The following is a 72,089-nucleotide window of genomic DNA, read 5'->3' as shown; positions in this document are numbered from 1 at the left end:
TGATATTGTGGTAAAGACCAAGGATAGATCAACCCTCATCTAGGATTTAGAAGATACATTTGCTAATCTGCGCAAGATCAACTTGAAGCTGAACCCGGAGAAGTGCGTGTTTGGCATTCCCTCCGGCAAGCTACTTGGTTTCTTTTTGTCCCATCACGGGATAGAGGCCAACCCCGATAAGATCAAGGCCATCGAGCAGATTCAGGCACCTAAGACAGTTAAGGATGTGAGGTGTTTGACAGGGTGCATTGCCGCGCTTAGCAGATTCGTCTCCAAGTCTGCCAAGCGCGCCTTGTCGTTCTTCAAGATCTTGAAGAAGGCAGGACCCATGAAGTAGACCCGGAAGCAGATACAACACTGTAAGATTTGAAGGCCTACTTGTCCTCTATGCACACTTTGGTTGCTCCCGAACCACAAGAGTCTTTGCTGCTATATCTGGCAGCAACTAATCAAGTGGTTAGTGCAGCACTAGGGGCACAACAGGAAGTGGAAGAAGCAGCAGCCTCAGCAAATGTCCCGATAGGGGAAGAGAGAGAGAGAGAGAGAGAGAGAGAGAGAGAGAACAGCCCGGCAAGGCCAGATATGGATCAGGACAAAGAAGAGCATGGCAGTGGAGGCAACCCCAAGGACGCGGCGAGGAAGAAAGTGGTGCAACGCCCAATGTACATCGTCAGCTCCCTATTGCAGGGGGGCTAGATCCAGGTACTTTGGTGTGCAAAAGTTGATTTTTGGCCTTGTCATGGCCTCAAGGAAACTGTGCCACTACTTCCAAGCCCATGAGATCACGGTTGTCACCTTCTTTCCTTTGCAAAGGATACTCTGGAACCCTGAGGCTATCGGAAGAATAGTGGAGTGGGCATTTGGGTTATCTAGCTTTGGCCTGAAATTTGGAAGCATATCAACGATTTAGAGCAGGGCATTGGCAGAGTTTATTCCAGAATGGACGGCAACCTCTGATGAAGAAGTGTCGGAAATAGTTATTCCTGGCAAGGAAGCACCCAAAGAATGGATCATGTATTTTGATGGTGCCTTTTCCCTACAAGGTGCAGGGGCTGGCGTGCTTCTCGTTGCTCCCACTAGGGAGCACCTGAAGTACTTCGTCAAGATGCATTTTCCCTTGGAGGAGGCGACCAACAATACATCAGAGTATGAAGGGCTCCTTGCTGGGCTCGGGATTGCCACTGAATTGGGAATCAAAAAGGTGATCCTTCGAGGAGATTCACAACTTGTGGTGAGACAAGTTAACAAGGATTACCAAAGTCCATTGATGAGGCATACATCAAGGAAGTGAGAAGACTAGAGGAGCGCTTTGACCGATTGCAAACAGAGCACATACCCCGTGCAGAAAACAGCATTACTGATCATCTGTCAAAGTGTGCTGCGCTAAACCTTCCTGTAGAACTAGGAACTTTTGTTCTCCATCTTACTCAGCCCTCTGTATCCCGAGAAACAATGGCCCGAAAAAGGAGGAAACTGGACTCAGGTAAGCCTCTCCCGGTTGAGCCTCTCGGGGCTCCTGCCAGGGACCCTGCCAGAAACAACTCCCGTTCGATTGTCGGGCTGCACCCTCCTGCCAGGCCACTGGTCCCCATGGTCAAGGAACGCGCTCCCACGAATGGGGAGGTGCCGCTAGTCCTCGTTGCTGAGCCCCAGGCTCCAACTTGGGCAAGGCACATAGTCTGCTTCCTCCAAACTGGAGAACTTCCTGTAGAGCAAGAACAAGCTAAAAGAGTAGCCTGGAGTGCCAGTATGTATCAGTTTGTCGATAACACTCTATACAGAAGAAGGCCCAATGGTGTGAAATTGAAGTGCATTTTCTGGGAAGAAGGAAAGGAGCTGCTGGCAGAAATACACAAAGGCATGTGCGGCTCCCACATTGGATCAAGGGCGTTGGTTAGGAAAGCATTCCGGCAAGGATTCTATTGGCCTACAGCCCTCCAAGATGCGGTCGAGCTCGTCACCAAATGTGAAGCCTGCCATTTCCATTCCAAGAACATCCATCTGCCTGCCCAAGCTCTTCAGACAATCCCTTTGTCATGGCTGTTTACGGTCTCGGGGCTTGATATCCTCGGCCCTTTCCCCCAAGCAGTCGAGCTGCCGCGGGCTTTGAATTTTTGTTCATTGCCATCACAAGTTTACAAAGTGGACGGAAGTAGAAGCCGTGAGAAAGGTGACTGCTCAGTCAGCTATCAAGTTCTTGAAAGGATTGGTGTGCCGCTTCGGGGTCCCTGCCCGGATCATCACCGACAACGGCACCCAGTTCATGATCTGTGCTTTCATGCAATATGATCATGCTCTCAGAAGCAAGATCTCATTTTCCTATGTTGCACATCCCAGAAGCAATGGACAACACTACAAAAAAGACACATCCTTGACATTTTGGGCCAAACGAAAAAAATATGTCATACTTATGACACTTCTATGACAATAATTGTGACAAAACACGGTATCATCATAGATGTGATGGGGTCCTACCTCTATGACAAAAAAGCATGACAGAAAATGGGATTTTCTTCCTGGGCGGGCTGGAGACGCAGCTGCACGACATTCTTTGGGCCGTCCATGACAGAAAAATCCGTGGTAGAAGCGAGGGCGAAGAAAATATCGAGGTGTTCCCGGTTACGGTGGGTGGTCGGGGCCGAGCGATGCGCATTTCTCTCATACACGCACACGCGTGGGTGCAAGGCGTTGGGCTCTAACTGAACCCGAGCGAGGCGTTGGGCTCTATCTGAACCCGAGCGATTGCACTGCAGGCTACGCGTTACTGAACCCGATCGAGCGATTCCTTCGCTACTGCTGCTAACTGAAGCCGATCGATGCTGCCTCTGGATGAATAGTGAGCGTTGCTGGGGGGTTGGATGAACAGTTCCTGGTGGGGGTGGATGAACAGTGGGGAAGTATGTCTAGAGGGGGCGTGATTAGACTACTTGACCAAATAAAAACTTAACCTTTCCTCGGATGAAGTTGTGGCCTAAGCGGCGCCACCAAAGAGGTTGTACACTAATCGCCGCATTTTCTTCTTGATTCGATCTCACGGTGCTGCCGGCGCTCGGTCCCGAGCCTACACGGCGCGGCTCCATCCACGGCGGTGTCGCCGGCCACTACCTCCACGGCGTCGCTCCCTCGACGGCGATGTCCACATCAGTAGGAGTTGCTGCTGCTTTAGCTCTCGCTCACGCTGCTACTCTGCTCTTGCTCTTAGTCCCCTGCCTGGTCTGCTCTTGCTCGCGCTACTTCTCTCGCTCTTGCTCTTGCTTGCGATGCTACACCGATTTAGCTACACTTCAGTCGACTGAATCGACTTTTGGGTTAGTCGATTTTCAGGGGGTGGGGGGCTCGCCGGAGTTAAGGAAGAACCAGCCGTAGCGGGAAGGGGGGCTCACCGGAGAGGTACCCCACTATCTATCTTAGGGTTCAGGGTGGGGGCGGTGGTCGCCAGCGGTGGTGGGGCGGTGGCGTGGGGATCGTCGGAGAAAAAGCCCGGCATGGGGGGACTAAAGGGATGGCCGGGGCGGCGGCGGACTGGCGGTGGGGAGTGTTTTAGGGGCGGGCGGGGTGGCGCACCGCCGGCCGCGGGCGGTGGGGGGCAGCTGTTTGGCCGGTGGTGGCTGGCGGCTTAGGGGGGTGGAAGTTGAAGATGAACTGCAGGCCCTTGATTTTGTATCCAACGGCTGCAAAATCGACTGACTAGAGATGAAAAAGTCAGTCGATTGACATGTAGCCTCACCTCTAGTGCGTTCAGTTTTGAGAGTAAAATTTAGTTTCGACAGCAAAATTCAGTTTTGACAGTTAAGTTCAGTTTGGACAGTTAAATTCAGTTTCGACAGTTAAGTTCAGAGATGAGCGGCTGATGTATACATCTAGCACTTTGTGGTTATGTATTTTACGTCAACTATTGGAGATGCTATTAGAATTCCACTCAGGTTAACATTGTCTCTCTTGTCCTACTTCAGCCTCGGCGTCGTACAAATCACTGGAGCTGCTCCAATGACGAAACCCTCCATCACAGCGGAGCAGTACCTCGGGCTCCATCTCCAGACGCCTAAGATCTTCTTCCCCTCCTCCGACAGCCAAGTCAGCCGGAGCATCCTCACCGGCCAACCCAATCACGCTAATATCGACATGGCTTCGCCAAAGAGGTTGTACACTCCGTGTGGTTTGACTTAATCTCACCATGCTTCTTTCCATCCTGTGGTCTTCCAATTCTTGTGAACCAAACACCCAGATTGGCAGAAATCCTGTGTTTTTAAATTCTCTGTTTTGCACGTGCATTCCTATGCTATTCCTGACTATTTCCTATCCCTGCATTGTTAGAATCCTCAAATTCAAACAAGCCCTTACACAATTACTTCTGTTACATATATGTGTCAAAGAAAACCTTGTGTGGTTTGTCCTACTCCTGCGGTGTTGTGTTCCACCCCAGCTCAGCTGCTCCAATAATGGAAGGGTTCACCACAGCAGGGATCCGCTCTCCAGACTGTCTTTCGCTGCCTCAGATCTTCTTCCCGGCCGCCGGCAGCCATCACAACTGCATTACCATCATCAAATGAGCAGATGACCTTGAGGACTACACGGGTCCGCAAGAGAGGTCGCACTCTTCCGTGTCTGCTTACGTTATGCATTGCTTAATATGATGACATGCTACTTTACCGTCGTGTTCACCTATTAGACTCTGACTCGGGTCCAAACTTATGATGAAACTTGAGTTTTTAAATGGTTGTGGGGTACATATTGGGGCGGCAATCAGTACTATCTGTCTACTATCCGGTTAATCTCGGGTGTCTACTATGAGTTTCATGTTGGGTGCAAACAAACATTAAAGGAGCCATTATCTGTATTTTTTAACTAAAGCTATTATCTGCTTGCTATCATTTGTTTTGGGTCTATCCACAGTTTGCTACTGAGGGAGTCCTGGATTAGGGGGTGTCCGGATGGCCGGACTATACCTTTAGCCGGACTCCTGGACTATGAAGATACGAGATTGAAGACTTCGTCCCGTGTCCGGAAGGGATTTTCCTTGGCGTGGAAGGCAAGCTTGGCGATACGGATATGCAGATCTCCTACCATTGTAACCGACTTTGTGTAACCCTAACCCTCTCTGGTGTCTATATAAACCAGAGGGTTTTAGTCCGTAGGACAACATACAGAACAACAATCATACCATAGGCTAGCTTCTAGGGTTTAGCCTCTCCGATCTCATGGTAGATCTACTCTTGTACTACCCATATCATCAATATTAATCAAGCAGGACGTAGGGTTTTACCTCCATCGAGAGGGCCCGAACCTGGGTAAAACTTCGTGTCCCTTGCCTCCTGTTACCATCCGGCCTAGACGCACAGTTCGGGACCCCCTACCCGAGATCCGCCGGTTTTAACACCGACATTGGTGCTTTCATTGAGAGTTCCTCTGTGTCGTCGCCGTCAGGCTTGATGGCTCCTACGATCATCAATGGCGATACAGTCCAGGGTGAGACCTTCCTCCCCGGACAGATCTTCGTCTTCGGCGGCTTCACACTGCGGGCCAATTCACTTGGCCATCTGGAGCAGATCGAAAGCTATGCCCCTGGCCGTCAGGTCAGATTTGGAAGCTTAAACTACACAGCTGACATCCGCGGGGACTTGATCTTCGACGGATTCGAGCCACTGCCGAGCGCGCCGCACTGTCACGATGAGCATGATCTAGCTCTGCCGCCGAACAGTGCCCTGGAGGCCGCACCTGCATCGGCTTCGACCCTTAATTCAGAGCCAACTGCGCCGATCGAGGATGGGTGGTTGGACGCCGCCTCAGGGGCTGCGATCCCAACGGCGATCGAGCCGAACACCAGCCCCGCACTCCGCGAGACTCGTGACTCCAAGGAGCCGGACTCCTCTCCGGACTCTGAACCCTCCGCGCCCCTGCCGATCGAATCCGATTGGGCGCAGATCATGGAGTTTACTGCCGCGGACATCTTTCAGCACTTGCCTTTCGGCGATATTCTGAAGACACTGAAGTCTCTCTCTTTATCAAGAGAGCCCTGGCCGGACTACGGTCAGCAAGGTTGGGATACGGACGATGAAGAAATTCAAAACCCACCCACCACCCACTTTGTAGCCACTGTCGACGATTTAACCGACATGCTCGACTTCGACTCCGAAGACATCGACGGTATGGATGCCGATGATGGAGACGATGAAGAACCAGCACCTATTGGGCCCTGGAAAGCCACCTCGTCATATGACATATACATGGTGGACACCCCAAAAGAAGGAGATGGCGATGGAACAGCGGAGGATGACCCCTCCAAGAAACAGCCTAAGCACCAGCGTCAGCGGCGCCGCTCAAAATCCCACCAAAACAAATACGGTGATTCAAGCATGGGAGATAATAATACTCCGGAGAGTGCCGAAGAAAACCCCCTCCAGCAAGATTCAGCACAGGAGGATGGAGAAACCAGCCCTCTTAAGAGAGCGGCAGACAGAGAGGTCGAGGATGATAATCATATGCCTCCCTCCGAAGACGAGGCAAGCCTCGACGACAACGAATTCGTCGTGCCAGAGGATCCCGTCGAGCAAGAGCATTTTCAACGCAGGCTTATGGCCATGGCAAGAAGCCTCAAGAAAAAACAGCAACAGCTTAGAGCTGATCAAGATTTACTAGTCGACAGATGGACTGAAGTCCTTGCGGCCGAAGAGCATAAACTCGAACGCCCCTCCAAGAGCTACCTAAAGCGCAGGTTGCTACCCCGATTAGAGGAGGAAGCACTTGATACGGCCGACCGGCCACCTCGTGGCCGTGACAGAGAGGCCTCTCGGTCCTCCACTCAAGCCGCACCCCGTACCAAGGCACGGGAAAATGCGCCAGACCTGTGAGATATGTTGGAGGACAAGGCAAGGCAAACAAGATCGATCTACGGATCGCGTGGGCGCCCCACGACACGAGACAATAACCGTCACGCCGGACATAAATTCGGTAGGGCTGAACACAGTAGACAAAGCTCATTGGAGCTACATCGTGATATAGCCCAGTACAGAGGCGCCGCACACCCACTATGCTTCACAGACGAAGTAATGGATTATCAAATCCCCGAGGGTTTCAAACGCGTAAACATCGAATCATCTGATGGCACAAGAGATCCTGCGGTATGGATCGAGGATTATCTCCTTCATATCCACATGGCCCGCGGCGATGATCTCCACGCCATCAAATACCTCCCACTCAAGCTTAAAGGACCAGCTTGGCATTGGCTTAACAGCTTGCCAGCAGGATCAATCAGTTGTTGGGAGGACCTAGAAACCGCATTCCTCGACAATTTCCAGGGCACTTATGTGCGACCACCGGACGCCGATGACCTAAGCCATGTGATCCAGCAGCCAGAGGAATCGGCCAGGCAATTCTGGACATGGTTCCTAACAAAGAAAAATCAAATAGTCGACTGTCCGGACGCAAAGGCCCTATCAGCCTTCAAGCACAATATCCGCAGCGAGTGGCTTGCCCGGCACCTAGGACAGGAAAAGCCAAAGTCTATGGCAGCACTCACGACACTCATGACCCGCTTTTGCGCGGGAGAAGACAGCTGGCTTGCTCGTAGCAACAATATAACCAAGAACCCTGGTAATTCGGATACCAGGGACAGTAGTGGCAGGTCGCGTCACAACAAGCAGAAGCGCCGCATGAACGGCGACAATGCTGAGGATACGGCAGTTAATGCCGGATTCAGGGGCTCTAAATCCGGTCACGGAAAAAGCCATTCAAAAGGAATCCTAGGGGCCCGTCCAGTTTGGACCGAATACTCGACCGCTTGTGCCAGATACATGGCACCCCCGAAAAGCCGGCCAACCACACCAACAGGGATTGTTGGGTGTTCAAGCAGGCAGGCAAGTTAAATGCCGAAAACGAAGACAAGGGGCTGCATAGCGATGACGACGAAGAGCCCCGGCCGCCGAACAACAGTGGATAGAAGGGTTTTACCCCACAAGTGCGGACGGTGAACATGATATATGCAACCCATGTCCCCAAGAGGGAGCGGAAGCGCACGTTAAGGGACGTTACGCGGTAGAGCCAGTCACCCCAAAGTTCAACCCATGGTCCTCCTGCCCGATCACCTTTGATCGAAGGGACCACCCCACTAGCATCCGTCATGGCGGATTCGCCGCATTGGTTCTAGACCCAATTATTGACGAATTTCATCTCACTAGAGTCCTTATGGACGGCGGCAGCAGCCTGAACCTGCTTTACCAGGATACAGTGTGGAAAATGGGCATAGATCCCTCGAGGATTAAGCCCACCAAAATGACCTTTAAAGGCGTAATACCAGGTGTAGAGGCCAACTGTACAGGCTCAGTCACACTTGAAGTGGTCTTCGGATCTCCGGATAATTTCCGAAGCGAGGAGTAAATCTTCGACATAGTCCCATTCCGTAGTGGCTATCACGCACTGCTCGGGCGAACCGCATTCGCCAAGTTCAATGCGGTACCGCACTACGCATACCTTAAGCTCAAAATGCCAGGCCCTCGAGGAGTAATTACGGTCAATGGAAACACCGAACGGTCCCTCCGAACGGAGGAGCACACGGCGGCCCTTGCAGCGGAAGTACAAAGCAGCCTCTCCAGGCAGTTCTCCAGTCCGACCATTAAACGACCAGACACCATCAAGTGCGCCCGGAGTAACCTACAACAAGAACGCCTGGCACGATCCGAGCAGGCGTAGCAATGCGACCCCAACCCCAGCCCTCACAAAAAGGCGACACCGGTGCTTCGCATACATAACTACGCTCTAGAAATACCATGGGTACAGGGGGAGGGGCACCATCACGGCACGCCCGAAACACGGCTTAAACCGCACCAGGGGCTGCCGATTTTTTAATTTTCTCTTACTTTCAGGACTCCATTCTTCGGAAGGCCTGTTCGGCGGTTCAATTGCCGCACAAACGATGCAAGAACCAGGGAAGCAGACAAGCCACGCCGCATTACGGAACTCCAAGGTGGTCTCTATCACGAGTAGTATACCTGTTTCGCATACCATTCCATAGCCTACCCCTGGAACGGACATGTTAAATAGTCCAACATTTTGCTTATCGCATTATTTGTATCGTTCTGCTTTGATCGCAGCCCCTTTTTAATAAACAGTGCATAGCTTTTGTCTATTTTTGCATTACTCTTATATATATATATATGTTCCTTAACGACATGTTGCACCAGTACACTTTGGTACGGCCAAAATACGCCAGGGGCTTTAGTACCCCTCAATATGGTGTGAGAAGTCCGAACACTTTAACAAGTGCGGCACCCCGAACTTATAGCATTATATGCATCGGCTCCGAATCATGTCTTGGGTCAATAGTTGGGTTTGCCCGGCTCCTATGTTTTGGTGCCTTATGTTCCACTATATCGGCTAAGGTAGCACTAGGAGAACTACTGTGATTGTGCCCCAGTTGAGCTGGGTCGACCACCTCAGTGGAGAAAGCTAAAACTGACTGTCATGATGAAGCGAGAGTTGGTCGCTGTTCGAGAGGTTTTTTCGAGTCCCTAAAGACTTATACCGCTTAGAGCGAGGAGCCAGCTCTGTCCGTCCAAGGCGTGGATAGCGCCCCGAACTCGGTCTTCCGAATACCAGGGGCTTCGCCGAAATTTAAAATTATAGAATTCTATGGCTAAGTGAGAGTGTTCACGCATTATAGTCCGATTGCCTTGTTCGTTGGGCTGAGCGCCTCCCTCGAAGGACCCAAACATGGGAAAAAGAGCACTCAGGTTTATCCCCGAACACCCCAGCACTAGCGGCACAGGGGCAGAAGCCGACGACTTGCCATCTCTCAGAATTGATAAACCGCCGCACAGAAGGTAATATTTTAAATTCCAACAGCATTGCTTAGCGCATATGAACAAGTTTTCAGCGCATAGGACAAAACAAGCAAGTTTCACTCAAAAATTACATCCCTAGAACATTCATCCGCCACAAGGCAGGCACCCTTCAGAAAATCCTTATAATAATTCTCGGGCTTGCGATGCTCTTTCCCCGGCGGTGGCCCGTCCTTCACAAGCTTCTCAGCATCCAGCTTGCCCCAGTGCACCTTAGCACGGGCAAGGGCCCTACGGGCACTTCAATGCAGACGGAGCGCTTGATGACTTCGAGCCTTGGACAGGCCTCCACCAGCCGCCGCACCAGCCCAAAATAGCTCCCAGGAAAAGCCTCTCTAAGCCATAGCCGAACTATGAGGCCCTTCATGGCCTATTCGGCCGCCTTGTGGAGCTCGACCAGTTGCTTCAGCTGGTCGCTCAGGGGCACGGGGTGTCCGGCCTCAGCATACTGAGACCAGAACACCTTCTCTGTCGAGCTGCCCTCCTCGGCTCGATAGAATGTGGCGGCATCGGACACACTCCGGGGAAGATCTACGAACGCTCCTAGAGAGCTCCGGATTCGGGTAAGTAACAAGTAACTCACGTTTATGTGTTTGCTTTGCATAAAGAATGCCTTACCCGCCGCTATCTTCTTCACCTCATCCAACTCCTGGAGGGTCTTCTGGGATTCGGCCTTGGCAGACTTGGCATTTTCAATAGCCACCGCGAGCTCGGACGCTCGCGTCTTGGAGTCAAGCTCCAAACTCTCATGTTTTTCCATGAGAGCCTAGAGCTCTTGCCGCACCTTGCCAACCTCGGCCTCATACTTCTCCCGCTTGGTGCGCTCCGTGGCCGCACTCTTCTCGGCCTCGACCAGCGCTTGCTTAAGGGTTGCCACCTCAGACGTGGCCCCTACAATAGCCACGATGATCCTGTCATTTTTTGCAATTGCACCTTTTTTATATATATTTAAAACAAGGTATTTCTTACCTTCCTTCTCCTCGAGCTGCTTCTTGGCTCGCCCGAGCTCTCGCTCGGACTGCTCGAGGTTCTGCTTTAGCGTGTCCACTCCCGCAGTCAGTACGGCGGACGCCAGCAGAGAAGCCTGCATACGCATATTGACTCCTTTTTGTTAGACTCCTGTGAATTTCATTTTGATCCTCTATTCGGCTTTTCTTCTCGAACGCCAAACAGAGCATCAGGGGCTACTATCTGTGCGGTAATATTATTTACACATTTTTTACTTACCTCAAAGCCTGTTAAAAGGCTAGTACAAGCTTCAGTCAGTCCGCTCTTGGCGGACTGAACCTTCTGGACCACCGCACTCATAATGGTGCGGTGCCCCTCGTCGATGGAGGCGCCTTTGAGCACCTCCAACAGATTGTCCGGCGCCTCCGGTTGGACGGGGGTCCCCGGCATGGTGGGCTTGCCCCTCTTGGAAGGAGGTCGCCAGCCGGACTCTGGAACCTTTGAAGGTTCCGGAGCGGTGTCCGGCCTAAGGCTGGACTTGGAGCCCTGGGGGGTTCTGTCCCCTTCACTCCTAGGGCTTGGGAGGTCGCCTTGCGGCGCCTCCAGGACCACCTCCTCCTGGATTGGAACCTGTTGGGACAACACTTCGGTGTCGTCCGTAGGGCGGGGGGAGGAAGCCGTCGGAAGCGAATTCACATCCGACGAGTCCAGTGAACCGCTCGACGACACGTCGATCCGGTCTTTGGGTGGGCTACATAAACATATTCGACATAAGGGAAAGCTGTGCAATAAAGGAATACTATGAATTACTCGGGTATTCGGATACTTACGATTTAGCCAGGGGCTTGGCCCTGGGCGGCCACTCCTCTCCTTCGTCATCGGCGTCGGTGGAGTAGTCCGGAGGAAGGGTTTTCCCCTTCTTGGACCATTCGGCCTCCCCAGCTGGGGCGGCCTTCCTTTTCTTCCCTTCCCCCGCTAGAGGGGGAGGGGTCTCTTCTTCCTCCTCCTCGTCTTCATGGGAGGAGTGCGTCTTGGAGTCGTCGGATGAGGGATCTGACACCTCCAGGCGCCGGGCACTCTTTCGAGTCCCCATGGCCCTCTTCTTGGCCTTCTTCTCCGGCACCACATGGGGTGCCGGAACCAGCAGCTTCGCCAAACGAGCGTCCGCTAGGCCTTCGGGCAAAGGAGCCGGACAGTTGATCTGTCCGGACGTCTCCTGCCAATCCTGTCAAAGGTAAGGGAGCTTAGATCCTGCATGGAGTCAAACTATGAAAAACTGATACCCTGTAAAAGGAAAAAACAGCTTACCGCATGAGCGTGACGCTGCGTACTGAATCCGCGATCCTCGGTAGCGGATGCGGGGGCCTCGGCGCCCTTGAAAAGCACCTTCCAGGCATCTTCGTACGTCGTGTCTAAGAGCCTGCTCAGAGTTCGGTGCCATGCCGGGTTGAACTCCCACAGGTTGAAAGCCCGTTGTTGACACGGGAGGATCAGTTGGATGAGCATAACCTGGACTACGTTGACAAGTTTGAGCTTCTTGTCCACCAGGGTTTGGACGCATGTTTGGAGTCCGGTCAGCTCTCCTTTTTTACCCCACGACAGGCCTGTGTCCTTCCAGGAGGTGAGCCGCGTAGGGGGTCCGGATCAAAACTCGGGGGTTGCGACCCATTCGGGGTCGCGCGGCTCGGTGATGTAAAACCACCCCGATTGCCACCCCTTCAGGGTCTCCACAAAGGAGCCCTTGAGCCATAAGACGTTGGGCATCTTGCCCACCATGGCGCCTCCGCACTCCGCCTGGTTGCCGCGCACCACCTTCGGCTTGACATTGAAAGTCTTGAGCCATAGGCCGAAATAGGGGCAGATGTGGAGGAAAGCCTCGCACACGACGATAAACGCCGAGATGTTGAGGACAAAGTTCGGGGCCAAATCGTGGAAATCCAGTCCATAGTAGAACATGAGCCCCCGGACAAATGGGTGAAGAGGGAAGCCCAGTCCGCGGAGGAAATGGGGGAGGAACACCACCCTCTCATGGGACCTAGGGGTGGGGATGGGCTGCCCCTTTTCGGGAAGCCGGTACGCGATGTCGTTAGACAAGTATCCGGCCTTCCTCAGTTTTTTGATGTGTCCCTCCGTGACGGAGGAGACCATCCACTTGCCTCCTGCTTCGGACATGGCTGGAGAAGGTTGAGGTGGGGAGTGCGGACTTGGGTGCTGGAGCTCGAGTGTGCGAGAATGGATAAGCAAGGGAGGAAGAAGGCGTAGGTGAAAAGGTGGATCCTTATCCCCTTATATGGGTGGACACCACTACGTGTCCCCACCAGCCTGGTAAAACTCGCTTATCTCCAAGCGCCGTAATCAATGGCGCGGTTGGGTTACCCACGCCCATATTGATGAGAATCCCGGAATAAGGGGACACGATCTCTGCTTTAACAAGACGTGCCAAGGAAACCGCCTCACATGACGCGCTGAGGTGGGATAATAAAACGACTCGGATAAAGGCTTGGCCGTGGTGTGTCACACTACGGAATACGCCAGCAGATTAGATTTGTGTAAATATTATTCTCTCTATGGCAATATGTGGAAACTTATTTTGCAGAGCCGGACACTATCTTTGTGTTCAAAATCTTCTATGAAGTACTTGGAGGAGAAACCCGCCTTACAATGCCGAAGACAATCTGCGCGCCGGACTCGTCGTCATTGAAGCTTGGTTCAGGGGCTACTGAGGGAGTCCTGGATTAGGGGGTGTCCAGATGGCTGGACTATACCTTCAGTCGGACTCCTGGACTATGAAGATACGAGATTGAAGACTTCGTCCCGTGTCCGGAAGGGTCTTTCCTTGGCGTGGAAGGCAAGCTTGGCGATATGGATATGCAAATCTCCTACCATTGTAACCGACTTTGTGTAACCCTAACCCTCTCCGGTGTCTATATAAACCGGAGGGTTTTAGTCCGTAGGACAACATACAGAACAACAATCATACCATAGGCTAGCTTCTAGGGTTTAGCCTCTCCGATCTCGTGGTAGATCTACTCTTGTACTACCCATATCATCAATATTAATCAAGCAGGACATAGGGTTTTACCTCCATCGAGAGGGCCCGAACCTAGGTAAAACTTCGTGTCCCTTGCCTCCTGTTACCATCTGGCCTAGACGCATAGTTCGGGACCCCCTACCCGAGATCTGCCGGTTTTGACACCGACAGCTACCATCACTGTAGATTTGTGCATGCACTCCTTACATAATCTCACTATGTTTTATTCCTATGCATGTTAGTTATTGTACACAATGTAACTAAACATGTAGAGCAAAAGAGACAAGCCTTGCGTGCATGCAGACGTCGCTCCATGGTGGGCGCAAAGGCAGCCCCCCTCCACCCATTTCAGATTGTAATCAAGAGGAAGATAACTGTTCTGAGGGGGATTCAGAAGCAGAAGACCACTCCTATTTACCCCATGAGGTCTTCGCTCTAACTTGGCATGCTGATGTTGGTAAAATCATGCATATGGTGCCTTGCATTACTTACTGTATACATCAAAGATGCCATCTGCTTAGTTTAGACATGCTTTGTGTCAATGCCATCTGTTTAGTTTCTTTATCGTATATGTGAATCATGCAATGCCATCTTGTTTAGCTAGGCATCATATATGTGAATTTTGCAATGTCACCCTGGTTAGCCAGTCATCTTATATGTGAATTATATCATGACATCAATTTTTTTACTACGTGTTAAATTTGTCAACAATTTTAGTACATTCAATTACTCTTCGTGTGCATCAGCCATTCCGCACGGTCATGGAAAAATTTGGAGTGGAAACAAGGTCTTCAGAGCAGACAATGGTATCTGACGAAGCGCATGTCTTGCTGGTTATAGATAGCTCCTCAGAGGAGGATTCAAAGACAGACGACCAGTCCTATCCCCCCCCCCCCGAGGTGCATGCTCTAACTTGGCAGGGTTATGTTTCTCATATCGTGTGTATGGTATCTTGCATTGCTATGTCATTTGCTTAGTTTACACATGCTTTGTGTGAATGCCACCTATTTAGTGTCTAATTAATTATGCAATGCCATCTTGTTGCAAGACATTATCTTTGTGAATTATGCAATGCTATCTAGTTGCAAGGCATTATATATGTGAATTATGCAATGCCATGCTATTTAGCCAAGCATCATATATGTGAATTATGTCATGCCGTCCTTTTTTTCTATTTCTCATTGCTTTTGTCGACAATGTTCTCTTCCGGTGCATCAGCCATTTGAATTGGTGATGGAGAAATCTGGAGTGAAAACAAGGTCTTCAGAGCAGACAATGCTACCTGGTGAAGCAGATATCTTGCTGGTTATAGATAGCTCTTCAGAGGAGGATTCAGAGGCAGATGACCAATCCTATTATCCCCCTGAGGTGTATGCTCAAACTTGGTAGGATTATATTACTCATATCATGCATATGTTGTATTGCAATGCTTAGTACATCATATACACGGTATTGAATGCCATCTCCTTAGTTGACACATCATATATGTGATTGCCCTCTGCTCACTTCCTTAGTATATAAATCATATATTTGAATTATATCATGCCATGATGTTTACATCGACAGCATGTATCTGAATTATGGCATGCCAACCCATTTTCTAAAGACATAATATACTTATATCATCTCATCCTGTTCACACTTCACATAGTCATCGTATTTTGAATTATGTCATTCTATCCGTGAATTATATCATGCCATCATGTTTCCATCGATGACATGTTTGTGATTTATGGCATGCCAACCACTTTAATAGACACATCGTATAGTTATATCAAGTCATCATGTTTACATAGTCATCATATTTTGAAGTATGTCATTCTATCCTGTTTAGTTATCCATCATACATGTGAAATTGTGTCATGTTATCATGTTTAATTAGCCATCATATATGTGAAATAATGTCTTGCTATTCTATTTGGTTAGACAACATAAATGTGAATTATTTCATGCCCTGTTTTCTTCCCTACTATCCATTGCACCTGTCTATCTTACAATGTCTGTACATTCAATTACTTTTCTTGTTTATCAGCCATTTCAATTGGAGGGGGTGATGGCAGTATCTGTGGGAGTAAAAACACGGTCTTCAGAAAAGATCATGCTACGTGTCGATGGAGATAGAACCACGGTTGTACTTGCCCAAGAACCAGCCCCACCACACATAACCCAGACTCATGCAGATTGTACCCCTACCCAGTTGGACAGAGAACCAGCTACACCCCTTCTAACCCCAACCCCAGCAGATAGTCACCCAGTTCCCGTTGACACAGCACCGTCTCCACCATAGAGCACCCAAACACGAGCAGTTAATAAGGCAACTGCAGTGCCCAAAGCACGAGGACCACCACTCCGAACCCCAAGTCAACGCTTAAAGCAGAAGAATTGTTCTTAGGTCAGGTTCCGTAGCTATGGTTCATACTACTTTGCTCTTGCATCACTGTATTTACTCATACCAACTAATTTCAAATTTGAAGGATGCAGTTGAAACTCCAATGGCGCAACAGGTATGTTTTAAACCTGTTTCTTTAACGTGTTTGCTGTTGTAACTTGCTCTATGTTGATTTCAGTTTCAATTGAATAAACAGTTATATTCTCATGCCATGCACCATACAAGTGTTGTTATTGTTGTGTAGTTTCCCACACTTATTATCTGTCTAAGTTGCTTTGTCTTAAATAAATATGACTCGAACGGTATCTATCTTGATTTGGCAAGATAAACTAGATGATATAGACCATACAGTGACCATACTACATAGATATATGTTTGTTTCAAGCTGTTATCCTGTCCACCTTACTACTGAACTGGTTTACCAAAATGAGTTTCATATACTACATTATAAACCTGTGATGTGTTTGTTTGTTTCTCTTTTAGAATGCGGATAAAATATTGGAGAAGAGTACCCTGTTATGCAATGGTACAAGAAGTAATGCAGACAAGGTTCAAGATAGTGAGACATCCCTGTTGGTCTCCAAGAAAGCTGATAAAAACTACATTGAAGACACTAAGACAACCCCAAAGTCATGTCTGGATGTAGTGTTCGAGTTACTGGCTACTACTGCTGGCACCAGCTCTTCGAACTCGCTGCCTGAATCAGTTCGGCTTCTTGAGTCTCAACTTCAAGTTGAAAGACATCGATCAGATGTTATGCGACAGGAAGCCAAAGGACTAAGGAAGTCCCTACAAAATTCAAATGCATACATTCTGGTGCAACAGCAAGTGCTAGAGGATTTAAGTGCCAAACAAGAGAAATTTAATAAGCTTGCTAAGTATCTTTCCAGCATCATGGGTACCCAGGATATTGTTTCTTGAGCTCTTCTGAAGTAGTTTCAGTTCTGGACTTGTTTTGCTGCGACGTTTATATGCTGCTTTGTTCCCTATATCTGCACTGGTGGCGAACTTTGATGCCCAGTGGATGTAATATGTGTAATAGCCATGATAGCCTAGCATAAGTTGCTTTCCTATTTATTTCCTTATTATCTTGTTTATTGTTTTCTTGTAGTCAGTGCAGTTCTTTTTCTGCGGTTTGCTAGTGGCCGCAATAACCTATTTTTTAAAACTAGGCCACACTAACCATGGGCTACATATTTACTGTAGTTAACATGGGCCTCCTATGAGCCGTAGAAACAATGGGCCTTCTACAGGGCATAGAAACCATGGGTCTTATACGGGTCGTTGACACAATGGGCCTTCTACGGGCCGTATGATCGGTTGGCCAAACATGGGCCAATAATAGACCACATTATGGTCGTAAATGGGCTAGAGTTGAAATCGTCCGTTCATGGGCCGACCATAACGGGTCGTCATTAATCGGCAGTATTTGATGACGCTATGAAAACGGCCCAACGTATTAACGGGCCACAAACGGGCCGACTGTAACCACGGGCTAAATTTGGCCCACAAGCGGAAAATGACAGTAACGGCCCGAAAGTAAATGAATGTTGGAAATGAGCCCAATAATAAATGGGACCTGAGAAGGCCGAAAGATAACATGGCTTAGAAACGGCCCAACGGAATAATGGGCCGTTAATGGGTATAAAGTGATACACTATTCATTACGGGCCAGTTTTACCACGGGCTGTTAATGGGCCGAGGGTTACTAAGGGCCTCATATGGGCTGAAAGACGTCATGGGCCATACATGGGCCGGAAGTTAAAATGGGCTGGAATTATATTGGACGGCCCAGATGACGCTACTGGGCCTAATTCGAATAGGCCATAAACGGGCCCTAGGTTAGCGGGTTGTAAATGGGCTATATGCGAACAAGCCGTTAACAGGCTTGTCGTGGGCCGACCCGCCACCTTTTGACCAAGTCAAATGGGCCGGCCTTTTCACAGGAATGGGCCTCTATTAGGCCCTGCCACGTGTCGACGTATCATAGGCGCTTTGGGTCCAATGAGTGGATGACATCTGTCCCAACGGCGAGCAGACACGTGTTCCCTCCAGCAAATGGTGATTTTACACGTGGAAAATCCCCATTGGTCGGGGCTGTTAACGGGTTATTGAATCCAAAACCGGACCCGATAGCTTAACGGCGTTTCGTTACGGTGGATGCCACGTGTCGGTCACCCTTGATGAAAGCACTTCTGTGACGCGCGATTTATCATCATGGAAGTGGACACTTCCGTGATGATAATTTTGGTAATGTCATTGAACACTTCTACGACAGCACAGGTATGACTACCTTGATTCTGTCATAAAATTGTCATGGTTGTACATGCATGACAAAAAATGTGACCTACTGTGACAAACACGTGTCATCATGGAAGTGTATTTTTTGTAGTGCAAGCTGAGAGGGCGAACACTGAAGTGTTGCAAGGACCCAAGACGAGAACATTTGATAAGCTACAGAAGTGCGACAGGCAATGGATAGACAAGCTGCCGGTGGTTCTTTGGTCCCTTAGAACGACACCAAATCGAGCTACCGGGTAGGCTCCCTTCTCCCTAGTATATGGGGCCGAAGCAGTTATCCCCATGAAACTCATTTACCGGTCACCTCGAGTGCTTGCCTACGATGAAGTAGCACAGTATCAGCACCGGTGCGACGACGTTGTGCTTCTCGAGGAGAACCGTCTCCGGGCTGCTACGCGTGCTTCACGCTACCAGCAAGCCCTACATCGCTATCACAACCGCTGATAGAGGCAAAGGTGTCCCGTCTTTCGATGAGATGGTGGCTATCATTTTGGAGGAAGTCGACTTTGATGATCCGACTACGAACGTGCGAGAACGTCGCGCCTTAGCAATCGCTAAACCAACTCCGAGAGGTTATTGACCACGCCGGAGCACGATCAACCTGACCACGAAGGTCTGTTTCCTGCAGGCAAACGAAGAACAAGCAAGAAACTAAGATTGCAATCTGGATATTGCGAATATAAGAGGAAAGCTTTGTTGATCAAGGTGGGGTTCTGTGACGCCTTGGTCTGGTCGTTGAACACAAACGAAGTACGCGAAGTTGCAGCTATGGCGAACTTTTAATCTAAACAAAACCCAAAGTCTAAACGATGCCCTAAGGGCTATATATATGGAGGAAGAGGAGGGAATTTCGTGGCCCTTGAGGGAGGGGTCCGAAACCAACCCTAACTCTTGTTTCCCCACACATACGGACTCTAAAAACGGCCTATACTTAAGTATTTCGAAATTACATGGGCTTGGCCCAATAATAAGGTGACGCAACACCTAGAATAGCCTATGGACGAATATTATGAAGTGGCATCTTGTATATTTCGTCCAAGGCTTCATGCACTCATTATGGTGGCCTCAAAGTCCTGAAATCATTACTTATAACTCTGTTCTTGTTCCCCTCGTGCATGCCATCATCTCCATGCTTGGTCTTACTCCAGTGTTCATCCCTCTTATCCATGACAGGCCCTTCATTTGTAAGCAAAACAAATGTATCCAATTTAGGCAGCATCATATTCTCATGAATAATAGAATCATTACCAAGAAACGAAAGTACCTGATAATTTAATTGGCGTGCGCGAGCTCTAATAATTGGTCCAGTATGTATAGCAGCAGGGGCTGTGGGTGTAACAATGGTATTGATGTCCTCATCATCCTCCCCTTCTTGAAATGAAGTCGTCCTCGACGGAAGCTCATCTTCCTCACCCAAAAAAGGCTTCAAATCTGCAATGTTAAAAGTGGGACTAACCCCAAAATCTGCAGGTAACTCAAGTTTATTTGCATTATCATTTATTTTCTCTAACACCTTAAAAGGACCAGCAGCACGTGGCATTAGCTTTGATTTGTGCAAATTAGGAAATCTATCCTTACGCAAATGTAACCAAACAAGATCTCGAGGTGCAAACACAACATGTTTTCTACCCTTATCTCCAGCAAGTTTATATTTAGCATTCATACGCTCAATGTTTTCCTTAGTTAACTCATGCATTTTTAAAATCAATCCAGCACGTTCTTTAGCATCAAAATTAACCTTCTCCGAAGATGGAAGAGGCAACAAATCAATAGGTGCACGAGGTAGGAAACCATACACAATTTCAAAAGGGCACATCTTAGTAGTAGAATGCAATGAACGATTATAAGCAAATTCAATATGAGGCAAGCATTCTTCCCACATTTTCTCATTATTCTTCAAAACAGCCCTAAGCATAGTAGACAATGTTCTATTGACTACTTCAGTTTGTCCATCAGTTTGGGGTGACAAGTAGTACTAAAAAGAAGTTTAGTCCCCAACTTAGCCCATAAACATCTCCAAAAGTGGCTAAGAAATTTAGTATCACGATCTGAAACAATAGTATTTGGCACACCATGCAAGCGAATAATTTCACGAAAGAACAAATCAGCAACATTAACAGCATCATCGCTTTTATGACATGGTATAAAGTGTGCCATTTTCAAGAATCTATCCACGACAACAAATATACTATCCCTAGCCTTCTTTGTTCAAGGTAAACCTAAAACAAAGTCCATAGATATATCCTCCCAAGGAACACTAGGTACAGGCAAAGGCATATATAAACCATGAGGATTGAGTCGTGACTTAGATTTTTGACATGTAGTGCAGCGAGCAACAAAACGCTCAACATCCCGTCTCATCTTTGTCCAAAAGAAATGTGTAGCAAGTATATCCTCCGTCTTCTTCACGCCAAAGTGTCCCATTAGTCCTCCTCCATGCGCCTCCTGCAACAACAAAAGACGAATGGAGCTAGCTGGAATGCATAGCTTGTTAGCACGAAACACAAATCCATCGTTAACGACGAACTTGTTCCATGTTCTACCTTCTTTAAAATTCTGCAATACATCTTTAAATTCAGCATCATGCACATATTGATCTTTGATGGTCTCCAAACCAAATATTTTAAAGTCAAGTTGTGAAAGCATAGTATAACGACGAGACAATGCATCAGCACTAACATTTTCTTTACCCTTCTTGTGTTTAATGACATAAGGGAAAGTCTCAATGAATTCAACCCATTTAGCATGTCTACGGTTCAATTTTGCTTGACTTTTAATGTGTTTCAAAGATTCATGATCAAAATGTATAACAAATTCTTTGGGCCATAAATAATGTTGCCATGTTTCTAAAGTCCGAACAAGATCATATAATTCTTTATCATAAGTAGAATAGTTCAGACTAGGCCCACTCAATTTTTTAGAAAAGTATGCAACAGGTTTGCCATCTTGTAATGACATACCTCCTAATCCAATTCCACTAGCATCACATTCAAGCTCAAAAGTCTTATTAAAATCAGGAAGTTGGAGTAAAGGAGCATGTGTCAACTTATCTTTCAATACCGTGAAGGCTTCTTCCTGTGCGGTACCCCAAACAAAAGGCACATCCTTCTTTGTAAGCTCGTTGAGAGGTGCAGCAATGGTGCTAAAATCTCTCACAAAACGCCTATAGAAACCAGCGAGTCCAAGAAAACTCCGCACTTGTGTGACCATTTGGGGCTGCGGCCAACTCTCAATAGCTTCAATCTTGGCTTTATCAACTTCAATTCCCTGTGGAGTAACAACATAGCCAAGAAAAGATACTCGGTCGGTGCAAAAGGTGCACTTCCCAAGGTTACCAAACAAACGTGCATCACGTAGAGCAATAAAAACAGCAAGTAAATGTTCCAAATGTTCTTCCAAAGATTTGCTATAAATCAGTATATCATCAAAATAGACTACCACAAATCGTCCAATGAAAGCACGTAAAACTTCGTTCATTAGTCTCATGAATGTACTAGGTGCATTAGTTAACCCAAAAGGCATGAATAACCACTCATATAAACCAAACTTAGTTTTAAATGCTGTTTTCCATTCATCTCCCAATTTCATACGAATTTGATGGTATCCACTACGCAAATCAACTTTGGAGAATATTGTAGAGCCACTCAATTCATCAAGCATATCATCTAGCCTAGGAATAGGATGACGATAACGAATAGTAATATTATTAATGCCTCTACAATCAACACACATACGCGACGTACCATCCTTATTAGGCACTAGTATAATAGGAACAGCACAAGGACTAAGAGATTCGCGTACATAACCTTTGTCGAGCAGCTCCTGTACTTGATGCATAATCTCCTTCGTCTCCTCTGGATTGGTACGGTATGGTGCACAGTTTGGTAGTGATGCACCGGGAATTAAGTCAATTTGATGCTCAATCCCTCGAATAGGTGGTAATCCCGGTGGCACGTCTTGTGGAAAGACGTCAGCAAACTCCTGCAAAATGTTAGTGACAGCAGGGGCAAAGAGGAAGGCACATCCTCGAATGAAAATAATGCCTCTTTGCACACAAAAGCATAGCAAACAGATTTGCTAAAATCTAGCTCATCAATATCAGATTTGGTGGCAAGTAAACATGCACTTTTCAATTTAATTTCAGAAGCAACACTAGATGGTTTATTATTAGGCTTCATTTGTTGCTCAAATTCTTTTGCCACAATCTGATTTTCACTCTTATTTTTCTCATGTTTTGCCTTATTAGCTCTATTAATATCATCTTTCAAAATGGAATCAGGAGTCATAGGGAGCAAAGTAATATTTTTATCCTTATGAACAAGAGTATACTGATTGTTTCTACCATGGTGTACAAAATTTTTTATCAAATTGCCATGGTCTACCAAGTAATAAGGAACATGCTTGCATAGGTACCACATCACAATCAACATAATCAGCATATGTAGAGATACTAAAATGCACACGAACAGTACGTGTTACCTTAACCTTGCCGCTGTTGTTGAACGATTGGATGTAGTAAGGATGTGGATGTGGTCTTGTGGTAAGAGTTAACTTCTCCACCATCTCCATGCTAGCCAAGTTGTTGCATCTCCCTCCATCTATGATGACACGAATAGAACGTTCCTTCACAACTCCCTTTGTATGGAACAAATTATGCCTCTGATTTTGCTCAGCTTGTGTAACCTGCACACTCAAAACACGTTGAGAAACTAAACATTCATACCTGTCAGCATCTTCAGCAGCCATGTATTGCGTCTCATGATGAGAATCATCTCCACTGTGTTCTTCATGTGTAATAAGAGTCAAAGTCTCCTCATCATAGTCACTAGCGGACTCATACCCACCATCCTCAGTAGCAATCATCACACGCTGAGATTGACATTCTCTCGCAAAGTGTCCTCTTCCCTTACAACAACGACAAATAATATCACTTGTGTGCCCTGTTGACGCCATGGAAGAAGAAGAGCTCTGTGCAGGCCCAGCAGGTGTGCTCTTGGCAGATAGTGGTGGTTGTGCCTGCTTTCTTGTATCACGGTTGGAGGTGGCACCTGAATGAGGTGATGGTGCAGTGGAAGTAGATGATGCACGTGGTGTCCATGATGAAGGTCGACCTGCAGAAAAGTTAGTTCGCGCCAATGCCTGCCGATCCTGCACTTCACGTTCAGCTTTACAAGCAAGATGGAATAAACGAGTGATATTATTATAATCCTTATAGTCTAGAATGGTCTGAATCTCTCTATTTAATCCACCCAGAAAACATGCAAGCATAGCTTCATTCTCCTCAACAATACCACATCTAATCAAGCCAATTTGTAATTCCTAATAATATTCTTCTACCGAATTTTTTCCTTGTCTTAAGCGTTGCAATTTTTGAAGTAATTCACGTTGATAATATGGTGGAACCCAACGAGTATGCATAGCGGTTTTCAAAGAAGCCCAAGTAGATGGAATAGGATATAATCGACAATGTTCAGACCACCAAACATATGCAAAGCTAGTGAAAGCACAAACAGCAGCAGGAACACGTCTCTCCTCAGGATATTGTAAACATGTAAATCGTTGTTCAGTTTCTAACTCCCAAGTAAGATATATATCAGGAACATATCTACCCTCAAATGGTGGAATATTCAATTTCAGTTTAGGGAGATGATCATGATCTCGTACCTGAGGGGGAGCCCTAACATTGCCATTATTTGCATGTGGACGACCTGGTGGTTGTGGTGCTGGTGGTTGCACGTAGTTCTGATTTTGATCAACCTCATCCTCGTAGTCTCCCGCATAATCATCCTCCTCCACATCAGTAGCAGGAGCCACAGAAGTATCAACAGCAGCACCAGCAGTTTGGCCAGGCTGAAGAGGGACACGGCTCGCTCGGCGGAGGGTTGTTTCCCGACGTGGAGGTAGTCGTTGTTGTTGCTGTTGTAGAGGTGCATTAGGTGTAGACGGTGGTGGTGGTGGAAGACGCGTGAGCTATTCATTAAACTTGTTATCGAGCTTTGTTTCGAACGTCTTCTCCATGCCATCTATCTTCTCCATGGCCTCTTCAAATCTGTTTAGCACATCTTGCACCTGTCCACTCATCATTTGCTGAAATTTATCATGAAGCTCCTTGTTCGTCAAGTTCTCCTAGTCAGTCTCGTTGGCTTGTGATCCTGGCATGGTTAGCAGCAATAGAAACACACAAGAATATGATCCTACAGACTACTAACAAGTGGTGGTGGTGGCGGGTGTCACAAATCCGTCAAGCAAATCTCAAATTCTTACCAGTTCTTACCCAGCAGCAGGCGGTGATCGGCAACCGATGTAGTCAAAACTCTCAAAGCTTGGATAGAGCGATTACCAGGGAGATTCAAACGCATGATGTAGATGTATGTGGAGCTGGGAAGGCTTATAATATGGTAGCAAAAAGGGTCAGCAATAATCAATTCAGAGATGCAAAGTTGAATAAACGCTCAACGACGGTACTGTGCTGGTCCTAGGCTAGACCGTGCTAGAGACGCGAGCCTAGAACACTAACAAAATCACGGCGCGGCACGTAAACAAGGGAGGAGCACATTCCGAAAAAAAATTATCTTTTTTTTCTTTTTTTCCACTTTTTTTCCTCTTTTTTTTGCTCTGCAACAATTTTTTTTCAAAAAAGTCTACAAATGGTCTAAAAACTGCCTAGCCAGAATTTTCCAAACTTAGTTTTTTTTAGTCTGGAACTATTTTTCTACTGCGGGTAGCACGAATGTTGGGGAGTCCTTATCTGTCACGACTCGGATTATGGCGTGATCTGGAAATCCAAAACAAAGTAACAAAATACTGGACTCGGAATAGGACTGGTGGCAGAGATGAATCTGGTGGAACTCGGACTGGTTGTGGATATATGTTGCAGGTGGACTCAGATTGGCGTGATGGCGGCGGATATGTGGTGGCGTATATGGACTCGGATTGGCAGTGAATATGTGGTGGTGGTGGTATATGGCAGCGGTGATGAAGTTGATGCAGTGGTGATATATGGCAGCGGCGACGTGACAACCTGTGAACAGAACTCGAAACTCTAAAGGACTAGACGCTAAGACCAGCAACTTGACATGACGATGCAACCGCAAATTCAATAAAGCAAATACAGAAAAGATTATGCAAAGGCTCAGATTGGTTCGGATGGGATGAACTAACCCTAATTTTTTTGGCTTTTTCATGGACTATAGGTATGAAGAACAGACTCGATCTAAACTACAAAAAAATGTAAAATCTCACCGAGCAACCTGGAAATCTGATACCACTTGATAGAGGCAAAGGTGTCCCGTCTTTCAATGAGATGGTGGCTATCGTTTTGGAGGAAGTCGACTTTGATGATCCGACTACGAACGTGCGAGAATGTCGCGCCTTAGCAATCGCTAAACCAACTCCGAGAGGTTATTGACCACGCTGGAGCACGATCAACCTGACCACGAAGGTCTGTTTCCTGCAGGCAAACGAAGAACAAGCAAGAAACTAAGATTGCAATCTGGATATTGCGAATATAAGAGGAAAGCTTTATTGATCAAGGTGGGGTTCTGTGACGCCTTGGTCTGGTCGTTGAACACAAACGAAGTACGCGAAGTTGCAGCTATGGCGAACTTTTAATATAAACAAAACCCAAAGTCTAAACGACGCCCGAAGGGCTGTATATATGGAGGAAGAGGAGCGAATTTCGTGGCCCTTGAGGGAGGGGTCCGAAACCAACCCTAACTCTTGTTTCCCCACACATACGGACTCTACAAACAGCCTATACTTAAGTATTTCGAAATTAAATGGGCCTGGCCCAATAATAAGGTGACGCAGCACCTAGAATAGCCTATGGACGAATATTATGAAGTGGCATCTTGTATATTTCGTCCAAGGCTTCATGCACTCATTATGGTGGCCTCAAAGTCCTGAAATCATCACTTGTAACTCTGTTCTTGTTCCCCTCGCGCATGCCATCATCTCCATGCTTGGTCTTACTCCAGTGTTCATCCCTCTTATCCATGACAGGCCCTTCATTTGTAAGCAAAATAAATGTATCCAATTTAGGCAGCATCATATTCTCATGAATAATAGAATCATTACCAAGAAACGAAAGTACCTGATAATTTAATTGGTGTGCGTGAGCTCTAGTAATTGGTCCAGTATGTATAGCAGCAGGGGCTGTGGGTGTAACAATGGTATTGATGTCCTCATCAACCGCGGGGTTCATGCCCGGTGTTTTGAGGAAGGCGACCTTGTCCTTAGGAGCATTCAAGCCACCAAGGGTACAAACGAGTTGACACCGAAGTGGGAAGGCCCTTACCAGGTAGTACGAGTCATCAGACCTGGCACAATCCATCTGGAGACCGGAGATGGCATTCAATTGCAAAACTCATGGAATATTGAGCACCTTCGTAAGTTCTACCCATAAGGCGCGGTTGTCGGGCCTTGCCCGGCAGCCACCCTATTGTACAGACCTTGCCTCAATTGCATTTAGCCCTTTGTACAAAGCCAGACGCAGACCCTGAGCAACAGAGAAATAAATGAAGCGCTAGGGGGGCCCCGACAAGTTGCATGCATGCATAAGCATATCATGAGCATCACATATGTTCATGTAGATAAGGTCGCATCTGGCATCGTTTTCATTCTGCATAAACTATAGGCTCCTGTCGAGGACTTGGTGTCCAAGAGGAGATGGAAAGATGAGCCTACACTACGATCTCCGGCAAGCCAAACAGATAAGTTCTTTCTCTTATCCATATGCGTTCTGTAAGTAAAGACTTGTGCATAACAAAACCTCACCACTTTTTGAAACTTAGGTGCTCCCATCCCTTGACTCGAAAGTTGCTTCGGCCAGGATGGTCGTAGTGGCCTTTGGTGAAAAAAGATTGGCAGGGGGATGGTCCCTCTTCACGAGTTCTGCCCGGTAGGCCTAGCTCCGCGGCAATGATATAGAGGGTACCGGCAGGATAGCCTGCCGTGGGAAACTTGTTTACTCAAAAGTATAGAGGCGTTCCTCCCCTGCATGGACATATTACATGCACAAGTCCCCGACAAGGTTTATCTTTTTCATTAATATGCTGATCAAACAAGTACATACCTTACAAGACACAAACATGGATTCATGAGATTACATAATTTGAACTAAAATTTGGCTAGTGCCCATAGATTTAAGATTGAAAAAAGATAAAATGCCCGCGATGCCTTCACTTTTTCCTCTCCTTCTTTGAAACTACACGAAGAGATGAAGAAGGCGGAGGGAAGGCCTGGCTGGGATTCGGTGCCTCCCCAGGATCAGGATGGCGCCGTTCCTAGACTAGGTGGAAGAAATCAGGGGGCAGGCGCGAATGGTGGAGTTGCTGGAAGCCCGAATGGATACAACCGAGTCACCGGCAAACACGGCTCGTCAAAACGGTAGCCCCCGTTCTTGACGCATCATGGGTTACCGCCACCTTCCGCACCACCATTGCCCGAAGCTCCTGCCATGCCTACCGATGCGAACGCCATGCACTCCGGGTAACCCCACAGAGAGCATGCTCGTCCCCGACGGCCCGAAGATATGAAGCCACCGCCCGTTGACAAAGCATGTATGGGCACTAGGGGATCTCCCATGCGGCAGCCAGGGGGTGCACTGGGAGGTAAGGTCCACCTTCACCAATGGCGAACCACCTCTACAACCTCCCTCCGACACCATGGGAAGAGGGCGAATAGGCCACGATCGACTACCACGCCCCGTGCCCATTATGGACCTCAGTGTGGTATCGTTTGCATTGCCCCTCACTAAAATTGAAGCTACGGGCGACCCGACAACGAGCATACCGGAGTCGCCACCTCTGATGCTACCACAGCACCGCCCGAGCGCCCCCCGAGGCTCGCGCGAAGGTGGGAAAGGGATCCTACCCCGGCGAAGGCATGGCCATCCCTTTCTCTCACTCCCTAAACATCAGCACGAGCATTCGGCACCATCCGCTCTAAGCTAGGGCCCGGGACCTAGCCCCGGGCTCTCCCCTTCGGCATGACCAACAGAAGACAGAGGATGGAGGAGAAGGAATGTGAGGATGAATGCCTCTTCTCCTCCCTCGCCTCTCCTTTTATAGGCGGGTCGGGGAAGGGAGCCGACCCCACGGCGGGTAACCGCCGCCCTCCTCTGCCAATCCCAGAAGACCGGGCCCCTGCCTTGATGCTCTCCCGCACCACATGCCTCCGTTACCTACCCCACTAGATGCATGCATCATACATGGCTAAGGATAAGGGCGTGGTGGGAAGAGTGAATTGGCAGTTACTCGCCCATGCGTTAAAGTCATTCACGGGCCATTACAAGAGTGGCCTCACCATGATTGGCGTTCCACGACGTGCGGAAGAACTGGGGACCGGCCCGAGCTCAAGTTAATGAAGAAGCAAAGAAGATCTCAAGGAGCCAGCCACTCCTACGCCCCTGCCTGTGCACTAGTTAGGGCCTACCCCGACAAAGCCCGGCAGTGCATTCGGGCCAGGCCCAAGAGCTCCTGTTGGTGCAACAAACCCAGGGTCCGTTGCCCAGACTGTGCACATGGCCAAGAACAAGACTACATCACCAAGATCAGATCAAAGCACGAGGGATAAGTTCTACAAAGGACCAAAGTGCAGATCAAGAGGACCCAGACTAGCCACAGAGACAAGATACTAGTACGAGAAGAACCTCCCTTGCCGGGCAGGCGAGCTTGGCGAGGTCAAGGTCACCCTAGAAGCGAACCTCCAAGATCGACCCAACAGGCTTGTCGGGTCTCACGGAGGCAAGCCACTCCACCGCACGACCTCATAGCGACACACGTCGTCGATCAGTGCGGTGTCAAGCTCCTAAGTGACTAAGTGGTTGCCCCCTGCCACATGGCATCCACTTCCTATAGAAAATACCTCCAAGCGACACTCGTCCTGAGATGTGTCAAGCAAGCAGGTGCGAACCTGGCAAAACAGCCCGGTATGGCCTGCCGGGCAAGCTGTGATGTGACACTGAGCGGTGCATTTAACTGTCAACCTGCAGAGTTAGTTATGATAGCACTATTTGCTATCTAATCAGTATGCAAAGAATGATTTGCCACTGTGGCGGCCCCTTGATCTATAAAAGGAGGCCCATGGCAACCGTAGAAAGGATTCGAACCCTCGCACATCCATACGCGCGTAGCCACTCTCGCCTCGAGGCAACCTTGCCGGGCAAGAGCGTTGTGCTTTTCCACCATTTTCCACCAATCCACCAAAGCAGGAGTAGGGTTTTACACCTCGCGGCAGCCCGGACCTGGGTAAAACTTCCCGTGTGATCTATGTCGTGTTGTGTTACACTTCTCCGCTCTTTGTGCAATGCCAATCCCCTCGCCGAACCAAAAGGAGCTTATGGACCCATAGGTGGTCATGGTTTCCCTTGACACTCTGCGATCTATTAATTTGGTTTGGCCAACTAGATTGATCTTTCTTGCAATGCGAGAGGTGCTTTGTGATGGGTTCAATCTTGCTGTGTCCTCGCCAAGTGACAGTAGGGTTAGCGAGGCACGTATTTGTATTATTGCCATTAAGGATAAAAAGATGGGGTTTTAACCATGTTGATTGGATTTATCCCTCTACATCATGTCATCTTGCTTAAGGCGTTACTCCATTCTTGTTAACTTAATACACTAGATGCATGCTGGATAGCGGTCGATGTGTGGAGTAATAGTAGTAGATGCAGAATTGTTTCGGTCTACTTGTCACGGATGTGATGCCTATATTCATGATCATTGCCTTAGATATCATCATAACTTCGCGATTTTCTATCAATTGCTCAATAGTAATTTGTTCACCCACCGTATGCTTTCTTCAAGAGAGAATCCTCTAGTGAAACCTATGGCCCCGAGTCTATTTTTATCAAATTATTTTCATATCTATAAAACCGAAATCCCCAAAATACCTTGCTGCAATTTAGTTATATTTACTTTACTTTACAATTTTACTTATCTTTTATACCTATCTCTATCTGATCTCACTCTTGATAGTGACCGTGAAGGGATTGACAACCCCTTTTTCGTGTTGTGTGCATGTGATAGTTAATTCGTGCAGGTGGATCTATTGGAGACTTGCGTGTACCTCCTACTGGATTGATACCTTGGTTCTTAACTAAGGGAAATACTTATCTCTATTTTGCTGCATCACCCTTTCCTCTTCAAGGGAAAAGTCAACACAAGCTCAAGAAGTAGCAATAATGAATATCAGTCCGTGGCAAGATCTAGACTAGCCAACCATGCATTGGATCGGAATATGGAAACACGGGAGGGAGCGAATCTCACCCTAACTTGGTGGAGATCCCCTACGGCGGCAACGACGGAGGTGATTTCGGTTGACGGTGGCAGAATCCAATGGCGAGGGCACGCTGGAGACGATGGCGACGAACTAGAGACCAGGGTGATAGCAGCAACGGGGTGCGGGGGTGTAACGTTTGAAGAAATTTTCAACATATGGTCCGCGGACATATATATACCCGTGTGTTGGTGATGACCTATAGGGGATCTATCATAGTCCTTTCGATAAGTAAGAGTGTTAAACCCAACGAGGAGCAGAAGGAAATGACACGCGATTTTCAGCAAGGTATTCTCTGCAAGCACTGAAATTATCGGTAACAAATAGTTGTGTGATAAGATAATTCATAACGGGAAGCAAGTAACAAAAGTAACTAAGGTGCAGAAAGGTGGCCAAATCCTTTTTGTAGCAAAGGACAAGCCTGGACGAACTCTTATATATGCAAAGTGCTCCCGAGGACACATGGGAATTACTGTCAAGCTAGTTTTCATCATGCTCATATGATTCGTGTTCGTTACTTTGATAATTTGATAAGTGGGTGGACCGGTGCTTGGGTGTTGCCCTTACTTGGACTAGCCTCCCACTTATGATTAACCCCTCTCGCAAGCATCGCAACTACGAAAGAAGATTTAAGATAAATCTAACCATAGCATGAAACATGTGGATCCAAATCAGCCCCTTACGAAGCAACGCATAAACTAGGGTCTAAGCTTCTGTCACTCTAGCAACCCATCATCTACTTATTACTTCCCAATGCCTTCCCCTAGGCCCAAATCAAGGTGAAGTGTCATGTAGTCGGCGTTCACATAACACCACTAGAGGAGAGACAACATACCTCTCATCAAAATATCGAACGAATACCAAATTTACATGATTACTTATAACAAGACTTCTCCCATGTCCTAGGGAACAAACATAAATACTCACAAAGCATACTCATGTTCATAATCAGAGGAGTAATAATTATCATTAAGGATCTGAACATATGATCTTCCACCAGATAAACCAACTAGCATCAACTACAAGGAGTAATCAACACTACTAGCAACCCACAAGTACCAATCTGAGGTTCTGAGACAAAGATCGGATACAAGAGATGAACTAGGGTTCGAGAGGAGATGGTGCTGGTGAATATGTTGATGGAGATTGACCCCCTCTCAATGAGAGGATTTTTGGTGATGATGATGGCGATGATTTCCCCCTCCGGGAGGGAAGTTTCCCCGGTAGAACAGCTCCGCCGGAGCCCTCGATTGGTTCTGCCCAAGTTATGCCTCGAGATGGCGGCGCTTTGTCCCAAAAGCTTCCTATTGATTTTTCTAGGTCAAAACATGCCATATAGCAGAACATGGGCATCGGGGGCCTTCCAGGTGGCCCACAAGGCAGGGGGGCACACCCCCCACCCTTGTGGATGTCTGGTGGGTCCCCTCTCGTGCTTTGTTCGCCCAATATTTTTTATATATTCCAAAATAATTCTTCATGAATTTTCAGGACTTTTGGAGTTGTGCAAAATAGGTCTCTCAGATTTGCTCCTTTTCCAGTCCAAAATTCCAGTTGCATGCATTCTCCCTCTTCATGTAAACCTTGTAAAATACTCCCTCCGTCCGGGAAAAGTTGTCTTCGTGGCAATTTTACGAAAACCTCCTCGGTGTATTCCCGACAAACGACGCACTCCCCCACCTCCACTCCTCTCCCCGCCGGTTCCCCTGCTTATCTCCTCCCTTGCCGGAGCCCTCTGCTCGGCTCCCCAAGAAGCTGTTGCTGGCGTCGCCGGAGATTCCCCGCGCAAGAAGATCCCTGCTCTACTACCCCTCCTTGCTCCCCTCCTCCTCCACCGCATTGCTTCCCCGATGAGGAGAAGCATCGATTTTTCCAACCTCCTCCGACAGAAGCCGCAGCTGCCCTGCTTGCCGCCGCCGTAAGTGCCTCCTCCGCGGCTCTCTCCTGCTCGCGCAGCTCCAGCTTGCCTTCCTCCCCTAGCTTCCCTAGTAACCGCCGTGCTCTGCTCCGGCTGCTTCAGATCCGGCGGCGGCAAGGCTGATATGGTGGCTGCGAGGCCAGACGGCAGGAGACGTAACCGACGAGCCCGACGACAGCAAGCTTGATGGCGAGCTCGACGTCGGCGGAGACGTCTTCTGTACTGCGAACTCCACCATCCCTGCACATACTGTACTGCGAGCTCGACGACGGCGGTGGCATCTTCTTGGCAGGTTAAGCCTCCCTCCTTCAATTCCCCTCCATGATTTATGTGTCAAAACTGATTTTTTTACTGAAATTTGCTGCTTCTGACATTTGCTTAAGACTGCGAGGATCACACTTGTTTCTTCAGTTAGCAAAACCTGGTAGACAAATCTCACTAGGCCATTTGTTTCATGATGTAGCAAGTAATTTAGTCATTGTTTCAGACTGCAATCAAGTCTTCTGTCATTGTTTCAATATTCTTCAGACTGCTAGATTCAAGTTCTGCTATAAGTGAAAAAAGGGACATAACCACACCTGAATAATTTTCGAGTTCAGAACCACACATTTTATCATCCTACTTCCAGGAATTTTTCTTGATGAACCTGAGATTTATTGGTAAGGGTATTCACTAGTCTACTAAGTCCAGGGTATCAGTAGCATTTTCTTATTCTTTTGGCAAGTCTTTTCTTGGTTGCGCGGTTAACTGATCTTGTTAACATGTTAACTGAATTTTGCAAGGAAAATTGAACTTTGCGTTGTTGGACTGACAGGAGTAGAAAATTTGGAGTACACAGTGTACTGAGTTCTCTTACTCCGTCAAATTACTCTTGGCTATAGCTCCCATACAAAATTAAAGGATCGGAATTACTATTGCAAATAAATTTCTGATGTTTGAAAACATCACAATTTTTGAAAAATGCCCATGGGTACAATGTAGGTGTAGTAGGTTTTTGCCTATTTGCAAGTTTGGCATATCTTGCATGGGTTCAGGTACATCAGTATGTTGTTTCTATACCAGTAAGCTGGCATCAACCAAATACTTATATTATTCAAATAAATCCAAATACTTCTATCCTTTCTTTTCCTATCCTTTCTCATTGAACACATGACACAATACATACACATGACACAAAGCCATACACATGACACAAGACATACACATGACACAAAGCCATACACATGACACAAGACATACACATGACACAAGACATACACATGACACATGACACATCACATACTCCTATCCTTTCTTTTCCTTTTCCCTTTCCCTTTCTTTTTGAGCTTTCTCTATCTACTCATTTCCTTGTTCAATAATGGCCTTGGTGTCAGTAATTAGCTCCGGACTGCAGTATACACCGGTTATTTCCTCTCCAGCATTTTGTAGACGGTCCTTGTGTAGATGCGGCAGCTTATAGTTGTTTCCTCCTTGATCTTTCATCACTTCCACCATGACTGCTTGCAACGTCATAAAGCTTTTGAACATCTTATGGGGATCGTAGTTCTCAAACTCCTCCTCTACACCCTGTACCAGTTCCTGTATATTCATAGGCGCTCTGCAGTCGGTTAGGGATTGGAGGGAGCAGTGGAAACAAAGATCCAGAACATTGAGCTCAGGGCTGTTTGGTGGTTGTTGCAATAATCGAATATCCAGATCTATCTGTGCCACGGCTTCTAGAAAACCAGCATCATTAGGGAGGACATGCGGTGTTGCATTATCTTGTTGAATAAAGATCGTTGTGTCATTGTCACCGTCCAGCCATTTGTCTTGAATGGCAGGGATTACTTTATTGATCAAGTAATCTCTGCACACAGGTCTAGTAACTTTGACCGGCTTCAACTCTATTGTCCCCCTATCTCTATTCTGGCTTGTTCGTTGTGCCTCGATCTGTACCACGAACGGCCAAATGCCAAGTTTCCCATCAAATATCATCTCCCCATCTTCATTGTAGCGAGGTTTGGCTACAGCTGTTAGAAACATTACCTTCCCAATGCTATGAGTATTGTGCACAGTTCGATTTGGTTCTTCTTCTCCAGGCAGTACGTAGTAGCTACTCTTCACTCGGGTCATGTCATACCATTTCTCGTCGATGTGGACCATATTTGTCATTGGCTTGAAACTGGGCCAAGGACTTGATATCCATATTTCATCCATCATGGATAGGCAGAACTTTAGTCTCGCTATCTTGTTATGTGGCTTGAGGGTGGGTTTGATGGTGCTTGTGATGCGTTTCAGCTCTTGCAATTGAAATCTGTCATGTAGGGTTGATCAGGGCACACCTAAACACCTTGCTAGAGACCGGATTGTTCTTCTTTTCTTCAAGGGGATTGTGGCTGTTCTCGACAGATCTAGTTCTTTTCTCTTCCTACCACTTTTGTTCTTCTTGCTTGAAACATCAACTTCTTGGCCTGCCGCAAGTTGTCCTTTGGCTAGATTCCATATTCTTGTAACTGTTCGCAGGTGAACATTCAGCATCGTCACAATGAGCACCTTGTCATACACGTGAACCTGTCCATCTCTAAGCTCGATTACTCGCAGAGCAAAGTAAACACCATGTCTCTCCTTGTCTGTCAAGTCCTTGCCTCTTGGATTGCCATGTGCATCAGCTTCTTCCAATTCTGCATCTTCTTGTGCCTCTTGAGCTTCTTCCAATTCTGCATCTCCTTGTGCCTCTTGAGCTTCTTCCAATTCTGCATCTCCTTGTGCCTCTTGAGCTTCTTCCAATTCTACATCTCCTTGTGCCTCTTGAGCTTCTTCCAGCATCAAGTTCAAATCAATAGCATCACCCTGTTGAGCTTGTTCTTCTTGTTGAGCTTCGTCCTCATCTTCCGGCATCAAGTTCAAATCAATAGCATCACCCTGCTGAGCTTGTTCTTCTTCTTGAGCTTCGTCCTCCTCTTCCGGCATCAAATTCAAATCCATAGTTGTGTGCTCCTATCTGATCTCATAACAAGAGTATACAAAAGATGAATGGTGAGCATATAATCATAACAAGAAAACCATGAAGAATCCTAGACAAAAAGCAAAGAAACCAAGAAAGAGAAAAGTAGATATTAAAAGTACTCCTTGTTCATAAGCAACTACAGGTCCTACTACATCTCTCTTTTTTGCAGGGACCAGGGCAGGAATTAAAAAGCAAACAAAAGCAGGGGCCATGAGTACATCTCAACTTTTACTGTATTTCTTGTTGACAACTAGTGTAGATACACATTTTGAATATTGAAATTATCTTCTGTTAGTAGACCATGGCAGTAGTTATAGAACTATGAATATCTATTACTCCCTCTACAACATCAGAAAAGTTAATAACATGCTCTACAACATTTTCTGTAGAATAGAGTAGGCTTCAATTTGTCAAAACTGAATTTTACTCACTGAAAATATGACAGTGGAGTACTGTCCAAACTGTATTCACTGTCTAAATTTCATTGATGTCAAATTTTATTTATGTGTCAAGTTTGACATCAACTTGACTGAACATCAACTTGACAGATCAAAACCTGACAGAAATTGACAGGTTTTGGAATAAAATGACAGGATCTGAACATCAACTTGACTGAATAATATAGTGTCAATTCTGATTGTTAACAGCAGAATAATACAGTTAATAGCAGAGTAATGGAGTGAGAAATCTTACTATAAATTCAGTTACTGTAGTTACTGAAACTTCACTGTAATTATGCAAATGAAATTATTATTCTGTAAATTCAGTTAACAATCAGAATTATGTAATGGAGTGAGAAATCTTAGTGTAAATTAGGTTAACAAGAAATCTTAGTGTAAATTCAGTTAATAGTGTGTTCCTAAATAATCTGAGATTTATTGTCAAGTCTGAGATTTTGACAGAAATGTTGTGACATGTTCAGACTAGGACTAATCAAAGTTCAAAGAATTAGTAGAAGAAGCTTGTATTTTCAGCTTATAAATTTTAGGACTATGTGAATAAAATGCTTTCAACTAAGAAGATAATCTGTCTTCCCATCTCACTGCTCACTGCTAGCAAGAGTAGAAGAAGAAGAGTTCCAAATAATGTTTCCAATTTGGCTAAATCTGGCCTGAATTTGCTGTAATTTAGTACATGATTTTTTCCTTCTTTTGTCAATGATTCTGACCTCTATAACCTTTCTCATCATCTCATGATTCTGCCCATGACTTATTTTTTACTGCCATGAATGATTCTGCCCCTCTGTAACATTTTTTTGACAGTACTAAAGATTGGTCCATCAGAAATCAACATCAATGTTAACTGAATTTTTTCAAATTACAGAGCAAGCAAGCAAGCAATGTACACAGATCAGTTATGTTTTAAATTACAGAGCAAGCAAGCAAGGCACTGGAGATGAACAAATTACAGAACCTGTACTTGTTCTCACCAGCAGCAGCACGAGTAGGGGATCTCAAGCGGCAGCACACGAGAAGGGGATCTCCGGGCGGCAGCACGAGCAGGGGAGGAGCAGCAAGTTGCGGAGAAGCAGCAGAAGGGGCTCCAGCTTGAGGTCCAGGATCGCAAAAGAGCTTGAGGATGAGCTTGAGGGAGCTCGTGGTCCAGGCGCGGCGGGAGCTCATGGTCCAGGCGCTCGAGACCCAGGCGCGCGCGGGTCCTGGCCGGCAGCGGCGCAGGCCCTGCGAGGAAGGAGGGGATATCATCGACGCAGGTCCTGGGCGGCGGAGGAGCACGTCTTGTGCGGTGACGGAGCAAGCAGGGTGGCGCAAGTCCTTGGCGGCGGAGGAGCAAGCAGGGCGGCGCGGGTCCTGGGCCGCGGAGGAGCACGTCCTGTGCGGCAACGGAGCAAGCAGGGCGGCGCGGGTCCTGGGTCGCGGAGGAGCACGTCCAGTGCGGCGGCGGAGCAAGCAATTGGGCGGCGCAGGTCTTGGGCTGACGAATGGCCCTGGCGACGCGCGCCGGCGATGGGCGGAGGAAGAAGGAAGAAGACGCGACCTGTATGGTGACCTGTTTGTAACAAATTTGAAGTTATAAGGGTGTTTTTGAAAAATTGACATTACACTACGCTGTGGACAACTTTTCCCGGACGGAGGGAGTAAGAGAGAAAAGGCATAAGTATTGTGATAGAATGTGTAATAATAGCCCATAATGCAATAAATATCAATATAAAAGCATGATGCAAAATGGACGTATCAGCTGTTAGTAGTACCGGTCAAAACAAATCGGTCTCACCGAGATGCATAAATGCCAAAGACAGTGAGCTTCGGTGAAGCCGAGTTTTTCAAATTGGTCGTACCGAGATAGAAATAAGGATCAACCTAAGTTCTTTCGGTGGAGCCGACTTTGACTGAATTTGTCTGACCAAAATGACACTTAGAGGGTTCTAGAAATCAGGCGTAATCAGATCGATGACTACGAGTGCTCCTGACCCGGAGGGTCCGAAAATAGGCTTGTTCAATTTTTGTGATATAGCATGAAAATAATTCCAGACAAGATGAGATAGATAGCTAGAGAAGGTGCTTAGGTATTCTTGTACATCCACTTGGCCATAAAAAACCAAATCAATCAAACTACAAATGGATGTCCTCAAATGATAAATATGCATAGCAACGTGCTCACATAATAAGATAGCAAATAATATATGTGTCAAACATGCACAATCAACACTAGCAACTATGTAACAATGGGCGATGACATAGTCATATATATATATATGAGTATAATGACTTAGGAGCCCAATGAGAACATTTGATCATAGGTCATACTCATCGTTTAAGCACGAGTGGGGTTACATAAAGCATTAATGTGTTCACACCATTAGGGTTGCTTTGACTCAGGTCATAGAGTAAAGGTCACCCTAGATGTGATATCCCCCCCCTAAAAGAGGGATGAACTAACCTTGGGTTTTGTTAATGATGACTTCATGTAGATGTTGTGAATGTGGATGCTCAATGTTGATGTAGTCCATCAAGAGTTGGGAGCAATCCGTGGAGTTTTGCATTTTCAATACCTACATGGGTTAGTCCCAACAAGGAACAAACAAGGGTATCCATAGACATAGAGTGAAATGCACACAAGATGATGTCCATGAATGCTTTGAATACCTTGTCCATTGTCTTACCAACAAGAGGGTTTGTGAATCCATGAACTAGTGCAAGATGTTGAAGTTGGTTGCACAAGTTCTTGCCATAAATGAATATGAGTGAAGTTTGTTGGTGGAATCAGCCTCAAGAACTCACTAGTTCTTCATCTTTGGGACCCACATCAATTTGATTGGAATGCTTGGAGTTGTAGTAGCACTTGACGAAGTAGAACTTGATGATGTCTTGGGAACCCATTTGACCAAAGCTTGAGGTGGTTCTTCAAATGATTAATCTCTTCTTCAAGCTTGCCCTTGCCTTTTAGCTCGTTGTCTTGTGGTGGAAGATCATCTTGAGTTTGTGTTCCCTCAAAAGAAGTGGGGTCAAACTTCTCTTCTTGAGAAACAAACTTCGTCTTGGGGCACTGATCTTCTTCCCACTCAACTCCATTAGCATTGAACTTTCATTCAAAACCAATGCCTTGGTTCTTCCGGTGCCTTTCTTGCTTGCGCATAATTTTCTCAGATTGCTTACTTCCGGCGAGGCTCTTGTAGAAACCCTTTTCTATAATCCCTTTTGATAGATTGCTTTCTTGCTCAAGTGTAACTTGGCTAAGAGAATCATTAGTGGAATCAATAAAACTACTAGAAGCAACAATATTGGATTTAGCATCATTATTATTACTACTAGACATAGAGCCTTTCTTACTCTTGTTACTACCTTGAGTAGATTTCACTTGTGGCATTGTCGGTGTATTAAACATGGGTGTATAATACCCTGACTTATGCATAGACAAGTGGCAGCTTCCCCACGAGGCCAAAGCCACTGTGAAGATTCTCAAATCAAGAAACAACTCTTTGCGAGATCAAGGAACACATCAAGAAGACAACAATTCAGAACAAGACAAGCATCAAGACAAAAGAAGCCCTTGCCGGCAAAGGCGAGTCGGCAAGGTGAAGACTCGGCAAGCCTCGTGGCTAGAAAAACCCCGCCAACTTCTAGCGTTCCACCTCACCAGCCAACTAGTCGCTGATCGGTGAGGTGTCGAGCCTACATGCAGCAAGGTGGCATTTGCGAGCACGTGTCGGCATGCTGGGGAGAAGATTATTTTTGTCAACACCCATCCAAATGGCGTGTCAAGTGATACGTCTCCAACGTATCTATAATTTTTTATTGTTCCATGCTATTATACTATCCATCTTGGATGTTTTATACGCATTTATATGCTATTTTATATGATTTTTGGGACTAGCCTATTAACCTAGAGCCCAGTGCCAGTTTCTGGTTTTTCCTTGTTTTGAGTTTTACACAAAAGGAATACCAAACGGAGTCCAATTGACGTGCCAATTTTTGATGACTTTTTATGGACCAAAAGAACCCCCCAGAGTAAAAGAGTTGGGCCAGAAGAGTCCCGAGCCGTCCATGAGGGTGGGGGGCGCGCCCTACCCCCCAGGGCACGCCCCCTATCTCGTGGATGACTTGGAGACCCCCCTGATGTGAGACTAACGCCAAAAATTCCTATAAATACAGAAACCCCCGAAAAGAAACCTAGATTGGGAGTTCCGCCACCGCAAGCCTTTGTAGCCACCAAAAACCAATCGGGACCTTGTTCCGGCACCCTGTGAGAGGGGGGAATCATCACAGGTGGCCATCTTCATCATCCTGGCGCTCTCCATGACGAGGAGGGAGTAGTTCACCCTCGGGGCTGAGGGTATGTACCAGTAGCTATGAGTTTGATCTCTCTCTCTCTGTCTCTCTCTCTCTCTCTGGTGTTCTTGATGTGGCATGATATTGATGTAACGCTAGCTTTGCTACTATAGTTGGATCTTATGATGTTTCTCCCCCTCTATCTTCTTGTGATGAATTGAGTTTTCCCTTTGAAGTTATCTTATCGGATTGAGTCTTTAAGGATTTGAGAACACTTGATGTATGTCTTGCGTGGGATACCTGTGGTGACAATGGGGTATTCTATTGATTCACTTGATGTATGTTTTGGTGATCAACTTGCGGGTTCCGTGACCTTGGGAATCTATGCATATGGGTTGGCACATGTTTTCGTCTTGACTCACCAGTACAAACTTCGGGGCACTCTTTGAAGTCCTTTATGTTGGTTGAATAGATGAATCTGAGATTGTGTGATGCATATCGTATAATCATACCCGCGGATACTTGTGGTGACATTGGAGTATCTAGGTGACATTAGGGTTTTGGTTGATTTGTGTCTTAATGTGTTATTTTACTACAATCTCTAGTTATGTTTGTGACACTTATAGGAATAGCCCAATGGATTGGTCGGAAAGAATAACTTTGAGGTGGTTTCGTACCCTACCATAATCTCTTCGTTTGTTCTCCGCTATTAGTGACTTTGGAGTGAATCTTTGTTGCATGTCGAGGGATAGTTATATGATCTAATTATGTTATCCTTGTTGAGAGAACTTGAACTAGTGAAAGTATGAACCCTAGGCCTTGTTTCAACGCATTGCAATACCGTTTGTGCTCACTTTTATCATTAGTCACATTGCTGTTGTTATATTTTTAGATTACAAAAACCTATATCTACCATCCATATTGCACTTTTATCATTGTATTGGGTGTGTTGGGGACACAAGAGACTCTTTGTTATTTGGTTGCAGGGTTGTTTGAGAGAGACCATCTTCATCCTACGCTTCCCACGGATTGATAAACCTTAGGTCATCCACTTGAGGGAAATTTGCTACTGTCCTACAAACCTCTGCACTTGGAGGCCCAACAACGTCTACAAGAAGAAGGTTGTGTAGTAGACATCAAGCTCTTTTCTAGCGCCGTTGCTGGGGAGGTTAGCGCTTGAAGGTATATCATTAGATCTTGCAATCGAATCTTTTAGTTTCTTGTTTTATCACTAGTTTAGTTTATAAAAGAAAACTAAAAATGGAATTGAGATTACCTCATATGCTTCATCTTTTTAATGTCTTTCGTGAAAATAAGGATTCTAATAATTGTGCCAAAGTGTTAGAAGAAGAATGCACTAAAATGTTTGGCACTACATCTTTGAATGATGAGCATGATTGCAATTTTGTTAGTATGAATTCTTTGAATATCCATGATGCTAATGATATGCAAAGCCACAAGCTTGGGGATACTATGTTTGACGAAGATGTTATTTTTTGTCCCCCAAGTTTTAATGAGCAAATTTATAATGATGATAGCATGCCTCCTATTTATGATGATTATATTGATGATAGTGCGTTTGGAAGAGTGTCAACTTTAGGAAGTAATGATCCCACTATTTTGGAGGGTGTTGAATCTTATTGTGATAATTATGAAAGTGGATTTGGAGAGGTCATGACTTTATTTAGTGATAAATCCACTATTTTGGAAGAGGTTCCAATTGATTATGAGAACAAAGTTCCTATCTATGATGATTATTGTGATGACATGTATTCTATAATGAATATGATAACCATGAAAATTTTCATCTTGATTTTAATTTTCAATTGGATTATGCCTCACATGATAGTTATTTTGTTGAGTTTGCTCCCACTACTATTCACGAGAAGAAGTTTGCTTATGTGGAGAGTAATAAAAATTCTATGATTGTAGATCATGAAAAGAAAGCTTTATGTGATGGTTATATTGTTGAATTCATTCATGATGCTACTAATAATTATTATGAGGGAGGAATATATGCTTGTAGGAATTGCAATAATATCAAGTTTCCTCTCTATGTGCTTAAAATCTTGAAGTTATGCTTGTTTTGCTTTCCTATGCTAGTTGATTATTGTTCCCATAAATTGTTTGCTCACAAAATACCTATGCATAGGAAGTGGGTTAGACTTAAATGTGCTAGTCATATTCTTCATGATTCTCTCTTTATGTTTCAATTCTTATCTTTTATGTGAGCATCATTGAAATCATCATGCCTAGCTAGAAATGCATCAAAGAAAAGCGCTTGTTGGGAGATAACCCAACACCTTTACCTATTATTTTTGTGTGTTAACATGATTATGCTACTGTAGTAATCATGTTTTATAGCTTTTGTTCCAATAAAGTGCCAAGCATAGCCTTTGGGATGATCTATGGTGATAGTTGATTTGATCTTGCTGAAAAACAGAAACTTTTGCGCCCAGGAGATTAGTTTTCATTTTCAAAAGAAGAGCGATAAAATACCGATTCTTCTTGAAGAAGATTAATAAACAAATTTCTTAGGACTTCCTAATTTCTCAGGATTTTTGGAGTGACAGAAGTATTCGAGAGTTACATATTACTACAGACTGTTCTGTTTTTGACAGATTCTGTTTTCGATACATAGTTTGCTTATTTTCTGGTTTCTATGGCTTATATTGCTTAATATAAATTGTAGAAATGATATGGTATAGTAGGAATCATGTGAGAAAAATTATGAATCTTGTCTTGACAGTACCTAAGTGGTGATTTGCTTTCTTATACTAACGGAGCTTACGAGTTTTCTGTTGAGTTTTGTGTTATGAAGTTTTCAAGTTTTGGGTAAATATTCGATGGACTATGGAATAAGGAGTGGCAAGAGCCTAAACTTGGGTATGCCCAAGGCACCCCAAGGTAATATTCAAGGAAAACCAAGAGCCTAAGCTTGGGGATGCCCCGGATGGCATCCCCTCTTTCGTCTTCGTTCATTGGTAACTTTACTTGGAGCTATATTTTTATACACCACATGATATGTGTTTTGCTTGAAGCATCATTTTCTTTAATTAGGATTTTCTTGCTGTTATTTAGAGTAATATTTTCATCTTTTACTTCAATAAAAAGGTCAAGTATAGCCTTTACCATGCTTATTTTGCAAGTCCATATGTTGCTATTTTAAAAACAGAAAGTTTGCTGTTATGTTTTGAATATTTTTGAATAGTTGGAACATGATAAAATCTTGAAATTTTTACACAATTAGTAACAACAAATTATCTATAGTGTGGTAATTTTTCAAAAAATTTGAAGTTAAAGAAGTATGATTCCTCTTGCATTCTTTACAGACTATCCTGTTTAGATAGATTGTTGTTATGTTTGCTTGTTCAATGATTCTATTTGAGGATAGGAGTGTTAAATATGCAGAGGTATTAGTATGCAATGTCAAATTATAATTTTAGTGATTTTCTACAGTAGAGAATGATAAGGTTTATCATGGATTTATACTAACTTATCTCACGAGTTCTTGTTGAGTTTGGTGTGGTGAAGTTTTTAAGATTCCAGGAAACTATGATATGAGAGGAATTAAGGCGACACAAAATCTCAAGCTTGCGGATGCCCAAGGCATCCCTAATTAATATTTCAAGAAGTCTCAAGCATCTAAGCTTGGGGATGCCCCGATAGGCATCCCACCTTTCTTCATCAACAATTATCGGTTAGCCTCGGTTGAGCCTAAGTTTTTGCTTCTTCACATGATATGTGCTATCCTTGCAATGTCATTTTATTTTGTTTTGCTTGCTGTTTTAATAAAGTACTTAATATCTGAAATTTTATTGATGAGAAGGAGTCTTCACATAGTTACATAATTATTTGACTACTGATTGATCTTCACTTATATCTTTTAGAGTAGTTTGTCATTTGCTCTAGTGCTTCGCTTATATCTTTTTAGAGCACAGCGATAGTTTTATTTTGAAGAAATTGTTGAACTCTCATGCTTCACTTATATCATTTTGAGAGTCTTTAAACAGCATGATAATTTGCTTTGGTTATGAATTTAGTCCTAATATTATAGGCATCCAAGAGGGATATAATAAAAACTTTCATATAAAGTGCATTGAATACTATGAGAAGTTTGATTCCTTATGATTGTTTTGAGATATGAAGATGGTGATATTAGAGTCATGCTAGTGAGTAATTCTGAGTTCGATAAATACTTGTGTTGAGGTTTGCATGTCTCGTAGCATGCACGTATGGTAACCGTTGTGTAACAAATTTGAAGCACGAGGTATTTCTTTGATTGGCATCCTTATGAGTGGCGGTCGGGGACGAGCGATGGTCTTTTCCTACCAATATATCCCCCTAGGAGCATGTGCGTAGTGTTTGGTTTTGATGACTTGTACATTTTTGCAATAAGTATGTGAGTTCTTTATGACTAATGTTGAGTCCATGGATTATACGCACTCTCACCTTTCCGCAATTGCTAGCCTCTCTAGTACCACACAATTTTCGCCGGTACCATAAACCAACCACATATCCTTCCTCAAAACAGCCACCATACCTACCTATTATGGCATTTCCATAGCCATTCTGAGATATATTGCCATGCAACTTTCCACCGTTCTGTTTATTATGACACGCTCCATCATTGTCATATTGCCTTGCATGATCATGTAGTTGACATCGTATTTGTGGCAAAGCCGCCATTCATAATTTTTTCATACATGTCACTCTTGATTAAATGCACATCCCGGTACACCGCCGGAGGCATTCATACAGAGTCATATTTTGTTCTAAGTATTGAGTTGTAATTCTTGAGTTGTAAGTAAATAAGATTGTGATGATCTTCATTATTAGAGCAGTGTCCTATGTGAGGAAAAAAAGAGAAAGGCCAAAAAAAGAGAAGGCCCAAAAGAACAAAAAAAACAAAAAAAATGAGAGAAAAAGAGAGAAGGGGCAATGCTACTATCCTTTTACCACACTTGTGCTTCAAAGTAGCACCATGATCTTCATGATAGAGAGTCTCCTATGTTGTTACTTTCTTATACTAGTGGGAATTTTCCATCATAGAACTTGGCTTGTATATTCCAATGATGGGCTTCCTTAAATGCCCTAGGTCTTCATGAGAAAGCAAGTTGGATGCACACCCACTTAGTTTCTTTTTGAGCTTTCATACACTTATAGCTCTAGTGCATCCGTTGCATGGAAATCCCTACTCACTCACATTGATATCTATTGATGGGCATCTCCATAGCCCATTAATATGCCTAGTTGATGTGAGACGATCTTCCTCCTTTTTGTCTTCTCCACAACCACCACTCTATTCCACCTATAGTGCTATGTCCATGGCTCACGCTCATGTATTGCATGAAAGTTGAAAAGGTTTGAGAATACTAAAGTATGAAACAATTGCTTGGCTTGTCATCGGGGTTGTGCATGATTTGAATATCTTGTGTGATGAAGATGGAGCATAGCCAGACTATATGATTTCGTAGGGATAACTTTCTTTGGCCATGTTATTTTAAGAAGACATAATTATTTTGTTAGTATGCTTGAAGTATTACCGTTTTTATGTCAATATTAAACTTTTGCTTTAAATCTTATGGATCTGAATATTCTTGCCACAATGAAGATAATTACATGGATAAATATGTTAGGTAGCATTCCACATCAAAAATTCTGCTTTTATCATTTACCTACTTGAGGACGAGCAGGAATTAAGCTTGGGGATGCTTGATACGTCTCGAACGTATCTATAATTTTTTATTGTTCCATGCTATTATATTATCCATCTTGGATGTTTTATATGCATTTATATGCTATTTTATATGATTTTTGGGACTAACCTATTAACCTAGAGCCCAGTGCCAGTTTCTGTTTTTTCCTTGTTTTTGAGTTTTACAGAAAAGGAATACCAAACGGAGTCCAATCGACGTGCCAATTTTTGATGATTTTTTATGGACCAAAAGAAACCCTCGGAGTAAAAGAGTTGGGCCAAAAGAGTCCCGAGCTGTCCATGAGGGTGGAGGGCATGCCCTACCCCCTGGGCGCGCCCCCTATCTCGTGGACGACTCGGAGACCCCCGTGGCGTGAGACCGACGAAAAAAATTCCTAGAAATACAGAAACCCCCGAAAATAAACCTAGATCGGGAGTTCTGCCGCAGCAAGCCTCTGTAGCCACCAAAAACCAATCGAGACCCTGTTCCGGCACCTTGCTGGAGGGGGGAATCATCACCGGTGGCCATCTTCATCATCCCGGCGCTCTCCATGACGAGGAGTAGTTCACCCTCGGGGCTAAGGGTATGTACCAATAGCTATGTGTTTGATCTCTCTCTCTCTCTCTCTCGTGTTCCTGATGTGGCACGATCTTGATGTAATGCGAGCTTTGCTACTATAGTTGGATCTGATGATGTTTCTCCCCCTCCATCTCCTTTTGATGAATTGAGTTTTCCCTTTGAAGTTATCTTATCGGATTGAGTCTTTAAGGATTTGAGAACACTTGATGTATGTCTTGCGTGGGATACCTGTGGTGACAATGGGGTATTCTATTGATTCACTTGATGCATGTTTTGGTGATCAACTTGCGGGTTCCGTGACCTTGGGAATCTATGCATAGGGATTGGCACATGTTTTCGTCTTGACTCTCTGGTAGAAACTTTGGGGCACTCTTTGAAGTTCTTTGTATTGGTTGAATAGATGAATATGAGATTGTGTGATGCATATCATATAATCATACCTGTGGATACTTGAGGTGACATAGGAGTATCTAGGTGACATTAGGGTTTTGGTTGATTTGTGTCTTAAGGTGTTATTCTAGTACGAACTCTAGGGCTGTTTGTGACACTTATAGGAATAGCCCAACGGATTGATTGGAAAGAATAACTTTGAGGTGGTTTCGGACCCTACCATAATCTCTTCGTTTGTTCTCTTCTATTAGTGACTTCGGAGGGACTCTTTTTTGCATGTTGAGGGATAGTTATGTGATCCAATTATGTTATTATTGTTGAGAGAACTTGCACTAGTGAAAGTATGAACCCTAGGCCTTGTTTCCTAGCATTGCAATACCGTTTGTGCTCACTTTTATCATTAGTTACCTTGCTGTTTTTATATTTTCAGATTACAAAAACCTATATCTACTATCCATATTGCACTTGTATCACTATCTCTTCGCCGAACTAGTGCACCTATACAATTTACCATTGTATTGGGTGTGTTGGGGACACAAGAGACTCTTTGTTATTTGGTTGCAGGGTTGTTTGAGAGAGACCATCTTCATCCTACGCCTCCCACGGATTGATAAACCTTAGGTCATCCACTTGAGGGAAATTTGCTACTGTCCTACAAACCTCTGCACTTGGAGGCCCAACAACATCTACAAGAAGAAGGTTGTGTAGTAGACATCATCAAGCTAATAGGAGTTAGCTGGGCAAGCGGTGTTGCATCCTTGCCGGGGCTTCTCCTCCTCATGACACCTAGCGTTATACTTAATGCGTTTTGTCCTAGCTAGCAGATTTAGGTATGATAGCACTATATGTTATGTAATCATTGTATAATTTCCCTTTTGCCACTGTGGTAACCCCTTAAGCTACAAAAAGAGGGCCAAGGCAACCCTTACAGGGTTTGAACTCATTCAAACACTATGCACGCGTACCTGTGTAGCTGCCTTCTCCTAGTACCTTGTCGGGGGAGAGCGCTCCATGTACTTGTGCTCCACACATCATCAATACACCAAAAGTAGGAGTGGGGTATTACACCTCAAAGGTGGCAAAAACCTGGGTAAAATCCTCGCGCCTTCTGCTACACCTGCTCTTTGCGTTTTGTGCAATTTGAAAGAATAAGTGCTCCCTGGGTGATTTTGGTAATTTGTGTTTTACTAATATTTTAGTAATATATTTCGAGGGTTCAACAAAGGCGTCGCATGGACAAGAGGATGAGGAACCCCTTCAAGATGCTAAGGACAGAAGATTGGCTAAAGCTCAAGACTCTTTAGTTCTATTTTAGTGATCCAAGATCACATTGAGTCCATAGGAAAAGCAGATACTATTAAAAGGGGATGAGGTGTTGCTTAATGGTCTACTTTCTCAAAGTGCTAAGTGATATGCTCCAAAGCCCTCAACCACTTTCTCAAATCCAAATATGTCCTAAACCTAGAGCCAAACTCGGGCTCACCGAGTTCACTTGACATAGCCATAGCCATAAACCCTAATCAGTTCGGTCTCACCGATGGGATCTTGGTCTCACCGAGATGGGCTTGCAAACTCTCTGTTGCCTGTTGCAACTACTTCAGTCTCACCGAAATAGGTAGTCGGCCCCACTGAGTTTGCTTGACTAACTCTCTGTTTTCTTATTACTAAAATCGGTCTCACCGAGTTTGTGTAATCGGTCAAACCGAGATGAGGTTTTACCCTAACCCTAGCACATCAGTCCCACCGAGTTGATATGTTGGTCCCACCAAAAAGCCTACCGTTCATATTTTGAACTGAATCGGTCTCACCGAGTTCTCCTATTCGGTCTGACCGAGTAGGGTCAAATATGTGTAATGGTAAGATTTTGTGTGGAGGCTATATATACCCCTCCACCCCCTTCTCCATTTATGAGAGAGCCATCAGAACGTGCCTACACATCCACTACTCATTTTCAGAGAACGAACCACCTACTCATGTGTTAAGACCAAGACATTCCAATCCAACCACAAGAATCTTGATCTCTAGCCTTCACCAAGTTGCTTTCCACTCAAATCATCTCTCCACCATAGCCAAATCTGTGAGAGAGAGTTGAGTGTTGGGGAGACTATCATTTGAAGCACAAGAGCAAGGAGTTCATCATCAACACACCATCTATTACCTTTTGGAGAGTGGTGTCTCCTAGATTGGTTAGGTGTCACTTGGGAGCCTTCGTCAAGATTGTGAGTTGAACCAAGGAGTTTGTAAGGGCAAGGAGGTCGCCTACTTCGTGAAGATCTACCCAAGTGAGGCAAGTCCTTCATGAGCGATGGCCATGGTGGGATAGACAAGGTTGCTTCTTCGTGGATCCTTCGTGGGTGGACCCTCCGTGGACTCGTGCAACCCATGGACTCGCGCAATCGTTACCCTTCGTGGATTGAAGTCTCTACCAATGAGTATGTACGATAGCACCACCCATCGGAACCACACCAGAAATCTCCATGTCTCCAATTGCGTTTGCACACTCCAATCCCATCCCTTTACCTTCTTGCAACTTGCATGCTTTACTTTTTGTTGCCCATATGCTCTTGCCATGCTTGCTTGAAATGTATTGCGAATGCTTAAACTTGTGCTAAAACTCCACCTCAACTTGAAGAACTTAAAAACTGCTACTTTTGCTTGTTGAGGGTCTAATCACCCCCCTCTAGACACGTCTTCTCGATCCTTTCAATTGGTATTAGAGCATTGGTCTCCATTGCTTTGGTGTAATCACCATTGGAGGAAGATGGATGAGTCTACGATGGGAAGTTTTAGACATGGAGTGCCTATGCTTGATAGAGAGTTCTTTAATGATTAGAAAAATGAGATGCTTGAGATTTTCAATGAATATCACTTGAACGAGTACACTACTAGCCCTTGTGTGCCCCTTGTTGATCCTTTGCATCCTACCCCTAATGAGTCTCTTGACATGATCCGCAATCTTAGCACTATCAATCTTATCATTATAGGATTGCCTAGAAATTTGATTGTATGCTTGCCTACTCTTTAATGTGCTTACACCATATGGAGATTTCTTGAGGAACGGTTTCCAAACTATTACTTGAAAAATCTAGATGTGATCCTTCAAAAGTCCATAGCTTTTCATAAAATGAAGCCTAGTGACCCTAATTTTGATGATTGTCTATTTGAGCTTCGTGACCTTATGCGTGCCAAAGGAGATGTTGGAGTCATTAGTAGCATTATCTCTCAAGTCATTAGAATTCATAAAGATGCACATTGCCATGATCATACATCTAATGAAACACTCTCTCTAGGTGATGATTCATCACAAGACGATGTTGAACATGGACACTATGATGAGGATGATGATAGTGACTTTGACCTTGATGAATCTATGAGACACTTTGGTCTTATGGCAAATCTTCACGGCTATATGGCTGGAGGAAAGGAATGGGTGCTTGATAGTGGATGTACCGATCACATGACCGGAGATAAGGATATGTTTCATGAGCTTGCTGAAAACGACGACCCTCGTAAGTATGTCACTTTTGGTGATAACTAAAAGGGTAAGGTGGTTGGCCTTGGTAAGGTGGCCATCTCACATGACAGCTCCATCCAAAATGTTATGCTCATTAAATCTCTTGGCTATAATTTACTTTCTGTATCTAGACTAACTGACTTTGGTTTCAATGTCCTATTTACTGAAGTAGATTGACAAGTGTTTCGAAGAGATAATCATAATATGGTCTTTACCGGTATACGTAGAGGTGATCTATACATTGTTGATTTCACGAAAAAGGCTCAACCTAGAACTTGCTTAATTGCTAAATCTTCTAAAGGTTGGTTATGGCATAGAAGGTTAGGCGACATGGGCATGCGAAATCTTGATAAGCTTATTAAAGGAGATCATATCCTTGGAGTTAAAGACGTTATATTTGACAAGGATAGACTTTGCAGTGCTTGTTAGGTAGGAAAACAGGTTGGAGGAAACCACCCCGTGGAAAACATCATGACCACGAGAAGACCGCTCGAGCTGCTTCATATGGATCTTTTTGGTCCCAACACCTACAAAAGTCTCGGTGGTAACTCGTTCGGTTTAGTCATTGTCGATGACTTTTCAAGATTTATGTGGTTGTTCTTTCTTGATGATAAATCGCAGGTCCAAAAGATCTTCAAGAACTTCGCTAGGAAGGCCCAAAATCAATTTGAAGTGAAGATCAAAAAGGTTCGCAGCGACAACGGAACGGAGTTCAAGAACGCCAATGTGGATACCTTTCTTAATGAAGAAGGGATTTCACATGAGTTCTCGGCTACGTACACACCTCAACAAAATGGAGTTGTTGAGAGGAAGAATCGGACTCTTATTGAGATGGTGAGAATGATGCTTGATGAATACAAGATAGCAAAACACTTTTGGGTAGAAGCGGTTGAGACAGCTTGTCATGCAACAAATCGTCTATCTCTTCACATACTACTCGGCAAGACGGCATACGAGCTTCTCACCGATAAAAAACCCCAAGTTGGATACTTTCGAGTATTCGGCTCAAAGTGCTATATTCTTGATAAGCATTGTCGTTCTAAATTTTCTCCTAAATCTCATGAAGGTTTCCTACTCAGTTATGGCTCAAACTCTCACACTTACTATGTCTACAACAATTTCAGCCAAAAGGTTGAAGAGATGGTAGATGTGAAGTTTGATGAATCTAAAGGCTCGCGAGTAGAGCAATTGCCAATTGATGTAGGAGACAAAGATCCTTCGGATGCAATCCAAGACTTGTCTATTGGCAATATTCACCCAACGGAGGTGAAGGAGAGTACCCCGTCCATTCAAGTGGAAGCCTCTACCTCACGACAAGGTGAATCACGAGTTGACTTGGAGGCGTCCACAAGTGGGACACACCAAGATGAGGAAACGAGGAAGTACACCAAGATGAACCTCATCAACCTCCTTCTCCACCTCCACAAGAGAACAACAACACCAACAATGAAGAAGGCCAAGAGTTAGAACAAGATGATGAAGAAGATGTTCCACCCCGACCCAAACAAAAGCTCTCACGAGTTAGAGCAAGAGTTTCAAGAGACCATCCCGTCGAACAAATCATTGATGATATTCAAACCGGGAGAATAACTTGCTCTAAAACTCGTTTGGCTAATTTTTGTGAACATTATTCATTCAACTCTAGTATTGAACCTATGAAGGTTGAAGAGGCTCTTGATGATCCGGATTGGGCGTACGCCATGCACGAAGAGCTACACAACTTCAAGAGGAACCAAATGTGGACATTGGTAGAAAAGCCGGACAACAACCAAAATGTCATTGGAACCAAATGGGTGTTTCGGAATAAGCAAGATGAAGATGGACAAGTTGTACGCAACAAGCCCCGCCTCGTCGCCCAAGGCTACACTGAAGTCGAAGGTATGGACTATGGTGAGACATATGCCCCTGTTTCTAGACTTGAGTCCATACACATGTTACTTGCTTATGCCAATCACAATGACATTACATTATACCAAATGGACATCAAAAGTGTTTTTCTAAATGGTGAAATTGAGGAGGAAGTTTATGTTAAACAACCTCCCGGCTTTGTTAATCCCAAGAAACCCGATCATGTTTACAAACTTCACAAAGCTCTTTATGGTCTTAAACAAGCTCCTAGAGCGTGTTATAAATGCTTGACTAAGTTTCTTATTGAAAAAGGCTTTGAGATTGGAAAAATCAATTTTAGTCTTTTTACTAAAAGGGTTAATGGTGAATTATTTGTGTGCCAAATTTATGTGGATGATATCATATTTGGTTTGACTAACCCTCATTTTAGTGAAAAGTTTGGAAGGCTAATGTAGGAGAAGTTTGAAATGTCTATGATGAGTGAACTCAAATTCTTTCTTGGTTTGCAAATCAAGCAAACTAAGGAGGGTACCTTTATTTCCAAAACAAAGTATACCAAGGACTTATTCAAGAAGTTGAACATGCAAGAAAGCAAAGGTATGAAAACACCCATGCGAACTAGTGGACATCTTGACTTGACTAAGGATGGCAAACCGGTTGACCAAAAGGTTTACCGCTCTATGATTGGTTCATTGTTATATCTATGTGCCTCCCTTCTCGATATTATGCTAAGTGTGTGCACGTGTGCACGTTATCAAGCGGCCCCTAAGGAATGTCATCTTAAGGCTGTGAAAAGGATAGTGAGATACTTAAGTCATACACCAAACTTTGGCATTTGGTATCCTAAGAGATTTTCTTTTGATCTTGTTGGCTACTCCGATTCAGACTATGCCGGTGACAAGGTTGATAGAAAGTCCACTTTGGGTACTTGTCAATTTCTTGGTAGATCTCTTGTGTATTGGTCCTCCAAGAAACAAAACTCGGTATCCTTATCCACCGCCGAAGCAGAATATATTTCCGCTGGTTCATGTTGTGCTCAATTACTTTGGATGACCCAAACTCTTAAATATTATGGGATATATGTGAAACATGTTCCATTGCTTTGTGATAATGAAAGTGCTATTAAGATTGCTCACAATCCCGTGCAACATTCTCGAACTAAGCATATTGAAGTTTGTCATCATTTCATTCGAGATCATTTTGCTAAAGGAGACATCGATCTTAAGCATGTTCATACCGATAAGCAATTGGCGGATAGATTCACCAAACCGCTTGATGAGAAAGTATTTTGCCATTTGAGAGGTGAATTGAACATCATTGATGCCTCAAACTTGGAGTAGAAACTCCATTTGGATACATGCAAGGCATGATCCTTTGACTAATCCTTGATATTTCTCTTATGATGATGATCATATGTCTTGGATCTATACTTGTACCCTTGCATGTCATCTAACCCTTGTACTTGGATGAATCCAAATCTATGAGATCACAACCCACTCACATCTTGAGCAATCTCTACATCACCAAGTCTCTACAATATGGTGGTTGAAGATAAGGAAGCATGAATCCTTTCAACATATCCTTTGCCAATTTCAATATATCAAATTTCATTTGGTATCAAATCTCATGATTGTCATTTTGGATACACAAGTTGTCAGGCCCAATATGCGACTCTATCCTAAAGAGACTCAAAGGTCCCACCAAGGATAGAACCGCATATTGAGACGCTTTTGCAAGGTGGATATCATTCCATCAAACCATTACATAATAGATGGGGATACATACAAGGCATACAAATGCCGCAAGAATACATCAATATATCATACAAGAGAACAACATCCGACTATAGATGAAACACAGACAGAAACTCAAATGACATCCACCCTGCTAGCCCAGGATACCGACCAGGAACCTAACCCAAGATCGACGAAGAAGAAGAACTCCAACACAAGCAAAACATCGCTCTCACATCATGATCATCGCATTACCTGTACCTGTAATTGTTGGTGTAGTAATCTGTGAGCCACGAGGACTCAGCAATCCCATTACCATGGGTTTCAAGACTAGCAAAGCTTAATGGGTATGGAAAGGATAAGTGGTGAGGTTGCAGCAGCGACTAAGCAATGTATGGTGGCTAACTCACGATTACAAGAGTAAGATGAGAAACTACGCAAATGGTCGCAAACTAGTATCGATCAAAAAGTGATCCTGAACTACTTACGTCCAAACATAACCCAACCATGTTCTCTTCTCGAACTTCCCCGAAAAGAGATAGTCACGGTTACGCAACGCGATTGGTGTATTTTTCAAAGAGTTTACTTCAAGTCCTCTACAACCGGATATCAACAAATTCCCATCTGCCACATAACCGTGGGCACGGCTCCCGAAAGTTTAAACCCTGCAGGGGTGTCCCAGCTTAGCCCATGACAAGCTCATGATCCCCGGAGACAATCCTCCATCTCGGGACACCCGATCGGACTCGGAATCTCGGTGCACAAGACATTTCGACAATGGTAAAACAAAACCAGCAAGACCTCCCGATGTGCCGACAAATCCCGATAGGAGCCGCACGTATCTCGTTCTCAGGGCACACTGGATGGGCAAGACGTCGGGTTGGCTGATACCCTGGTTGCCCAGGGGGTGCCGGACATCGCTCGGTTTTGACCAACACTCGGAGGAGCACTGGCCCAGGGGGTTGACTAAAAATCCACGAGGGTCGGCAAGTCCCTATGCAAGTTTTAGTTGTTATTAGGCAAATAGTAAAACCAATGTTGGGTCTTGCTGGAAGAGTTTTATTCAAAGCGAACTGTCAAGAGGGTCCCATGCCCCTCATCGTGTTAGGGATGCAAAATCAAGGAACATAACACCGGTATGACAGAAACTAGGGCGGCAAGAGTGGAACAAAACAACAGGCAAAAGGCCGAGCCTTCCACCCTTTACCAACTATATAGATGCATTAATTAAATAAGAGATATTGTGATATCCCAAGATACCATGACATCCATGTCCCAACATGGAACCATCAAGACAAGTTTGAAAGTTGTAACAGTTTTAGCAAGTGTAAAACAGCAACATCAGCATAGCATGTTTGCAAGCTTGGAACAGAGGTCATATGAAGTCCAAAGTTATCAAACTTGGCATGTGGACAAGTTACTCATAGCATACTCAAATCATGTAATTGTAGCATCTCCAAAAGAGGCATAGATTGATCAATAACAAGCTCACAACATGGCATCATGAAGTTAACAGAAAACTGGAACATCATTTAGGCATGTTCATGGCAATGAAAACATATGCTATAGGACATATATGAGGCATCAAAAGGCATGGCATGATAGAGCATAACATGGAAATCAAAACATGTCAACTAGGCACCTCCATATTATGCATGGAATTGATGGTAGCACCAAATTAAAATAGCAACATACTGTAACAATTACAGACTTAGCAAAAATAACTAAGTCTCAGAACTCAGCAACATCAAGTAGCACACGTCACAAGCTTCTGCTAGTCACCACAAGGCACATAAAAATACATAGATGGCACCACTGTAAAGATGGCATGAAGATGCTCCTAAAACATGTAGACATGATGCTCAAAAGACAAACACACAAAATGCTATGAAAAAGACAAAACAACAAGTTATAATAATCTCAGCAGGTTAACATCATATTGCTGGGGAACGTTGCAGAAAACAAAAATTTTCCTACGGCTTCACCAAGATCCATCTATGAGTTCATCTAGCAACGAGTGATCGGATGCATCTACATACCTTTGTAGATCGCGAGCGGAAGCGTTCAAAGAACGGGGATGATGTAGTCGAACACGACGTGATCCAAATCACCGGAGATCCTAGCGCCGAACGGACGGCACCTCCACGTTCAACACACGTACGGTCAGCGAAACGTCTCCTTCTTCTTGATCCAGCAAGGGGAGAGGAGAGGTTGAGGAAGATGGCTCCAGCAACAGCACGACGGCGTGGTGATGGTGGAGCTGCAGTACTCCGTCAGGGCTTCGCCAAGCACTATGGAGGAGGAGGAGGTGTTGGAGAGGGAGAAGGAGGCAACTAAAGGCGTGGATGAAGAGCCCTCCTTCCCCCACTATATATAGGAGGGCCAAGGGCGGGGGCCGGCCCTAGGAGATCCAATCTCCTAGGGGGGCGGCGGCCAAGGGAGGTTTCCCTCCCCCCCAAGGCACCTAGGAGGTGCCTTCCACTAGTAGGACTCTTCCCTTTTGTGAACCCTAGGCGCATGGGCCTCTTGGGGCTGGTGCCCTTGGCCCATGTAGGCCAAGGCGCACCCCCTACAGCCCATGTGGCCCCCCGGGACAGGTGGCCCCACCCGGTGGACCCCCGGGACCCTTCCGGTGGTCCCGGTACAATACCGATATCCCCGAAACTTGTCCCGATGGCCGAAATAGCACTTCCTATATATAATTATTTACCTCCGGACCATTCCGGAACTCCTCGTGACGTCCAGGATCTCATACAGGACTCCGAACAACATTCGGGTTACTGCATATACATATCCCTACAACCCTAGCGTCACCGAACCTTAAGTGTGTAGACCCTACGGGTTCGGGAGACATGTAGACATGACCGAGACGACTCTCCGGTCAATAACCAACAGCGGGATCTGGATACCCATGTTGGCTCCCACATGCTCCACGATGATCTCATCGGATGAACCACGATGTCGAGGATTCAAGCAACCCCGTATGCAATTCCCTTTGTCAATCGATATGTTACTTGCCCGAGATTCGATCGTCGGTATCCCAATACCTCGTTCAATCTTGTTACCGGCAAGTCACTTTACTCGTACCGTAATGCATGATCCCGTGACCAGACACTTGGTCACTTTGAGCTCATTATGATGATGCATTACCGAGTGGGCCCAGTGATACCTCTCCGTCATACGGAGTGACAAATCCCAGTCTTGATCCGTGTCAACCCAACAGATACTTTCGGAGATACCCGTAGTCTACCTTTATTGTCACCCAGTTACGTTGTGACGTTTGGTATACCCAAAGCACTCCTACGGTATCCGGGAGTTACACGATCTCATGGTCTAAGGAAAGGATACTTGACATTGGAAAACTCTAGCAAACGAACTATACGATCTTGTGCTATGTTTAGGATTGGGTCTTGTCCATCACATCATTCTCCTAATGATGTGATCTCGTTATCAATGACATCCAATGTCCATAGTCAGGAAACCATGACTATCTATTGATCAACGAGCTAGTCAACTAGAGGCTTACTAGGGACATGTTGGTGTCTGTTATTCACACATGTATTACGATTTCCGGATAACACAATTATAGCATGAATAAAGACAATTATCATGAACAAGGAAATATAATAATAATGCTTTTATTATTGCCTCTAGGGCATATTTCGAACAGTCTCCCACTTGCACTAGAGTCAATAATCTAGTTACATTGTGATGAATCGAACACCCATGGAATTCTGGTGTTGATCATGTTTTGCTCTAGGGAGAGGTTTAGTCAACGGATCTGCTACATTCAGGTCCGTATGAACTTTACAAATATCTATGTCTCCATCTTGAACATTTTCACGAATGGAGTTGAAGCGACGCTTGATGTGCCTTGTCTTCTTGTGAAACCTGGGCTCCTTTGCAAGTGCAATAGCTCCAGTGTTGTCACAGAAGAGTTTGATTGGCCCCGACGCATTGGGTATGACTCCTAGGTCGGTGATGAACTCCTTCACCCAAATTGCTTCATGTGCTGCCTCCGAGGCTGCCATGTACTCCGCTTCACATGTAGATCCCGCCACGACGCTCTGCTTGCAACTGCACCAGCTTACTGCCCCACCATTCAAAATATACACGTATCCGGTTTGTGACTTAGAGTCATCCAGATCTGTGTCGAAGCTAGCGTCGACGTAACCCTTTACGACGAGCTCTTCATCACCTACATAAACGAGAAACATTTCCTTAGTCCTTTTCAGGTACTTCAGGATATTCTTGACCGCTATCCAGTGTTCCTTGCCGGGATTACTTTGGTACCTTCCTACAAAACTTACGGCAAGGTTTACATCAGGTCTGGTACACAGCATGGCATACATAATAGAACCTATGGTTGAGGCATAGGGGATGACACTCATCTCTTCTATATCTTCTACCGTGGTCGGACATTGAGCTGAGCTCAATTTTACACCTTGCAACACAGGCAAGAACCCCTTCTTAGACTGATCCATATTGAACTTCTTCAATATCTTATCAAGGTATGTGCTTTGTGAAAGACCTATGAGGCGTCTTGATCTATCTCTATAGATCTTGATGCCTAATATATAAGCAGCTTCTCCAAGGTCCTTCATTGAAAAACTCTTATTCAAGTAGGCCTTGATGCTGTCCAAGAGTTTTATATCATTTCCCATCAAAAGTATGTCATCTACATATAGTATGAGAAATGCTACAGAGCTCCCACTCACTTTCTTGTAAACGCAGGCTTCTCTATAAGTCTGCGTAAACCCAAACGCTTTGATCATCTCATCAAAGCGAATGTTCCAACTCTGAGATGCTTGCACCAGCCCATAAATCGAGCGTTGGAGCTTGCACACCTTGTCAGCATTCTTAGGATCGACAAAACCCTCCGGCTGCATCATATACAATTCTTACTTAAGGAAACCATTAAGGAATGCCGTTTTGACGTCCATTTGCCATATCTCATAATCATAGTATGCGGCAATTACTAACATAATTCGGACGGACTTCAGCTTCGCTACTGGTGAGAAAGTCTCATCGTAGTCAACCCCTTGAACTTGTCGATAACCCTTAGCGACAAGCCGAGCTTTATGGATGGTCACATTACCATCCGCATATGTCTTCTTCTTAAAGATCCATTTATTTTCTATGGCTCGCCGATCATCGGGCAAGTCAGTCAAAGTCCATACTTCGTTTTCATACATGGATCCTATCTCGGATTTCATGGCTTCTAGCAATTTGTCGGAATCCGGGCCCGCCATTGCTTCTTCATAGTTCGAAGGTTCACCATTGTCTAACAACATGATTTCCAAAACAGGGTTGCCGTACCACTCTGGTGCGGAACGTGTCCTTGTGGACCTTCGAAGTTCAGTAGTAACTTGATCCGAAGTTTCATGATCATCATCATTAACTTCCTCTCTAGTCGGTGCAGGCACCTCAGGAACATTTTCTTGAGTTGCGCCATTTTCCGGTTCAAGAGGTAACACTTCATCAAGTTCTACTTTCCTCCCACTTACTTCTTTCGAGAGAAACTCTTTCTCTAGAAAGGATCCATTCTTGGCAACAAAGACCTTGCCTTCGGATCTGAGGTAGAAGGTATACCCAACAGTTTCTTTAGGGTATCCTATGAAGACGCATTTTTCCGACTTGGGTTCGAGCTTTTCAGGTTGAAGTTTCTTTACATAAGCATCGCATCCCCAAACTTTTAGAAACGACAGCTTAGGTTTCTTCCCAAACCATAATTCAAACGGTGTCATCTCAACGGATTTCGACGGAGCCCTATTTAAAGTGAATGCGGCAGTCTCTAAAGCATAGCCCCAAAAAGATAGCGGTAAATCGGTAAGAGACATCATAGATCGCACCATATCTAATAGATTGCGATTACGACGTTCAGACACACCATTATGCTGAGGTGTTCCAGGCGGCGTGAGTTGCGAAACTATTCCACATTTTCTTAAGTGTGTGCCAAATTCATGACTCAAGTATTCTCCTCCACGATCTGATCGCAAAAACTTGATTTTTCTGTCACGTTGATTCTCAACCTCACTCTGAAATTCCTTGAACTTTTCAAAGGTCTCAGACTTGTGTTTCATTAAGTAGACATACCCATATCTACTCAAGTCATCAGTGAGGGTGAGAACATAACGATAGCCACCGCGAGCCTCAACACTCATTGGACCGCACACATCCGTATGTATGATTTCCAATAAGTTGGTTGCTCACTCCATTGTTCCTGAGAACGGAGTCTTGGTCATTTTTCCCATGAGGCATGGTTCGCACGTGTCAAATGATTCATAATCAAGAGACTCTAAAAGTCCATCTGCATGGAGCTTCTTCATGCGTTTGACACCTATGTGACCAAGGCGGCAGTGCCACAAGTATGTGGGACTATCATTATCAACCATACATCTTTTGGTTTTCACACTATGAACATGTGTAGCATTACGCTCGAGGAAGAATAAACCATTCACCATCAGAGCATGACCATAAAACATATCTCTCATATAAATAGAACAACCATTATTCTCGGATTTAAATGAGTAGCCATCTCGAATTAAACGAGATCCTGATACAATGTTCATGCTCAAAGCTGGCACTAAATAACAATTATTAAGGTTTAAAACTAATCCCGAAGGTAAATGTAGAGGTAGCGTGCCGACGGCGATCACATTGACCTTGGAACCATTCCCGACGCGCATCGTCACCTCGTCCTTCGCCAGTCTCCGCTTATTCCGCAGCTCCTGCTTTGAGTTACAAATGTGAGCAACTGCACCGGTATCAAATACCCAGGAGCTACTACGAGTGCTGGTAAGGTACACATCAATTACATGTATATCACATATACCTTTTGTTTTGCCGGCCTTCTTGTCCGCTAAGTATTTGGGGCAGTTCCGCTTCCAGTGACCACTTCCCTTGCAATAAAAGCACTCAGTCTCGGGCTTGGGTCCATTCTTTGGCTTCTTCCCGGCAGCTTGCTTGCCGGGCGCGGCAACTCCCTTGTCGTCCTTCTTGAAGGCTTTCTTACCCTTGCCCTTCTTGAACTTAGTGGTTTTATTCAGCATCAACACTTGATGTTCCTTCTTGACTTCTACCTCTGCTGATTTCAGCATTGCAAATACCTCAGGAATGGTCTTTTGCATCCCCTGCATATTGAAGTTCATCACAAAGCTCTTGTAGCTTGGTGGAAGCGACTGGAGGATTCTGTCAATGACCGCGTCATCTGGGAGATTAACTCCCAGCTGAGTCAAGCGGTTATGTAACCTAGACATAGTGAGTATGTGCTCGCTGACAGAACTATTTTCCTCCATCTTACAGCTGAAGAATTTGTCGGAGACTTCATATCTCTCGATCCGGGCATGAGCTTGAAAAACCATTTTCAGCTCTTCGAACATCTCATATGCTCCATGTCTCTCAAAACGCTTTTGGAGCCCCGGCTCTAAGCTGTAAAGCATGCCGCACTGAACGAGGGAGTAGTCATCAGCACGTGTCTGCCAAGCGTTCATAACGTCTTGGTTCTGTGGGACGGGTGGATCACCTAGCGGTGCTAGTAGGACATATTCTTTCTTGGCAGCTATGAGGATGATCCTCAGGTTCCGGACCCAGTCCGTATAGTTGCTGCCATCGTCTTTCAGCTTGGTTTTCTCTAGGAACGCGTTGAAGTTGAGGACTACGTTGGTCATTTGATCTACAAGACATATTGTAAAGATTTTAGACTAAGTTCATGATAATAAAGTTCATCTAATCAAATTATTTAATGAACTCCCACTTAGATAGACATCCCTCTGCTAGTCATCTAAGTATAACGTGATCCGAGTCAACTAGGCCGTGTCCGATCATCACGTGAGACGGACTAGTCAACGTTGGTGAACATCTTCATGTTGATCGTATCTTCTATACGATTCATGCTCGACCTTTCGGTCTTCTGTGTTCCGAGGCCATGTCTATACACATGCTAGGCTCGTCAAGTCAACCTAAGTGTTTGCATGTGTAAATCTGTCTTACACCCGTTGTATGTGAACGTTGGAATCTATCACACCCGATCATCACGTGGTGCTTAGAAACGAACGAACTGTCGCAATGGTGCACAGTTAGGGGGAACACTTTCTTGAAATTATTATGAGGGATCATCTTATTTACTACCGTCGTTCTAAGTAAACAAGATGCAAAACATGATAAACATCATATGCAATCAAATAATAAACGTGACATGATATGGCCAATATCATATAGCTCCTTTGATCTCCATCTTGGGGCTCCTTGATCATCTTGTCACCGGCTTGACACCATGATCTCCATCATCATGATCTCCATCATCGTGTCTCCATGAAGTTGCTTGCCAACTATTACTTCTACTACTATGGCTAACGCGTTTAGTAATAAAGTAAAGTAATTTACATGGCGTTTCTCAATGACACGCAGGTCATACAAAATAATGACAACTCCTATGGCTCCTGCCGGTTGTCATACTCATCGACATGCAAGTCGTGATTCCTATTACAATAGCATGAACATCTCATACATCGCATATATATCGTTCATCATTCATCACAACTTTGGCCATATCATATCACAAAGCACTTGCTGCAAAAACAAGTTAGACGTCCTCTAATTGTTGTTGCAAGTTTTACGTGGTTGAAATAGGGTTCTAGCAAGAACGTTTTCTTACCTACGTGAAAGCCACAATGTGATTTGTCAACTTCTATTTACCCTTCATAAGGACCCTTTTCATCGAATCCGCTCCAACTAAAGTAGGAGAGACAGACACCTGCCAACCACCTTATGCAACTAGTGCATGTTAGTTGGTGGAACTGGTCTCACGTAAGCGTACGTATAAGGTTGGTCCGGGCCGCTTCATCCCACAATACCATTGAAGCAACATAAGACTAGTAGCGGCAAGAAAGTTGACAACATCTACGCCCACAACAAATTGTGTTCTACTCGTGCAAGAAGAACTACGCATAGACCTAGCTCTAATACCACTGCTGGGGAACGTTGCAGAAAACAAAAATTTTCCTACGGCTTCACCAAGATCCATCTATGAGTTCATCTAGCAACGAGTGATCGGATGCATCTACATACCTTTGTAGATCGCGAGCGGAAGCGTTCAAAGAACGGGGATGATGTAGTCGAACACGACGTGATCCAAATCACCGGAGATCCTAGCGCCGAACGGACGGCACCTCCGTGTTCAACACACGTACGGTCAGCGAAACGTCTCCTTCTTCTTGATCCAGCAAGGGGAAAGGAGAGGTTGAGGAAGATGGCTTAGCAACAGCACGACGGCGCAGTACTCCGTCAGGGCTTCGCCAAGCACTATGGAGGAGGAGGAGGTGTTGGAGAGGGAGAAGGAGGCAACCAAAGGCGTGGATGAAGAGCCATCCTTCCCCCACTATATATAGGAGGGCCAAGGGGGGGCGGCCAAGGGAGGTTTCCCTCCCCCCAAGGCACCTAGGAGGTGCCTTCCACTAGTAGGACTCTTCCCTTTTGTGAACCCTAGGCGCATGGGCCTCTTGGGGCTGGTGCCCTTGGCCCATGTAGGCCAAGGCGCACCCCCTACAGCCCATGTGGCCCCCCGGGACAGGTGGACCCACCCGGTGGACCCCCGGGACCCTTTGGGTGGTCCCGGTACAATACCGATATCCCCGAAACTTGTCCCGATGGCCGAAATAGCACTTCCTATATATAATTCTTTACCTCCGAACCATTCCGGAACTCCTCGTGACGTCCGAGATCTCATCCGGGACTCCGAACAACATTCAGGTTACTGCATATACATATCCCTACAACCCTAGCGTCACCGAACCTTAAGTGTGTAGACCCTACGGGTTCGGGAGACATGTAGACATGACCGAGACGACTCTCCGGTCAATAACCAACAGCGGGATCTGGATACCCATGTTGGCTCCCACATGCTCCACGATGATCTCATCGGATGAACCACGATGTCGAGGATTCAAGCAACCCCGTATGCAATTCCCTTTGTTAATCGATATGTTACTTGCCCGAGATTCGATCGTCGGTATCCCAATACCTCGTTCAATCTCGTTACCGGCAAGTCACTTTACTCGTACCGTAATGCATGATCCCGTGACCAGACACTTGGTCACTTTGAGCTCATTATGATGATGCATTACCGAGTGGGCCCAGTGATACCTCTCCGTCATACGGAGTGACAAATCCCAGTCTTGATCCGTGTCAACCCAACAGATACTTTCGGAGATACCCGTAGTCTACCTTTATTGTCACCCAGTTACGTTGTGACGTTTGGTATACCCAAAGCACTCCTACGGTATCCGGGAGTTACACGATCTCATGGTCTAAGGAAAGGATACTTGACATTGGAAAACTCTAGCAAACGAACTATACGATCTTGTGCTATGTTTAGGATTGGGTCTTGTCCATCACATCATTCTCCTAATGATGTGATCTCGTTATCAATGACATCCAATGTCCATAGTCAGGAAACCATGACTATCTATTGATCAACGAGCTAGTCAACTAGAGGCTTACTAGGGACATGTTGGTGTCTGTTATTCACACATGTATTACGATTTCCGGATAACACAATTATAGCATGAATAAAGACAATTATCATGAACAAGGAAATATAATAATAATGCTTTTATTATTGCCTCTAGGGCATATTTCCAACACATATAGCACTCTTGCAACGATGATTAGGGCATCAAGATTAACAGTAACATGAATGCAAATGACACTAGCATGTAGAGCACTCAGTGATGAACATTTTGACATGTCATACACGCAAAACGGAGCAACGAGCACGAAGTTATGACATGATGAACATGCACACATGATATGGATTTTCAGGGACTTAGCCAAAAATACAAGTCTGAAACTGTGCGCAAGATACTATGCTACGCCTAGGGCGGGACTTAGCAGCGGGGCTCACCGAAGTGGGCCGAGGCCCAGAGTGGAGAGGAGGTAGGTGGGCCTGCTGGGCCGGACGCGGGAAGTTGGCTGGCCCACACGGGTGCAGCATGCACGGTCGTCGTCGGCAGCGGCGGTGGAGGTCGGGGCGCCGGTGAGGGTTGCAGCGGGGGGGACGCTGGATCTGGGGCGGGGGTCGCCGAGGATGGTCGCCGGCGACGGCGCAAAGGTGGTGGGGTCGGGTAGAGCAGGCGGAGGTCGGGCGAGCTGCGGGCGAGGTGGCGCGGAAATGGCGGCGGGGCGACGGCGCGGCACTGGGCGGCGAGGCGACGGCGGCGGAGAAGGGAGGCGGCGACGCGGGATCTCGGGCGGTGCTGGGTGCGGGAGACGGGCGGCGTCTGGTGGCGCGGAAGCCGATGCGACGGGCGGCGGGGACGGCGGAGTCCGCGATGCTCCGGTGAGCGGGCGCGGTCAACCGCGTGCATAGGCGGCAGCGGCGGATCCTGGCTCGCGCGGGCCTCGGATGGGCCTGGGCGGGGCGCACGGTGGAGAGGAGCCGGCGGGGACAGGTAGCGGCCCCTGAGTGGGTGCGGGAGGCATCGGTGATGATGTGGCGTCCCTGGATTGGTCCGGGCGGCGGTGGACGCGTCTAGCGGCGGGGTGGACATGTCCGGTGTGGTGTGGAGGGGAAAATCTAGGGTTTGGACCGTGAATTTCGGGGGGAGGGGACTCATTTATAGGTAGAGGGAGCTAGGAGAGTCCAAATGAGGTGTGGTTTTTGCCCACATGATCATGATCTAACGACGGAGAGCATGGAGGGGGTTTAGATGGGCTAGTGGGCTGGGGTGAAGGGGATGCTGGCCTGCAAAGAGAAGGAGGGTTTCGGTTAACCGTTGGGGCATCAAACGACCTCCAAATGGAACGAAATTTGACAGGCGGTCTACCGATGATATATCAAGGCCACTCGACAAATCTCGGCCCATTCTGAGAACATTTTTCCCCCGCTCACGAAACAAGAACTGAGAGGTGCAACGGGTGCATGTGAGAGTGTCGGATTCCAAAACGGACAACGGAGAGAATGGGGAGACCCGAACGCATGCAAGTTTTGAAAACATGATGATGCAATGCACATGATGACATGACAAGATGCAACATGCAATCAAATGACATGGCAACGACAACGAATAACTGGAATACACCTGGCGCATCGGACTCGGGGCGTTACACAAGTGCTCTTCCTTGCAAAACTAACCCATGTAGGTAGATGAACTCAAACTACAAGTGGTGCTCCCAACTCTTGATGAACTACATCAACCTTGAGCATCCAACACAATTTCAACTACATGATCAAGATCAACACCACCCAAGGTATGTTATTCAATTTTAGAGAAGCTTTACCCCAATACATGGGACAAAGCAGCTCAACAAGATGTGAATACATCAAAATGCTTAAACAAAAAATGGTAACCCCATTTTGAGCTTAAATGATGAGTATGACCTACGATCAAGTGTTCTCACTTGACTCCTCAGTCAATATACTCTAACATAGGTGACTCTACCGCCGACCCCTTCTAGATGAAGTTCTCTAGTGTTTCCCTGTGTTTTTGCATTTGTTTCTTGCTTGCTTGTTTCCCTATTCAAAAAAACTTCATATAGATTTCATTTCTGTTTGTCTGTTATTCTGTGCATCTAATTCATTGCAAATGTTTCAGTTAATTCCCTGCAAATCCTTGTGAGATCTTATTTGCCAAAGAGAGTTGAGATGACAAAATGTTTCCTCTGCATTGAACTCGGTTTCACCGATTTTTGCCTCTCGACAAGACCGAACTGCAATACTGCTTTGTAGATTGTTCATCGGCACAATGGACAAGGACAAACCCGGTCTGGCCGATATGCATTATCTATGATGTCACCAGCTCGGCGTCACCGATGTAAATAACTCGGCGTTACCGATTTCACTACTAAGAAAACAGTTTGCCATTGCCATTGTCATTTCTTCTCCAGCTCCACTCGATGATTCTTATCCTCTACTAGCATCTTAAATTACATGTTGCTTTGTAATGTGACTCAAGGACCAAACCTATATGACTCATGCTCCAGAAGATCCCTTCTTTGAAATTGATGTCAAAGGGGGAGAGAGCGCACATCAAAGCTTATCACATAAGAGAGAAAGCACATCTTACCTTCTCCAGATGCTTATTAACCATAGAGGAGAGAAGTCACATATCTTTAAGAGGGGAGAGACATGTTAGCATATGTTGCTTTGTTCTGATTTTCTCTTTCCCTATCTTCTCCCATTATCCAATATCAGATTCAGGGGGAGAAAGAATTCATATCTAAGGGAAGAAAATCTCTGGAATTCATTGCATATATTTAACCTTTGGGACATGTATATATCCAAATAGATTACTAAGTGCTCACTCTCTACATGTCATCCCAGTATTGGTACTCTTGTGGTTTTCTCAATTTGCTCTATTTAGTAGGTGTTCCTGTGTTTTCTAACCCTGTTTTCTCAAGAATCATGTCGGATTTCGGGTTCCAGCAGACCCTTGAGGTTCGAACACTGGGGTGCGCACGGAGATTTCGCCTTCTACCTACTGGCACCCATCCGCCTTGCTAAGATCTAAGCTATGGAAAGAACAGCACAAGAGACACAGGGTTTATACTGGTTCGGGCCACCGTTGTGGTGTAATACCCTACTCCAATGTGTGGTGTGGTGGATTGCCTCTTGGGCAGATGATGATGAGCAATACAGGGAAGAACAGCCTCGCGAGGGTCTGTTCTTGGCTGGGAGGATGAACTGCTAGGAGGAGTTCAGTCACCCTTCTCTCTCTCTCTCTGTGATGCTACTCGATCTGATCCCAGCTTGTTTCTGGGTTGGCCGATTCTAGATCCCGATCTGATCTCTTGAATACCATCCTCCCTTCCCTGTGGGTGGCTAGTCCTATTTATAGGAAAAGGCCCTGGCCCTCTTCCCCAAATATTGAGCGGGAAGGGCGCCAACAATTGGCCATTTTGAAGGGGAACATCTGGTACACTTATCCTGACTAAAGTTGGTCCTCGCCTGCCAAAGGCTCTGGTGGTGACGCTGGCTTGGGCTCCGCAATGACTTCCTCCCTGCCGTTGGACTGGTCTTGGTCTCATTGCACCGAAACGGGTGCCTTTGCTTGATGCTCTCGCCTGCGCTTGCTCCCTTTGCACCAAAGAGGAAAGGAGGACACTGTGCGGGCTGACGCCCTCCTGGCACCCTTGGTCGTCATGGCTTGCATCACGGGCACCTCGTGAGGTACCCCGCCTTGATCTCTCCGCCTCCTCGCGAGCCAGCCTGATGAGGCCGTGCCTGAGGAAGCTCCGTGTTGTCCGCCCCGCGAGGCTTGGCCCCTCACGAGGGTCTTGGGTCTGTGTTGATGAAGACGGGCCGCACTGGGCCCCCTTTTGAGCCACGCCACAGGCCGTAGGCAGGCAAGTCTGGGGACCCCCGTTCCCAGAACGCCGACAGTAGCCCCCAGGCCCAAGGAGCGCCCGGACTTGGCCGTGCAGGGAGGCGAAAGGGCAAGCGCGAAGCGCCACGGGCCCTACCAGCCTACGGCCTTGGGCGCCGCGTGGCGGTTGATTGGACGTGGGCGTCTCCACTTCCCCATGGCGCCTCGGCAACTGCACAGATTGGACAAGTCCCCGCATGCAAAGCGGGTCATGATTACCTGCGATCATGGAGGTCGGCGGTTGGCCTTCGCCGGCCATAAGTACGGAACGGCGCGCGCCCTTCCAGTCCATCCCTTCTTGCTTCTCCTTCTTCCCGGTCCTTGCTCCGTCTTGCTGCGATGGCTCCGATCCGCCGATTCTCGACGGCAGAGAAGGGAAAGGCTCCCCGAGAGGAACCAGACCCGCTCCCGCCGAAGAAACGGCTCGCCCTCTGCGGCCGGGACGAGGGGGCCCATCAGGTGGTGTCGAGGCCCTGGCGCGAGCGGCCATCACCGGGGTTCCCGCTTCCCTTGTACGCCCACATCGAGGGCTCTGAAGGAGTCGATGCCAATCACCACGGGCGGCGCCGCCGTCGGTGCCGACGGGTCACGAAGGTGTGGGTCGTCCTCCCTAGGGTTCACACCAAGGGCTCCTCCCGAGAGTTCGTGCTCCACGCCGCCATGCCTCCTCAGTCTTGGATTCGCCTTCCTCCCTTCTTCGCCTCCATCATCCCGCAGGGAGAACTCCTGGAGCTTTGGCTGCAGCACGCCGGCTGCAGCACCCTCGCGACCGAGGCAGAGGTCGCGGTCGTTGCCCCGGGTGAGGTCTTCATGACTCGAGGCTGGAGCGAAATCGCCCGGGTTTGCAGGACAAGAGGCGCCCTCGCGATCCACTTGGAGTACGACGGTGCTTCGATGATGTTCTTCAAGGTCTTCGATGCTAACGGGCGCCGGCTGGAGTGCTGCCCCAGGAAAGGTGGTCAGCACCCTGCTACGGCGAGGACTGGGCCCGCCGACCGCTCCCTTGGCGGCTCCTCGGGCGGCGGAGGCGTCGGAGGTTCCAGCGACTCCGGCGAGCTCTTCGCGACTCCGGAGATGAGCGACGACAGAAAAGCATGACAGAAAATGGGATTTTCTTCCTGGGCGGGCTGGAGACGCAGCTGCACGACATTCTTTGGGCCGTCCATGACAGAAAAATCCGTGGTAGAAGCGAGGGCGAAGAAAATATCGAGGTGTTCCCGGTTACGGTGGGTGGTCGGGGCCGAGCGATGCGCATTTCTCTCATACACGCACACGCGTGGGTGCAAGGCGTTGGGCTCTAACTGAACCCGAGCGAGGCGTTGGGCTCTATCTGAACCCGAGCGATTGCACTGCAGGCTACGCGTTACTGAACCCGATCGAGCGATTCCTTCGCTACTGCTGCTAACTGAAGCCGATCGATGCTGCCTCTGGATGAATAGTGAGCGTTGCTGGGGGGTTGGATGAACAGTTCCTGGTGGGGGTGGATGAACAGTGGGGAAGTATGTCTAGAGGGGGCGTGATTAGACTACTTGACCAAATAAAAACTTAACCTTTCCTCGGATGAAGTTGTGGCCTAAGCGGCGCCACCAAAGAGGTTGTACACTAATCGCCGCATTTTCTTCTTGATTCGATCTCACGGTGCTGCCGGCGCTCGGTCCCGAGCCTACACGGCGCGGCTCCATCCACGGCGGTGTCGCCGGCCACTACCTCCACGGCGTCGCTCCCTCGACGGCGATGTCCACATCAGTAGGAGTTGCTGCTGCTTTAGCTCTCGCTCACGCTGCTACTCTGCTCTTGCTCTTAGTCCCCTGCCTGGTCTGCTCTTGCTCGCGCTACTTCTCTCGCTCTTGCTCTTGCTTGCGATGCTACACCGATTTAGCTACACTTCAGTCGACTGAATCGACTTTTGGGTTAGTCGATTTTCAGGGGGTGGGGGGCTCGCCGGAGTTAAGGAAGAACCAGCCGTAGCGGGAAGGGGGGCTCACCGGAGAGGTACCCCACTATCTATCTTAGGGTTCAGGGTGGGGGCGGTGGTCGCCAGCGGTGGTGGGGCGGTGGCGTGGGGATCGTCGGAGAAAAAGCCCGGCATGGGGGGACTAAAGGGATGGCCGGGGCGGCGGCGGACTGGCGGTGGGGAGTGTTTTAGGGGCGGGCGGGGTGGCGCACCGCCGGCCGCGGGCGGTGGGGGGCAGCTGTTTGGCCGGTGGTGGCTGGCGGCTTAGGGGGGTGGAAGTTGAAGATGAACTGCAGGCCCTTGATTTTGTATCCAACGGCTGCAAAATCGACTGACTAGAGATGAAAAAGTCAGTCGATTGACATGTAGCCTCACCTCTAGTGCGTTCAGTTTTGAGAGTAAAATTTAGTTTCGACAGCAAAATTCAGTTTTGACAGTTAAGTTCAGTTTGGACAGTTAAATTCAGTTTCGACAGTTAAGTTCAGAGATGAGCGGCTGATGTATACATCTAGCACTTTGTGGTTATGTATTTTACGTCAACTATTGGAGATGCTATTAGAATTCCACTCAGGTTAACATTGTCTCTCTTGTCCTACTTCAGCCTCGGCGTCGTACAAATCACTGGAGCTGCTCCAATGACGAAACCCTCCATCACAGCGGAGCAGTACCTCGGGCTCCATCTCCAGACGCCTAAGATCTTCTTCCCCTCCTCCGACAGCCAAGTCAGCCGGAGCATCCTCACCGGCCAACCCAATCACGCTAATATCGACATGGCTTCGCCAAAGAGGTTGTACACTCCGTGTGGTTTGACTTAATCTCACCATGCTTCTTTCCATCCTGTGGTCTTCCAATTCTTGTGAACCAAACACCCAGATTGGCAGAAATCCTGTGTTTTTAAATTCTCTGTTTTGCACGTGCATTCCTATGCTATTCCTGACTATTTCCTATCCCTGCATTGTTAGAATCCTCAAATTCAAACAAGCCCTTACACAATTACTTCTGTTACATATATGTGTCAAAGAAAACCTTGTGTGGTTTGTCCTACTCCTGCGGTGTTGTGTTCCACCCCAGCTCAGCTGCTCCAATAATGGAAGGGTTCACCACAGCAGGGATCCGCTCTCCAGACTGTCTTTCGCTGCCTCAGATCTTCTTCCCGGCCGCCGGCAGCCATCACAACTGCATTACCATCATCAAATGAGCAGATGACCTTGAGGACTACACGGGTCCGCAAGAGAGGTCGCACTCTTCCGTGTCTGCTTACGTTATGCATTGCTTAATATGATGACATGCTACTTTACCGTCGTGTTCACCTATTAGACTCTGACTCGGGTCCAAACTTATGATGAAACTTGAGTTTTTAAATGGTTGTGGGGTACATATTGGGGCGGCAATCAGTACTATCTGTCTACTATCCGGTTAATCTCGGGTGTCTACTATGAGTTTCATGTTGGGTGCAAACAAACATTAAAGGAGCCATTATCTGTATTTTTTAACTAAAGCTATTATCTGCTTGCTATCATTTGTTTTGGGTCTATCCACAGTTTGCTACTGAGGGAGTCCTGGATTAGGGGGTGTCCGGATGGCCGGACTATACCTTTAGCCG

General features: G+C 46.1%; 2 pseudogenes; one reads left to right on the top strand and one right to left on the bottom strand.

Moving 5' to 3' along the window:
- Positions 1-34,028: 34,028 nt before the first annotated feature.
- On the bottom strand, positions 34,029-35,929 carry LOC147979605 (uncharacterized; annotated as a pseudogene).
- An 833-nt stretch (positions 35,930-36,762) lies between these two features.
- On the top strand, positions 36,763-37,766 carry LOC147979604 (uncharacterized; annotated as a pseudogene).
- The last annotated feature ends 34,323 nt before the right edge of the window (positions 37,767-72,089 follow it).

Source organism: Triticum urartu, chromosome 3A (genome assembly GCF_056163025.1).
Source record: "Triticum urartu cultivar PI428250 chromosome 3A, HENAU_Tu73, whole genome shotgun sequence".
Taxonomy (NCBI): domain Eukaryota; kingdom Viridiplantae; phylum Streptophyta; class Magnoliopsida; order Poales; family Poaceae; genus Triticum; species Triticum urartu.
This window is presented reverse-complemented; position numbering and strand designations above follow the sequence as displayed.